Source organism: Lactuca sativa, chromosome 2 (assembly GCF_002870075.4).
Source record: "Lactuca sativa cultivar Salinas chromosome 2, Lsat_Salinas_v11, whole genome shotgun sequence".
Taxonomy (NCBI): Eukaryota; Viridiplantae; Streptophyta; class Magnoliopsida; order Asterales; family Asteraceae; genus Lactuca; species Lactuca sativa.
The window spans coordinates 105372479-105433577 of record NC_056624.2 but is presented as its reverse complement, the minus strand read 5'-3'; the positions used below and the strand labels follow the sequence as shown (position 1 = coordinate 105433577).

Genomic DNA, 61099 nt, shown 5'->3' with positions numbered 1-61099 from the left:
GACTGGAGCCTCGCACAGTCGCTACCGAAGGGTCTCAAACGTTGTCTGCTGCTCAAGGCCCCACCAGAAATCTACCCCTTACCTCGTGAGACGAGTGATGAGTACTGCACTTTTGGAGAAATCCTGGAAAAATCTCTGGTAGTACCCTACTAAACAGGAAAATCTTGATATTCGAGGAAGATCTCGATACCTCCCACTGCATCACTGCCTCGATTTCGGCCGGGTCCACCAATATCCCCTCCTGGTAACGAGATGTCCAAGGAATTGAACCTCTTGCAACCAAAACTCACATTTCGAGAACTTAACATAAAGCCATTATCACCTTAAAACTCTCAAAAGCTCATGGAGATGCTCCTCATGTTGCTCCTTGGTCTTGGAATACACCCAGATATAATCTATGAACACAATAACTAAGCGATCGAGCATCAGCCTGTTTTCCCAATTCATAAGGTCCATGAATACAGCTGGTGCATTTGTGAGCCCAAAAGACATCACCACGAAATTTTAATGTCCGTAATGAGTCCGAAACGCGGTCTTCTCCATGTCCTCCTCCCTCACCCAAACCTGATGGTACCCGGAACTCAGATCTATCTTTGAAAACCAAGATGCTCCCATGTAACTGATCAAAGAGGTCATCTATCCATGGGAGGGGATATCGGTTCTTTAGCTTCAATTTGTTCAGCTCCCTGTAATCAATGCACATCCGGTGTGAACCGTCCTTCTCCATGACGAAGAGAATCGGTGCTCCCCATGGAGAACTGCTCGGGCAAATGAAGTACTTGCCTAGCAGCTCTTGCAGCTGAGATAACAACTCATGCATCTCTAGTGGTGCCAATTAGTACGATGCCTTGGCAATAGGGGCTGCACCTGGAACAAGGTCAATCCTGAACTCGGTCTGCCTCTCAGAAGGCACTCCGGGTAATTCCTCCGGAAATACATCAACGAACTCTCTGACAACTGGAACCTCCAAAACCGAGACTTGATCTCTGACCCGTGTATCCACTACATACACCGAATAACCCATATACCCATGCTGAATATATTTTCGAGCTATGGCGGCTGAGCAAAACCATGAACCCAACCTGGTGCCCCCGCCATAGATAACCAGTTCTCCCCCACTTGGGGTTCGAAGCACTACATGCTAACCCTCATAGTCGATCATGGCCCCAAAACGACTCTGGTAGTCCATATCTACTATAACGCAAACATCCCCCATGGGAATCAAAATCAAGTCAATCTTAAAAGGACACCCCGAATATCTCTAGATCACAACGCCGATAAACTGATGAGGTAGATACCTCGTTTTTGTTGGCGATGGAAACTCACAAGAGACACTCTAGCTCTCCTAATGGCAAACCGAACCCTATGCGAAACGATCAAGAGATAAATGACTGAATCGCCCCCGAGTCAAGCAATACAAGAGCAGATAAAGAGTTCACTAAAAATGTACCTAACATAGTGGGATCCTGCACCATCTTGGCAGCGAGTGATGGACAGTTGACCTTAGTATGGCCAACCCGATGACAATAATAACATATCCTCATATTCGGAGCAGGGGCGGACTAGCGACAGTCCCTCACAAAATGACCCCCTTGCCACATTTGTGGCACCCACTACCAGATCGACATGCTCCAGAATGAACCTTCCCGTACTTCTCACAAGTATGGCAACGTTGACCTCTCGTCCTAGAATCGGCGGCCTTTTGTCGCTTCGGCACCGACTACGCCTGTGTCGGGTCCTGCCTCTGCTCCTTCAACTGAAGCTCGATCCCCAACTCACGCCACCTAGCGGCCTCCTGTAAAACCAGTAACGTATCACAATGTTGGATAGCAATGAATTGCATGATGTTAGTCTTGAGCATGCTCAGATAATGGATCGTCTAAGCCTACTAGGAAGCAAACTCTGGGCAAAACATCTCCCTCTCGGTAAACATCCGGGAGGTCTCCGTCACTGACTATGTACCCTGCCTCAGATCCAAAAACTCTTGAGCCAACCTCTCACACTCAACCCTAGGAATATAGTGAGTGTGGAACATCTCCCTGAACTGATCCCATGCCACTGCGGCTAATTGCTCATCAAAATACGACCCAGTAACCAATCTCCACCAACCCTTCGCTCCGGACCTTAGCAGGTTACGAGCGCACCAAACCTTCTGGTCAGTAGAGTAGGAACAAGTGAAGAAACATCCCTCCACATCAGATAGTCACTTCATAGCTACAATCGGGTCCTAATCTCCATCAAAGGTCGGGGGCTTCGTGTTATCAAAGTCTTGATACTAAAACACTCGTCCTGACCCAAAACTCACAGTTGCCACAGTTGCATAGGTCGTAGCAGATAATCCGCATAAATAACAGGGACCCAACTCCCAACAAAACCCTAAGAGATGTTAATTCCTTGCTACGTGTTGGATTATCAATCTTGACTATGTGTTCAACATAGGGTAATAGTCCATTTTTTCGTTTCTCTAATTTGGGTCAAGGCCCAATTACAAATCCATGATCCAAAAGGTCCAAATATATAGGCCCATATTTGCCCTAATTTTCCAAATTGGGCCCAACTCTTAAAATAGGGCCTCATCCTAAGGCCTAATTCCAAAATTAGTCAAATTTTGGTTCATAAAAGAATTCAACATTATAGATGTAGGTGTTCTCTTCTACTTCTTCGTCTTCATCAATAAGTAACTTAAATAAAATGTTTTTGGACAGCAACTTCTGGACAACAAATCTTGGCAAAAAAACTTAGCATGAAATTAATAAAACTTGGCATGAATTTTTGCTCTAATACCACTTATGATGCGTGTATGGGTTGTTTTGTATTGAGATTGAATAGTGTTTGAGACAAAAACAATAAAAGGATAGATTTCATAAACAAACTAAACCTATAGCTTGTAAATCTAAAGACAAAGTAAGACCTACTAGTTTGAATTCAATCAGCTGAAGGATCTTACCCAAATGATGATAATTTGTGAACTATGAAAATAATTCAAAGTGAACAACAAGATTCTTTGATTAACATTCGTCTATCACTTTTTCCATGCATAAACTTGGCTTTATATGAAACCTTTATTACAAACTTGGTGGTTACAATCCAACCAACCAACTACTCATTAAAACTAGTAAATGAAAATTAAGGAAACTCTTGAAATAACACAAAAAAAACGTCCAAGACACTTGGGAATGAAAAAAAGCGCCTATGCTCCATTAAAGAGCCATAAGAAGCATTAAAGTGTAACCCTAATCCACCAAAAATCTGGATAATGCTCCCGCATCTCGGACTCCGGCTCCCAGTTCCACTCGGATCCCTTCCGATGTCGCCACTATACCTTTACTAAAGGTGTCTCCTTGTTACGCATAACCTTTATCTTCCTTTCCAAGATAGCCACCGGCTGCTCAATATAATTTAGGCGTTCGTCAACCTGAATGTCATCTAATGACACCACCGCCTCCTCATCTAATACGCACTTCTGTAATTATGAAACGTGGAAGTGCAATCGATCTGGCAGAGCTCCTGTAACATCCCAAAAATGGAGGCCAAAAAATTTCATTCTTAATTAAGTAATTCATAACATAGTTTACCAAACATTGCCAATGTCATATCAATTTTAAAAAAACCATAATAGTGTGTCTGAAAACCATATCATCGAAAGTAATAAAAATCAGTGTACAATCCCAGAAAACTCCATGCGGAAATCATGTGTGTGATGCGCCGCTACACCGTCGGTGCCTTCCCCTTCGAGGAAGAGGTACACGAAACCACAACCAAAAACTGTAAGCACAAAGCTTAGTGAGTTCCCCCATCATACTGCATACTATATAATATCATCGGTATCGTTCAGCCGGTAACTACCATCGGTATTTTTCAACAGGTAACTATCAGCGGTATCTTTCAACCGTTATCCGCCATCGGTATCTTTCAACCGTTATCCGCCATCGGTATCTTTCAACCGATAGCTGTCATCGGTATCTTTCAACCAGTAACTACCATCGGTATCTTTCAACCAGTAATTGGGGACTATTTCACCTCTTACCACTACCATACAATAGCAAGATATAAACATACAGTCAGGCATATCGGGGTACTGACCTACCCATTGGTCCTAACGACCTATATCGGGGAAAGACTATTCCCTGTCACTACCACTAACACAACGTTCATATTACGCAAGCATATCTCATGACCAAGTCACATAACCAAACCAAGATAATTATCTACTAAATATCCATGTTGATGGGTCGGCATTGTGGCCTTTGACCCACCTCTACTGGAAGGTAACTCACCTCGATGTCGTGTAGCGTCTGAACTGTCCTCGGCGTGAAGGTCGGCTCCCCTCGACTCCTCAATCCCTACACGACAATCCTCAAGTCATCAAACATAACATATGACCCTAAACAGGGTCAATACCATAACCAGACAAAGTCAACCTTGGTCAAAGTCAACATCTAGTTGACCTGACTCGTCGAGTTGGCCCGCCAACTCGCCAAGTCCACACTCCAGTAATCCAATACAACCTCGACTCCGCTCGTTGAGTCTACCAAGAAATCGATGAGTTCTTCTTCCTTAAAACTATCCGGACCATCTTCATCCGACTCGCCGAGTTCTTACTTGAACTCTGCGAGTTCTTCTTCCTCACAAGAACATGTCCAGTCTACGACTTGCCGAGTTGTATGAAGAACTCGTCGAGTCAATTTCAAAGGTTGGGAGATTGCCTTGGACTCGCCGAGTCTGTTCATACACTCGTCGAGTCCCATGATTCTCAGGTCCTTTTCGCGTCTAAACATCTACGAGACTTCCCTCCTTAACAACTGGTCCATTCGCAGAATGGATTTGGTGGTCATTACACCTCGACTCGCTGAATCCCAAGAACAACTCGGCGATTCCATCCTTGGCCATTACTATACAACCGATTTAAATGGGTCTTAACACATCAAAACCACAGATCTGGCCTCCTAATGTGCATTTTATATGTAAAGTTCCAAACTTGGTGCACAGGCATGGGGTTTTTGGCTCAAAAATCCATAAAAGGTGCTCTACAATGTGCATGGGGCTCTCATGGCCATAAAGTTGGCACCTTTATGCCATGAGACCCCTCCAATGACTCAGATCCGAAAGTAGAACCCCATGAATCACTTTACAAATTCGAAAATGGCTTAGGAATTACTAAATGCACCCAAAATCAAAGTCGTAAAGACGAACAACCAAATGGAAGACCAAAATAGGGGCATTTACCTTGCTTGAGCTGAAAATGGAATAAGATCTCTGGATCTACAAGCCCCAACTCGAATTCCCAAGCTTCTTGCTTCCTTTCAAGCTTCACAGACCACCTAAAAGCACCAAAATGTCCTTAGATCACATGAAACGGCTAGGGTTTTGATATACAGCTTCTTGGCAGAGATAGGGACGAGCGAGGTTGAGTTAAGTCTTTTTAATAGGGTGCAAACCCTCAGATTTAGGGTTTCCCTCATACCGCACCTACTCGTTAAGTCAGTCTCCCGAATCGTCGAGTAGTTCACTTCAAATGCCCGCAGATCACGACCCTACTCGACGAGTTGGGCCACCAACTCGTCGAGTCCCAGAGAAAATGTAGAAATGTTTAAATTAAATGCGTACCGGGAATTAGGTGCTACAAGTCTCCCCCACTTATTCTAGACTTCGTCCTCTAAGTCTGCTGCTTGATCCTGAAAAAGGTCGGGGTAATGCTCCCTCATCTCGTCGTCTGGCTCCCAGGTCCATTCCGAGCCCTTGCGGTGCTGCCACTGCACCTTTACCTGTTCCACCCTCTTGTTCATCAGATCGCTTGACTTCCGGTCAAGGATTGCCACTGGCCGCTTGATGTAGTTCAGACTGTCATCAACCTGAATATCCTCTAAAGGCACCACTGATGAACCGTCCACCAAACATTTTTGTAACTGGGAGACATGAAAGGTGCTATGAATCTGACTGAGTTCGGCTGGCAGATCCACCCTATATGCTACCCTACCCACCCGGGCTATAACACTGAAGGGTCCAATATACCTGGGGTTCAGCATTCCCCGCTTCCTGAACCGAATGACGCCCTTCCATGGCGACACCTTCAGGAGTACCACATCCCCGACCTGGAATTCCAGGTCCGACCGTCGCTTGTCGGCATAGCTTTTCTGACGACTCTGAGCAGTCTGAAGCCTGCTCCTAACTTGCTGGTTCTTCTCTGTAGTCTTGAGTACTACTTTGGTACTCCCCATGACTCTTTGCCCAACCTCTCCCCAGCATATCGGGGTCCTACACTTCCACCCATATAACATTTCGAAGGGAGTACGGTCGATAATCGCATGATAAATATTGTTATAGGAGAACTCAACCAATGGAAGGTAAGTATCCCAACTACTTCTGAAGTCCAAAACACAAGCCCACAGCATATCCTCGAGAGTCTAGATGTTCCGCTCGCTCTGACCATCCGTCTGCGGGTGGAAGGCGGTGCTAAAGTGCAGTCGAGTACCCAGCTCATCATGAAACTTCTTCCAAAACCTGGAAGTGAGCCACACGTCCCTGTCTGAAATCACCATAACTGGCACCCCGTGCCGCGCCACTACCTCCCGGATGTAGATGTCGGCCAACTTTTCGGCCGAAATACCATCCTGAATCGGAATAAAATGGGCGCTCTTGGTCAATCGATCAACGATGACCCAGATCGAATCCACCCCTCGTGCGGTCCTGGGAAGCTTCCTGATGAAGTCCATGGCAATATCCTCCCACTTCCACAGTGGGATGTCCAACGATTGGACCTTTCCGTGAGCTCTTTGGTGCTCAGCCTTGACCTTCTTGCAGGTCAGGCACCTTTCCACAAACCAGGCTACATCCCTCTTCATACAGGGCCACCAATAATCGAGACGAAGATCCCTATACATCTTCGTTGCCTCGAGATGGATGGAGAACCTGGATTTGTGTGCCACTGCCATCAGTACCTGGCGCAAACCCCCATGATACGGGAACCACACCCTACGGTGAAGAGTCAACAATCCCCGGCTATCATAGTCGAAGGAGAAAACCTGACCCATAATTCTCTCGCTCTTCCGATGTTCCTCCTTCATGGCCTCTTGCTAGGCCTCCCGAATCTGCTCCAACAACGGAGTCACAATTTTCAACCTCAGACAGATGTCCCTGATCAGCGCTGCCTTGTGGCTAAGTCCATTGACCACGACATTGGCCTTCCCCGGGTGGTAGAGGATCTCGAAATCATAATCCTTTACCATATCAAGCCACTGACGCTGCCTCATATTCATATTTGGCTAGTATATGAGATACCTCAGGCTCTTGTGGTCCGTGTTAATGGTACAATGAACCCCATAGAGGTAATGGTGCCAAATCTTGAGGACGAAAACAACAACCCCCAGCTCTAAATCATGTGTCGGGTAATTCACCTCGTGAGGCATCAGCTGCCTCAAAGCATAAGCTATAACATGCCCTCTCTGCATCAATACCGCGCCCAAGCCTGAGATGGACGCATCACAGTATACCACAAAGTCCTCCATGCCCTCTGGCAGGGCTAAGATTGGCGCCTCACACAATCTCTATCTCAACGTCCCATATGCGGCCAGCTGCTCAGGCCCCCAACGAAAGACCACGACTTTCCTCGTCAACCGGGTCAGGGGCACGACTATCTTAGAGAAGTCCTGAATGAACCTTCGATAGTAGTCTGCCAGTCCCAGGAAGCTCCGAATCTCAGATGGAGACCTCGGAACCTCCTACCTCATCACCGCCTCCACCTTGGCCGGGTCAACCGAAATCCCGTTCTGGTTGACAAGGTGTCCAAGAAACTTCACCTTGCGCAACCAGAACTCACACTTGGAGAACTTAGCATATAAGCCCTCCCTCCTCAATGTATCCAGAACTTCCCGCAAGTGCTCCTCATGCTGATCTCACGTCTTGGAATAAACCAAGATGTCATCGATGAAGACTATCACAGAACGATCCAACATCGGTCTGCACACGCGGTTTATGAGATCCATGAATGCAGCAGGAGCATTGGTGAGCCCAAAATGCATCACCACAAACTCGTAGTGGCCATAGCGTGTCCGGAATGCAGTCTTTTGTACATCCTCCTCTCTGACCCTCATCTGATGATATCCTGAACGCAGATCAATCTTGGAGAACTAAGATGCTCCCTGTAGCTGATCAAAGAGGTCATAAATCCTTGGAACTGGGTAATGGTTCTTCACTGTTACCTTGTTCATCTCCTAGTAGTATATACACATCCGATGTGACCCGTCCTTCTTCCTCAAAAAAGAATCGGGGCTCCCCAGGGTGAACTGCTCGGTCTAATTAATCCCTTGTCTAACAGCTCCTGCAACTGCGTAGACAGCTCATGCATCTCAGGAGGAGCCAACCGATACGGTGCCTTGGCTATCGGAACCATACCAGGGACTAGCTCGATCCTGAACTCTACCTGCCTCTCTGGAGGTATCCCAGGCAACTCCTCAGGGAATACATTCGCAACCTCTCGTACCACGGGCACATCGTCCACCATCGCCTCACCCGTTTCTCGGGTATCCATAACATTGGAGACGAATCCCGCACAACCCTGTTGAAGGTAGCACCTAGCCCTTACTGCTGAACATAAAGCGGGTCCTCGCTTTGGCCTCTCGCCCTAAATCACCAGCTCTCCCCCACTTGGGGTCCTAATCCGCAGCAACTGCTACGCACAGTCGATCACTGCCCCATTAGGGCTTAGCTATTCCATACTATTAAAAACCTTGTTCGCTTGCAAAGGTATGGGAACCAAGTCTACCAGGTAACGCTCCTCCAACAGTCTCAAAACACAGTCCCGGTAGACCTCTGATGCTCGCACTGACCGGTCGTCCGCAATCTCGACCACCAAAGGGAAATCCAGCATGCCCTAAGACTCAGGGAACTTCTTGCTAAGCTCAATAGAGACAAATGATCGGGTAGCACCTGAATCAAACAATACCTGAACTGGGATACTGTTCACATGGAACGATCCTAAACAAAGCACATACATAATATATCAAAATCATAGCGACATAACATAATGGCATAAGAGAGAAATCGTACCCGTCACAGCATCAGGTACAACGCGTGCCTCCTCATCCGTCAGCTGAAATGCTCGGCTCCGCACCATTGGAGCCTCTACCTTGGCCTTCTGGCCATCCATCACCCGTGCTGATGCTGGGGTTGGTGCCGCCGTTGGCCCTGCTATCAATCTAGGTCAGTTGGCCTTTTTATGGCCCCTCTGATTGCAATGAAAGCAAATAAGGTCTGATATCTGAACTATAGGAGCAGGGGCAGTACAATCCTTACCAAAATGTCCAATCTGGCCGCACTTATAGCAGCCGGAACCCGGCCCAGTGCGGCAAACTCCTGCACTTTCCACAGCGGTCCCACCCCTGTTGGCCCTTTAACCTCGCGTTGAATCCCTTGGGTTTCTTCGCCGAAACCCCTGCAACCTGCGCAGTCTCTGACTTCCTCTTCCTGAAGTGCTCTAAATCAATCTCCCTCTCCCGCGCCCTGGAAATCATGGAATCTAGGGTCGGGGAGGATGAATACCTGACATGCTCCCGGATATCAGCCCTCAACATATCATGGAAGTGAGTCTTCCGCATTTCCTCATCCCTCGCATACTGGGGTACCAACAATGCTCTCTCTTGGAACTTGGTGGTGATCTCCGCCATAGTCTCTGTAGTCTGTCTAATATCCAAAAAACTCCCTAGCCCGATGTTGAAGCTCCACAGCTGGTGCAAACTCAGCCCTGAATCTGGTCACCAAATCTGACTAAGTCATAGCCTCGACAGTTGGGGCTCGCAATAAATCACCAACTAACTCCCACCAATCTTTGGCTCTATCCCTCAGACATCCCGCAGCAAAGCGGACCTTCAACCCTTCCGGGCGGAAGCTCGTCAACTGCACAGACTCAATGTCTTTGATCCATCTCCTGGCAGCAATGGGGTCCTTCACCCTGTGGAAATCTGGCGCACCACTCCCTCGTAAGTCCTTGATGGAAAGTGTGCGTGTACCCGTTTAGCTAGACGCCAAATCACTCCTGAATGCCTGAAGGCGATCCTCCATCAGATCAATAATCCCCTCCTTGATCGACCCGAAGATGATCGGGGTCGCATCAAGGATACCTCTCGTGAACTCAGACACAATGAACTCGTGTAGCTTGCCATCAACATGCCCAGATCCTGCACCCGAGCCTAATCCTGATCATGATCCTGAAACTGATCCTCCTGCTCCATGTCACGTGATCGCCATACTGAAAATAAACACATAAACGTCAGGATCATTCATACCCCCGAGAGGTATCACGCACTCTCCAAGTTTCCTGGTTCCATCTCGGCCCTCCTTGACTCGAGTACGGATCCTCTGCTTTCAGTAGTACGGGCCAATACTACCTTCCACATCTATCCGTACTTTCCTCAAGGATTGCTTCAACTTCACCAAGTCCTTTTACCGATACCCTTTCCTACTAATCTCGTCCTAGCCTTTCCTAGGGCACTCTCCGACCTACTCTCAGAATCAAAAATCATACACATAACATAACAAGTATGGGTATCTTGGGGAAAACTTAATTCAGCTCGGCCAATCACACGCATCACACACCTTGTCTGTTCTCAAAATTTCTTAACTTAAAATTTTAGAAAGTGTTTTCCTTAAAAAATCTTTTAGTCCCTCGGTTTGAGTCCAGACACCCCCGAGGGTGTGTCCGAATCCCTCAAACTAGGGCTATGATACCAACTTGTAACATCCCAAAAATCAAGGCCAAAAAATTTCATTCTTAATTAAGTAATTCATAAGATACTTTACCAAACATTTCCAATGTCATATCAATTTATAAAAACCATAACAGCGTGTCTGAAAACCATATCATTGAAAGTAATAATAATCAGAGTACAATCCTAGAAAACTCCATGCGGAAATCATGTGTGTGATGCGCTGCTACACCGCCGACTCCTTCCCCTTCGACGAAGAGGTACCTGAAACCACAACCAAAAACTGTAAGCACAAATCTTAGTGAGTCCCCCAATCATACCACATACCATATAATATCGTCAGTATCTTTCAACCGGTAACTACCATTGGTATCTTTCAACCGGTAACTATAATCGGTATCTTTCAACCGGTATCTGCCATCGGTATCTTTCAACCGGTAACTGTCATGGATATCTTTCAACCAGTAAGTACCATCGGTATCTTTCAACCGGTAACTGGGGACTATTTCACCCCTTACCACTTGCATACAATAGAAAGATATAAACATACAGTCAGGCATATCGGGTTATTGACCTACCCATTGGTCCTAACGACCTATGCCGGGGAAAGACTATTCCCTGTTACTACCACTAACACATCGTTTATATTACGCAAGCATATCTCATGACCAAGTCACATAACCAAACCAATATAATTATCACAAAGACAATTATCTACTAAATATCCCTATTGGTGGGTCACCGTTGTGGCGTTAGACCCACCCCTACGGGAAGGTAACTCACCTTGATGTCGTGTAGCGTCTAAATTGTCCTCGGCGTGAAGGTCGGCTCCCCTCGACTCCTCAATCCCTACATGACAATCCTTAAGTCATCAAACATAACATATGACCTTGACTAGGGTCAATACCATAACCAGACAAAGTCAACCTTGGTCAAACTCAACATCCAGTTGACCTGACTCGTCAAGTTGGCCTGCCAACTTGCCGAGTCCACACTCCACTAATCCAATACAACCTTGACTCTGCTCGTAGAGTCTAGCAAGAACTCGACGAGTTCTACTTCCTTCAAACTATGGGGAACATCATCATCCAACACGCCGAGTTCTTCCTTGAACTCGGCGAGTTCTTCTCCCTCATAAGAACATGTCCAGTCTAGGGCTCGCCGAGTTGTATGAACAACTCGTCAATTCAATCTTCAAAGGTTGGGAGATTTCCTTGGACTCGCTGAGTCTGTTCATACACTCGTCGAGTCCCATGATTCTCATGTCCTTTTCGCGTCTAAACATCTACAAGACTTCCCTCCCTAACAACTGGTCCATTCGCAGAATGGATTTGGTGGTCATTACACCTCGACTCGTCGAGTCCCAAGAACATCTCAGTGAGTCCATCCTTGGCCATTACTATACAACCGATTTAAATGGGGGTTAACACATCAAAACCATAGATCTGGCCTCCTAATGTCCATTTTATACGTAAAGTTCCAAACTTGGTGCACATGCATGGGGCTTTTAGCTCAAAAATCCATAAAAGGTGCTCTTCAATGTGCATAGGGCTCTCATGGCCATAAATTTGGAACCTTTATGCCATGAGACTCCTCCAATGACTCAGATCCGAAAGTGGAACCCCATGAATCACTTTACAAATCTGAAAATGGCTTAGGAAGCCCGAAATGCTCCCAAAATCTAAGCCCTAAAGACTAACAACCAAATGGAAGTCCAAAACAGGGGGCATTTACCTTGCTTGAGCTGAAAATGGAATAAGATCTCTAGATATACAAGCCCCAACTCGAATTCCCAAGCTCCGCCCTTCCTTTCAAGCTTCACAGATCACCCGAAAGCACCAAAATGGCCTTAGATCACACGAAACAGCTAGGGTTTTGATATACAACTTATTGGGAGAGATATGGACGAGCGAGGCTGAGTTATGTCGTTTAAATAGGGTGCATACACTCAGATTTAGGGTTTTTCTCATACAACACCTACTCGTCGAGTCAGTCTAGCGAATCGTCGAGTAGGTCACTTAAAATGCCCGCAGATCACGACCCTACTCGACAAGTTGGGCCACCAACTCGTTGAGTCCCTGAGAAAATGCAAAAATGTTTAAATTAAATGTGTACCGGGAATCAGGTGCTACAGCTCCTCTGGAAGGTCTAGTCTGTATGCCACCCTGCCAAACCAAGAAATAATCCAAACCGGTCAAATATATCGGGGATCTAACTTTCCCCTCTTCCTGAAGCATATCACACCCTTCCCAGTTGAGACCTTCAGCAACACCATATCGCCAACCTGGAACTCCAACTCGGATCAGTGTCGGTCGGCATAACTTTTTTGTTTACTCTGAGCAGTCTACAATCACTGCCTGATCTGTTGAATCTTCTCGGTAGTCTATAGAACCACCTTGGTCCGACTCATGACCTTGTGGCAAACCTAGCCCCAACAGACGGGGGTACAACATCTCCGACCATACAACATCTCGAAAGGTGGAGCACCAATGTTGGAATGAAAGCTATTGTTGTGGGGGAACTCTGCAAGGGGTAGGTGGGAATCCTAGCTCCCACCAAAGTCAATAACGCAGGCTCTCAACATATCGTCGAGGGTTTGAATGGTCCGCTCACTTTGGCCGTCTGTCTGCGGATGGTAAGCGGTGCTGAAATGCAATCTCGTGCCCAGTTCCTCATGGAACTTCTGTCAGAAATGGGAGGCGAATCAAACATCACGGTCTGACACAATAGAGACCGACACCCTATGGCGAGCAACGATCTCGCAGAGATACACATCGACAAACTTCTCGACCAACGAACTCTTCCAAATAGCCAGAAAATGGGGGATCTTGGTCAATCGGTCCACGATGAACCATATCACATAATATCCCTTCACGCGTCCTCGATAACTTGGTAATAAAGTCCATCATGATATGTTCCCATTTCCACATGGGAATCTCCAGAGGCTGCAGTTTGCCATGTGGCCTCTGATGCTCAACCTTGACCATCCTGCAGGTCAAGCACCTCTCGACGTACCAAGCAATCTCTCGCTTCATGCACGGTCACTAGTAACTCAAACTCAGATCCCGGTACATCTTGGTGGCCCCTGAGTGAATAGAGAAACGAGACTTATGAGCCACCTCCAGCGCGATCTTTCTAATCCCGCCAGACAACAGAACCCATGCTCGACCGCAGTGGGTTAACAACCCACGGCTGTCCTGAACAAACTGGGTGATCTCGCCCCTAATCCTCTCAATCTTCCAATTTTCCTCTCGCACCCCTCAGCCTGAGCCTCTCTAATTAACCCCAATAGTGGAGATTCCACAAAATTCTTCATACAAGATGTCGGAACTGAAGATCCAGCCAAGTTGCAGCTTAAGGCATCCGCAACTACATTCGCTTTACCCGGATGTTAAAGGATCTTGCAGTCATAATCCTTGACTATGTCCAGCCATGTCACACCCCCAAACCAGAACGGCGGAATCATTCAGGGGCGGATGACTTCATGTAGTATCGTAACAGTTGAATACATAGTAAAGAAAGTAAAACAACCATCATATATATAATTTAAAAGTTACATTGTTGAATTATACTTGTTCAAAAACAAATTACAATATGATGACAAAATGAGTTTTAAACTAACGCCTTAGCGTCACTTCTCCAAAAGCTGGGGTTTACCTATATTATTGAATCCCTAAGAAATACAATTAGTTTTGAAAGAGTGTCAACAATTAAGTTGGTGAGTTCATAAGCGTTTATGTATAAAATTTGTAAGTTTGGTATAAAATCATTGAGTTTGCTTATGAAAAATCCAATATTTTTCCATGAGTGTGTGGTAGTTTAAAAGTTCCAAAATGTAATGCATTAGTAGTTTTCATGCTTAGTATAACAGTTTTATGTATGTATAAAATCACTAAGAAATTTGATAACCCCGTAAATCATCGTGTTTTTAATACTCCATGTGAGTTTTACAACCATGCTATTGACCTAGACTGCTTGTAACAACGTTCTTCAGGCGTCGGAATGTTATGACGTTTGTCACCCCAGACCTGCCGGTCTAACTGTAACTAACAGTTTAGGTGCGGGATTGTCAATCCCGTATAGATCTATACACAAGTATCACGCTCTCCCTACAAGAGATTAAGATATATAATACAAGACTTTAACTGCATACTTGAAAGTACATGAAGTTGAATGTCTCACAAAACTTAGTATCAAGTAGATTTACATATGAAAAATCCATTTGTTCGTGTATATGAAAGTATTTCCTTGATATAGTACTTATAGTAAGTAAAATCTCATGAATATCTAGTAAAATATACCTATTATAGTTTTTTCCAAAAGTGTATTTCGTTTGTATGGTAAACCCCATAGTAGTGTCGACTTTGTATGTAAAGTATAATATTATTGAACATTTATACTCAAAATATAAATATGGTGTGTGATATTTATATAACAACCTATTTCATTCCAAAAAGACAAAGTGTTATCATGATATGTTATATGACAATGTTTTTGTATGATAGTTATAAATCACATATGATTGATTATATAACAAAAAATATAGCAAAAGATTGATGTTATTCACACGAGAATAATCGTGTGTTCTTGTATTTCCCTCCTTAAAAATGTATAAAAGCATTACAAATCATTTGAAAACGTAGTTATAGGGAGTCGGGAGATTACACAAAACGTTTAAACTATTTCAAACATCCAAAAAAAACTATTTATTACAAATTGTTTTCAAAATAGTTTGTCATCAGAGTAATTCCCATAAATCATAACATAAAACATGAGGAGGTGCACGATCAAGCCTTTTCCTTCCCGCGATCCTCTGAAATACCTGAAACCATAAGCCCGAAGCTTAGTGAGTTTCCCCCAAAGTACCAACACCCAAACAGATAACATACAGCACGCATACTGAGCCTTCAGCCTGACTGGATTGCCTCGCATGGTCTACAACCTATCTAGACTGCTCTCGAGCCTTTGGCACATTTGGACCGCCTCACAGGGCATACAACCTATACAAACCGCTCACCAGGCCTTCGGCCTAACTAGATCGCCTCGTAGGGTCTTCAGTCTTTATGGGCCGCCCTGGGTCTATTAGCCATCAGCACAAAGCCGGACCGCCTCAACCCAACCATACACACACATATGTCAACATACTCATAACACATAAAAAAATCAACAAACAAGCACATATCATACAAACCACTAGACATAGCATCATCCTATCTACCAGGATATCGATCTAACAAATCATAACAACATAACAACATCCTATCTACCACGATACCAATCTAACATATCATAACATCATAACAACATCCTATCTTCCAGGATACTGATCTAACAGATCATACTTGCATACAAGCATACTATAATCAGGATAACAATCCAAAGGGACGGCCTTGGTGCCTTTGACCCTTTAGTACAGTGAGGAAAACTCACCTCACAATGTCGAACTTAACTGTAAACCTCCGACTGCTGACTCACCAAAAATCTCGAACTATCACAATAATTGAGCACTAATCAATAGTTGGATTATCAATCTTGACTAAGGGTTCAACATAGGGTAATAGTCCATTTTTCCGTTTCTCTAATTTGGGCCAAGGCCCAATTACAAATCCATGATCCAAAAGGTCCAAATATATAGGCCCATATTTGGCCTAATTTTCCAAATTGGGCCCAACTCTTAAAACGGGGCCTCATCCTATGGCCCATTTGCAAAATTGGTCAAATTTTGGTTCATAAAAGAATTCAACATTATAGATGTAGGTGTTCTCTTCTACTTCTTCATCTTCTTCAATAAGTAACTTACGTAACATGTTTTTGGACAGCAACTTCTGGACAACAAATCTTGGCTAAAAGTTTAGCATGAAATCAATAAAACGTGGCAGGAATTTTCTCTCTAATACCACTTATGATGTGTGTATGGGTTGTTTTGTATTGATATTGAATAGTGGTTGAGACAAAAACAATAAAAGGATAGATTTGATAAACAAACTAAACCTATAGCTTGTAACTCTAAAGACAAACTAAGAGCTATTAGTTTGAATTCGATCAACTGAAGGATCACATCCAAAAAATGATAATTAGTGAACTACGAAAATAATTCAAAGTGAACAACAGGATTCTTTGATTAAAATTCGTCTATCACTTTTTCCATGCATAAACTTGGCTTTATATGAAACCTTTATTACAAACTTGGTGGTTACAAGCCAACCAACCAACTACTCATTAAAACTAGTAAATGAAAATTAACGAAAACTCTTGAAATAACACAAAAAAACATCCAAGACACTTGAGAATGAAAAAAAAGCGTCTATGCTCCATTAAAGAGCCATAAGAAGCATTAAAGTGAAACCCTAATCCACCAAAGAATGTCAAAAATGGCTAGGAGGCTTTATGAGGCAAAGAGTAGCATGTTTTAGCACTTATGAAACCTTAAAAGTGTTGTCATAGCCCTCATACAACCCTAATTCAATTTGGTGGTTACCATGCACAACCTAAACTTTGAGCCAAAACCACCTTCTAACCCACTAGAATAAATAATCCATCACCTTTTGGGCCTTCATGATCCATGCATGGATCATCGCCGCCTCCCCCCCCCCCCCCCCCCCCCCCCGCCCCTTGAATGGAATTGACCTTTCATAGATTCATCGTTTGGGCTTTCATGAGCCAAAACCATGTTTTCTAGATACTCCTTGTAACCAGAATTTTAAATTTATAACCTTTAATAGAACATGATAGGTTTCTCTACCTTCAAAAGAAGACTGTGAACAATACCAATCGTCAATGATCTTCTTAGTTACAGATCACTTTCATGGTCCATGTCTATCAATCCAACCAAGGCTGTATGTCGTGAATTTGCACAAACACCAAAAAAGCATCAAGTGTTCCCTTCAAGTGTGACAAGATCCACTTGACCACTTCCTAATAAGCTTTCTCTGAATTGCCTCGATCCGCCAAATAAGTATCAACACATTTTCTCTTTCCCATCAAGTGTGGTTCTTATGACCTCCAGTTCTTCACACAACAATGACAAACTTTTTTTTATAATTTTTAACAGAGTCGAGCCCTATGACCGCGTTTTGTTTCCCAGCTATGTCTCCAAACTTAGCTCTCTATCCTGAGATGCCTCCATATCCTATCGGTAGTTTAAACAACTGCAACCCGCTCCTCGAACCAAGCGACCAAACTATTATTGATTTGTCTAATGATACCAAATAACTCCTCTAGTAAGGTCCTATAACATCTCAGTAGCAATCCAATTACGTAGGATCGTGTTGTCTGAGCCAATCCCAGAGCTCTTAGCTCCATGTTGTGTAGTCAACATTCTTTTGATATAAATAGAACTCTTCACCACCTATCTAAAGGATTATCATTATACTATTCTCTATCTACTCATCCTTCAGTATCCCTAATCATCATTCCCAATTGAATGGACCAACATTACCATGATGTACAACACACTATTAATATGCTTAGCAAATCATAATCAAATCCTTGGATTCCCTTGTGACTTCTCTTGACTCGAGTGTGGATCCTATACTTTCAATAGTAGGAGATCTAATACTATCTTCCACACCTATCCATGCCTACTCCAAGGTCCATCCCAAAATAACCAAGTCACTTATCACCGACAATTCTAACAATATGCTCGTACTAACACATACCAACACTCTTCATAGTTTACTAGGACTCCCACCCTACCCTACTATCCTACCGGACAGAAACTCCCATTAATGCCAATTAACTACCTTCTGAATATTGATGCATGCAACTAGAATTAGGTGGCCTTTTGACTGAGAGATCCCACACTACAATGGTTGGACTCAAACAAGAATTGCACAGTAAAGCTAAACCAAACAACCTAAGGCTACCAAATTTTAGGGGCATGCAATTTAACGTATTTGTTCAATAGTTAATAAATATTAATAATAATTCCTAAAATCACAAAGCATTCTACATTTAAGAAGTTAGTATAACAAGTAATTCTATCACATCCACTCTATATTGGCATTTGCTATATTTTTCCTAGATTCGTAGGAACCACCTTGCCCTGCTACTCTACATCACATGTAGTCTCCACCAGTCCTAACATGTCATCTCGTGAATGCATTATCGTATAACCAGATAGTCACTCGAATAAAATATTCTGCACCAGAACGGTTGGACTCAAACAAGAGCCGCACACCATGCTATATTAGTCTTTCTAAGTCTATTTAGTTCATATTCCATACAACCTAAAGCATTCATTTAACGACCTACATATACAAGCAAAAATTCCAAATAGCACACATAACATGCATCCAACATAGCATGTGAAAAATCAGGGTATCTAGCATACATAATACAATCTTATATCCGAGAACAATAAATATGTTTTGAACGCTTTGCCTTTTTCCTCTAGAACCGACTAACTGTACACACTGCACTTTTGATCACCTTTCCCAAACCATTTTGTTTAATTTTATAAAAGTTTATTTTAAAAATAACTCTCAAGCCACAAACTTGAGTTTGGAACTCACGTAAGTGAGGTTGATTCATTCAACCTAGCTCTGATACCAACTTGTAAACTCCCAAAATTTCAATAATATGAACTTTTTAAAACAACATAAATAAACAAAATCATATATTTTATTCAAAATAAGTTCAAAACCATTTCAACATAAATAAAAAAAATTGAATCTTTTATTCAAAATAAGTTCAAAATCATACCCCAAGATCGATTCAAAATTTGTTAATAGTTATAAATCCCAAATTCAAGAAAACATAAACCAATGTAATATTAAAACTCCAACAATCTGTCTTGAGCTAGTGTGTACTATCACACCCTACCATCCTAAAAACATGTTGATCCTTGATGACGTGCCTAAGACGGCATGACAGAATCGCGCCTAGCTAAAGAGCCTAGCGTACCAGCAGGCTCAGCGCCCGCCAGCGCTGCCAGGAAGAGAATGCCCAGGCGAAGGGCTCACGCCCGCCAAGAGGCATTTCTGTTGTCCCGACTAAAAACTCACGCCCGCCAAGGAATGCTCCTAGCTCCAATACAAAAGATACGGTCAGGAGACAAACAGTAGAATCAGGCCATTATCACCAGGGCCAATGAGAGCTCCCTGACGGTTGAAGGTGCACGACCCTCCAATCAGCGCCCCTGATCTTGTCTCCTCAAAGCGATCTTGTCTAGTACGGACTGGGCAAGCGCGCTAGGTATAAAAGGATACACTCTCAGATTCAAGAGGTAAGCTCTTCTCTCTCAAGAACATACCCAAGAAACCCTAGAAACCTTCTAACTTGACCGTTGGAGCGTTCTTCTGGGAGCGCCCTCCCGGGAAACGGCTGACGGCCTTTCTTCCTTGTAATCTTGCAGAGATGGCAGAGACTCTAGCTATCCAACACCGATTGAGCCAACTTCAAGGTCACATCATTTGGCGCCATCTGTTTGTGAGACGAAGAACACAAACTGAAAGCACAACTCTGTAAGATCAATGGTGTTCGACGGCAGTGATGGACACAGAGGGTGTCAGACTACTCCCATACGCTCCATGGCAACGTTGGACGAAACACCGCCGCCTACGACGGCCAACAGAGCAACCCTAGGCGAGGGAAGCTCTACAGTAACCACAACAACCCCAGGAATAACCACCGACACCGCCTCGCAACCTTCAACCCACCAACCAAGATTTGCCCCGACGAGGCCACGGCTAACCACATCCCTTCAAATGCCACAACTCTTTGTGCCACCAATGCAGCACCCATCACCAAACCATCAAGCCAGGTCCTCAATATCGAATTGTCACTTCCGCTACCACCGCTACACCAGATATCGGTTGGACCGTGCCCAACGATTTCATTACCGCCACTGGTACAAACCATGGTGGCCCATACATCGCCTATCTACCCTATGGTGGGTACATGGGCTGGACTACCACCGCCTCTAACCATAACCTGCAGCAGGACTCAACGATTAACCCTTTAACATCGGTGCACCCTTTCCCTTCCGGCTATCCCCTGCAGTTGCCATTCCAACAACAACCCTTTTACGGTCCAAATCCAGGCTACCATGCATCGTCATCATACATTTTAAACCGTCAACCCCAACCGCAAGGAGTATCAACCATCCCAAACCAAGATTATCTCTCCCACAGCGTTACCTCTCCATTCGTCAAGGAATTTATAGATTACAAAATACCGTACACAGCTAAACTGCCAACACTCAAAACCTATAACGGCACCACTGACCCGGATAGCCATATCGACACGTATGAGTGGACGATGACATCGTTGAAGCTCGATGAGAGGTTTTTGTGTACATATTTTCCGATGACTCTCGACGGCAATGCGAGCACGTGGTTCAAGACGTTGCATCCAGGAAGCATTTCCAACTTCGCTCATCTCAAATACCTATTTCTCACTAACTTTATGCAATTGCATAAGTACAAAGGAGATTCTCACTCTATAATAGGCTGCAAGCAAAAGAAAGGTGAAACTGTATGAGAATACTTCAGAAGGTTCATAAATGCTACATTAGATGTGCCAGGACACGACGAGGGGCTCATAGTCGTCGCATTCACGTGGGGACTCTTACCAGGCCCGTTATCCCAAAAGCTCATGGGTAAGAAACCCTAGACAAGGGCCGAATTAAAGGAGAGGGTAGAACGATACTTGCGGCAAGAAGAAGGAGAAGCAGCAAAGCAAGCATATCTAAATGCTATGGTGACCATTCGCCACAACCCAAGTCACATGGACTTTCGCGGGGGAAGTAGACACTTCGGCCAAGTAAGAAGGCCTTAGGGGCGATTTCGACCATTCATTAGGGATGACAGGCGGAGTCGTCGACCGGATGTGTATGCGGTATCAGAGAAACAGCAACCAGGCAAGACGCCCAAGAGCCGGTACTGTGAGTACCAGAAAAGCAAGACCCATGATACTGCTAATTGCTCGCTACTCAAGAAGGAAATAGAAGAAAAGCAACTCAAAGGAGACCTGGTGGAGATAGCACGGAGCCTGCGTGCCAAGTTTGACGCCGAAAACGCCAAAAGCACGTCTCGAGAAGGGGCTCAACCTAAGGAGATATTCATGATACGTAACAAAAGAAATAGGGAAGAACAATCTGCTAGCCAATGGGGTTTCGGGCCTCCAGCACGAATACTCACGTTCTCTGCGCAAGACCCCCGGCCGAAGGGGTGGAGAGGCGATAACCCACTGGTAATCCAGGCCTCCATAAAAAATGTAACAATACACAGAGTTTATGTCGACACGGGGAGTTTGGTAGACACAATCTATGAGCACTGTTTTTGTCGTCTCCCAGATCGTTGGAAAGACAACCTGAGACCTACGACGGGGAGGCTGGTCGGATTCATTGGCCACAGCCTATGGCCACTAGGCACAATTCACCTCCCCCTGACGCTAACTAGCCATGACAAGCAACGAAAGAAGACGGTCCCGATTGATTTCGTCGTTATACGGCACTCAGCGGAGCATAACATCATCCAAGGAAGGACTGCACTCCTAAAACTAGGAGCGGTCCTGTCGACCATGCATGAAATCGTGAAATTTGACACTTCAGCTGGTCCGGCCACAGTGCTTGCCACCCCACCCAAAGAATTGCAATGCTTTACGGTCATGCAACCAGCAGAGATAGCCAAGGAGATCAAGAAGCCGTGGAATGACCCTACAAAAGGAAAGGAAGTAATCAACGAAGAACATCCCGATCAATCGGTCGGTATTGGCCATGATCTCCCAGGTCATGTAAAAGAAGCATTGATTGGCCTGCTCAAGCGATACAAACATGTGTTTGCGTGGACTCCTACAGACGTGGTGGGTGTGGATAGAAAGGTCATCGAGCATAAGCTCAAGATCAAACCAGGTACAAAGGAAGTCAAACAGAAGAAAAGGGTTCAGGGGGGACCGCAACAGGGCGATTAACGCAGAAATGGCTCAACTGGCAGAGGCCGGAATTGTGAGGGAAGCAGTTTTCCCAACTTGGATCGCTAATCCGGTTATGGTGTGCAAGCATGACAGGTCATGGAGCATGTGCATCAATTTTTCTGACTTAAACAAAGCATGTCCTAAGGACTGTTATACCCTCCCGGAGATCGACCAAAAAGTAGAGTCGCTACAAGGGTTCAAGCTAAAGTTTTTTTTAGATGCATATAAACGATATCACCATATTTTGATGAGCAAGGAGGATGAAGAGAAAACGGCTTTCTACACAGATCATGGCACTTTCTGTTATAACTAAGATGCCTTTCGGTTTAAAAAACACGGGAGCCACGTACCAGCGTCTGGTCGAATTGATTTTCGCCAAACAAATTGGAAGGAATATCAAAGTGTATGTCGATGATATGGTAATCAAAAGCCCGCATGAAGACAAAATGTTGCAAGACATCGAGGAAACCTTTTGTATGCTAGAAAGGGTCAAAATGAAATTGAACCCATCCAAATGCACGTTTGGAGTAGAAGAAGGACAGTTCCTGGGGTATTATGTCACTAAACAGGGCATTCAACCCAGCCTAGTTAAAGTAGACAAACTTATGGAGACACCGCCTCCAGGCACTCTCAGAGATGCGCAGGGTCTGAACGGGAAACTCACGGCTCTGACTAGATTCATCCCAAGTCTGCCGACAAGGTTATGCCATTATTCCATACTCTAAAAAGCTGCATTCAAAAGAACAACTTTCAATGGACGGCCATAACGGAGGCGGCACTCCAAAAGATTAAGGAAGCGCTGCACAAGTTGCCCACATTGGCCAGTCCCATTCCGGGAGAAACACTGCAAATGTACCTCTCGACCTCGAACGAAGAAATATCTTCAGTGTTGACTATAGAAATGGAAGGAGAGAAGAGGCCGGTATACTTCGTCAGTAGGGCATTGCAGGGCCCTGAGCTTAACTATCCTACCTTGGAAAAGTTAGTTTTGGCGCTCATTTACGCAGCGCGATGTTTGAGGCGCTATTTCCAGGCACACCAAATCGAGGTCTTAACAAATTGCCCCATTAAACAAATATCACTCAAGCTGGAGACATCGGGCCGGCTAGCAAAATGGGCAATTGAGTTGGGGGAACATGACATAAGATATTGTCCAAGGACAAGTATCAAGGGGCAAGCATTGCCTGATTTTCTGCTTGAGATCCCAGACGAAAGAGGCTCAGACAAGGAAGGAATTTGGGCAGTAGAGGAAGTCCCGGCTAATAACCACTCATGGACGTTGTACACCGATGGGGCATCCATTAGGTAAGGCTCGGGGGCGGGCCTAATCTTGACTAGCCCAGAGGGAGAGGAAGTGACTTATGCTCTTCGTTTCAACTTCCATACCTCAAATAACTAGGCTGGGTACGAAGCCTTGCTTGCGGGACTATGCCTAGCTAAGCAAATGGGTGCGAAGGTTGTAACGGCCTTAACAGATTCGAGGTTAGCTGTGAATCAGATCAATGGAAGTTTTGAGGCAAGAGATCAAAGAATAGAGAGGTATGTGAGAATAATAAGGCAATTGATCCAATCTTTAAGACAGTTCATGATCAAGCAAATACCCCGAAGTGAGAATAGAAGGGCAGACGCCCTAAGTAAGTTGGCATCTACATGTTTTGATCATCTGTGGAAGAAAGTCTTAGTAGAAGTACTCAAAGAAAGAAGCATAGATGAGCGACAAGTAAATGCCTTAACAACCACCGGGCCCACGTGGATGACACCATTTATGGAATACCTGCAAAGGGGAGTGCTACCAGACGACCATGGCGAAGCTAGGAAAATACGCATAAAAGGGCCCTCATACGCACTGATAAACGGGGAACTGTATCGAAAAGGTTTCACAACGCCATGGTTGAAATGTGTGGACCAAGCTAAGGAAATAGAAGCGTTGCAGGAGGCGCACGCAGGCCAGGCAGGTGCGCATGAAGGAGCACGAGCCTTAACAGGTAAGGTACTTCGAATGCGAATTTACTGGCCCATTGTGCACCATGATGCAATGGGATTGACTAAGAAATGTGAAGAATGTCAGTCCTACGCCCCGGTCCAAGCAAATCCACCGGTGTCGCTGCATAACATATCCAGCCCATGGCCATTCTACTAGTGGGGCATAGACATTGTAGGACCGTTCCCATAAGCACTCGGAAAGTTAAAGTACATGGTGGTGGCAGTGGATTACTTCACAAAGTGGATTGAAGCGGAACCACTAGCATGCATATTTGGGAGACACGTGATAAAATTTGTATGGAAGAATATCATGACAAGGTTTGGAACACCTAAGATACTCGTCAGTGACAACGGTTTATAATTTGTTGAGAACCCTTTCAGAGAATAGTGCGCCAATAAAGGGATAAGTCAGCCACATCGGTGGCACACCCAGAGGCAAATGGACAGGCAGAAGTGTCTAACCGGACCATCGTGAATGGGATCAAGAAACGGCTTGGTAAGGCAAAGGGAAACTGGGCAGAGGAGATACCGGCAGTGTTGTGGTCATACAGAACAACTCCGCGAACAAGTACACAAGAGACCCCATTTAGCCTAACATATGGGACGGAGGCTATACTCCCCATGGATACAATGGTGGGCATGCTAAGGACGGTTAGCGCAGATGAGGAGAGCAATGCCCAGGACTCGAGGCTGAATCTGGACATCCTAGAAGAAAGGCGCGAGAAGTCAAAGATACGCCAGGCCACTTATAAGCGTGAACTGGAAAGATACTACAATCAGAGGGTAAAAGAGAAAGCATTCAGAGTGGGCAAATATGTGTTAAGGAAGAATGAAGCAAGCCGAGCCCAACCCCATGGTAAATTGGGTCCAATATGGGAGGGCCCGTATAAGATTATAGAGGCAAAACAGAATGGGGCATATGTTTTGGAACAATGGAAGGAAGGCAAATACCAAGAACCTGGAATGCCAGGAACCTGAAGAAGTTTTTCTTTTAACAAAAGGGCGAAAAGCAGACCCGGCCACTTAGTGTTGCCCAATGTCATGCTCAGCGTACCACATCCTAAGTACTTAGTGTACTTGATTTCATGCTTAGTGATATGATCATCATACTTAGTGTATTAGAGCCCACGATCAGTGTAAATAAACGGTCAATGTACTAAATTTTAATACTCGGTGTATTAAGCTATTACAAAATGTCCAAATATTTGATGCATTGGATTTAATAATTGGGTGCTTAGAGCACCTAAGTTTGATACTCAGCGTATCAATGACAATATGGGCGAAATAGAATGCTCAGTGCATTGAGGTACTAATAGGGGTAAAATGAATGCTTAGAGCATACAACTTGGTATCTAATATGCCAAACATCGTCACATATGCAATTAAAGAAGTAATATTTAGCAAAGTCCATTCATTACATGCCCAAATGAAGCAAACAAAAGTAGGCATCCAGAAGCATAACAAAACAACAAGCCATCAAACAAAAAAAACAACACAGAAAACAAAAGCAAAGCAAAGGAACAAGAACATTTTCATGCCCCAAAAGGGGTAGCACATGACGCCGGAGCGTCTTCTTCATCACCAACATTTTTTCACGCTCCAGAAGAGGTAGCACATGATGCCGGAGCATCTTTTTTTCATCACCATCATTCCCACCATCCCCAGCCAATCCCACTACTACACCCATCGCATCACCACTAGGGCTCTCACCACTCACACCAATGTTACAATCACCATCACCTTCAACACCCTGACCACCCTCACCAACAATACCTTGGACCGCTTGCATATTTTCCTCCCCTTGAACCACCATACCCTCCGGAGTATCCTCCGAGCCAGAAAAAGCACACAATTCTTGGAGGCCCCCAATATCCAAATCTCCCAGCCCCAACAAAGACGCATGGTCCATACTTGCAAATGATAGCAGAGCCTCGTTCACACTAACATCAAGACCAACAGAAGAGAGACAAGCAGACACACCTTCAGAACCAACACCAGTAGTCGCCTTCTGAACGGACTCAGCCCCAGCAACAAAGGCAGCATGTCGAATGAGACTTATAGCATTTGAGAAACCTCGATGCTCGATCAGCTTATCAACGATACGTACAACACTTACCTACACTAACCAATCCAAATCTCGGCGAGAGGCATCGACATTTGCTTGCAAGGCGACAACTAACTTGTCATGACCGGCGGCGTCACGCTCAAGGCTCTCAACTTGGATCATTAAACCTTCGTTGACCTGGGAAAGGGAGTCAACCTTGGCCTCTAAAGCAGTTCTAGCATCTTCAAGGGCAGTCTTCTCAGAAGCAAGGAGTTGATATTTTCGTTCAGAGTGCTGAAGATCCCCACCAAGTTCAGCAACACGACGCTCCAACCCTACCATGCGTGGCTCACACGTGGTACGTGTGGCCTCCATCTTGCCAAGGGATTGGATGCATCGTGAACCCGTGACAAGATAAAACATGGCTTGCACGGCGGTGTAAGCCATGTTATGGGCAAGGGCAGGGCTGCCCATGGCCTCCATATCACCAACCGCGGCTAGAGGGAAAGCAAGGCGGGAAAACTCAAGAGCGTTAGCACGAATAGATAACCTGGACTCATTGTGAAGGTTCCAAGAGGGAGTAAAGATAGGGGACTTGATAGAACTCTCCCCAATAACACTGCTTGAATTGATTGGGACCTGGTCGGGATCACTAGAGTTCTTAATAGGGGAAAGTTTCATCGAAACAAGAGGAGCACTCTGAACAGGCATAAGAGAAACAGATGAAACAATGGGTTGGTCACGCGCCCCATCGATCACTTCGGACTGTTGAACGTCGTCATCAGGGATCACAACCACACCAGTCGGCATGGAAGCAATAGAATTCAACAGACGGGAGAAGTTGCGCCTGGTTTGAATTCTTTTGGCAGCATTGGGTGCACAGGTAATCCGCTCACCCATCACCAAAACAGTTTTCCTCTTTGCTTGCATGCGCCGGAAATCGGAAATAATACCCTCTTGCTGTCTTCACTACTCTCCATGGAAGGGGAGCGAGTACCGCCCAAAGGCATGACAGCTGAAACAGGGTGGGCATGCATAGGATTTGTCTCTGGCGCTGACTCACCTGTAGGAGGGACAGAAGGGGCGGCGATTAAGGCAAGCTGGTCCATTCGACGAGGCGGAAGGAGGCGTTCAACCAGATCCACCTCATGATGCTCCAGTTTACCCCGGTAATGCTTTCGCAAAGCCTGATCCATAGACAAAGATTATTCAACACCTGGGGATGCCAGAACATGAAGCGCTAGTCACCAAAAAGCATCAGGGAAAAAGAAGAGGAAGGAAAGAGGAAGAGTAAAACACTCACCGTCGACAACGCATAAGAACACCGTCATTTTCCCACGACGCCTCCAAGAGGGGCTCATCCCCACGTCGGAAAGGAGGGCCTCAGAGTAGTCCCCAGGAAGTACTAGGACACTCTTTAGATAATCAGCGATGCTCTGATTATGAGGGAAAAGCTTAGGGATAGTATCAGCAAAGGTATTCGCATGATACCGCCCGCTACCGACGAAGTCTTGATTCAACCACAGCCATTTGTCTTGCTAGTTCTTAGGAGTCCGTCCATCGGGGACTTAAGCATGTCCCCCTCGCCAGACTAAGAATGTGCACTTGTCTCTGGTGATGCAGAATCTGAAGAAATACTTGAACACGGAATAGTCAGGAAGATAACTGTTGGCCCGACAAATCATTTTAAACACCACCACTTTGTTAGCAGCATTCGGGGTCAACATCTGCAAGCTGCAACCATCTTTTTGAAGAACTACCTCCTGGAAGTCCGTCAACGGGAAACGGATGCCAGCGTCTAGGGTTTTCAAATTGACCCTGATTTTTCCAGGGGGGATGAGATGTAGGAACCTGGTGAAGGAAACTCCACGCCTTCCAAAGAAGACAAACCATACGTAACCTCGAGTTGACGGTATTCAGCAGCGGAAGGAAGGATACCAGGAAGACTCACCATAATGGAATAGAAAGAAGGCTAACTCAGAAAAGGAAAGGCGGAGAAAAGAGAAGGAGAGGTGAAGCCAAAAAGAAACCCTACAAACGCTCTTATAAAGAAACGGAAGGGGCAGGACATTCAAAATGTCTGACAGCGACGTAACTGCCAGCCATCATGCACAGTCATATCGCCATTAAAGACGGAGTGACAGGTAAAGGGAAAACCAACACATGTAAGCTAATCAAGTCCAGAACGTCGTAACTAGCGCTGCAACGCTACGGCTACCGGATCGGGGCACTTGATGACGTGCCTAAGACGGCACGACAGAATCGCGCCTAGCTAAAGAGCCTAGCGGGCTCAGCGCCCGCCAGCACTCCTGGGAAAAGAATGCCCAAGAGAAGGGCTCACGCCCACCAAGAGGCATTTCTGTTGTCCCGACTAAAACTCGCGCCCGCCAAGGGACGCTCCTACCTCCAAGACAAAAGATACAGTCAGGAGACAAATAGTAGAATCAGGCCATTATCATCAGGGCCAATGAGAGCGCACTGACGGTTGAAGGCGCACGACCCTCCAATCAGCGCCCCTGATCTTGTCTCCTCAAAGCGATCTTGTCTAGTACGAACTGGGCAAGAGCGCTAGGTATAAAAGGATACGCTCTCGGACTCAAGAGGTAAGCTCTTCTCTCTCAAGAACATACCCAAGAAACCCTAGAAACCTTCTAACTTAACCATCAGAGCGTTCTTCCGGGAGCGTCCTCCTAGGAAACGGCTGATGGCCTTTCTTCCTTGTGATCTTGCAGAGACGGCGAAAACTCTAGCTTTGCAACACCAATCGAACCAACTTCAAGGTCACATCAATCCTCAAACAATAATTTGTAAGGGAAATAGGGTAAGCACAAAGCTTAGTGTATTTTACACATACACAATATCATATCATACAAACTTTACCCTTAATACACATATAATGATAACATCAACCACACAACCACGTATGCATGTCAACGAACGAATCAATAACAACATACACCTATTGAGAAACATTGGTTATGCATGATCCCTGTTGATCAGTACATCGAGCCCTTGTTACACATTGACTAAGTCTGATCCGCCAAACCCAAACTCAAACCCATTAGGACACATTGGCTACGCCCGATCCCCTTGCTTATTTCGTCGTGCCCTTAGGACAGATTGGCTACGCCTGATCCCCCATTCGGATATGTCGAGCCCTCCTATATGTATTTCTCAATGTGTAAGGAAATACCATACTCCCACTAGACACTAACCCAGTCTGGTACTACTCATATAAACATCCTATAACATACACGATCTAAAGCAAATAATACACAACATCACAAAGTATAGTGAGAAACTCACCTCAAGTAGCAAAGTGAACCTTCAAATGCATCCCAGGACCCCTCACACCAATTCACCCTTTAATACTCCTATGAACAAAAAACAATCTTAAAAAGGGCTACCATTCACCCTTTAATACTCCAAAACAGCAGCCTATTCAAGACCAACTTTTACCCTCTGAAACCCCTCCAAACCAGATTATGAAGCCATATTAGTAAATTTCAGGCCAATACCTTTTCAGGGACTACTTACACAAGTCCATATGATTTTTCTACAATTTATGGCAGGTTTGTAAAACTGCATATCAATGTAGCTTATTCCAGACCAGTCAGTAAAATGACGAGTTTCTCCCAAGTTATAACCAATATCAGGTGAAGGAAAAAATCAGGTACATACTACATTTAAAATCTAAATATTGAGATTTTATGGATCCTTAATCCAACTTATGATGATTTTCTAGAAATTTTACAAAACATGGATAGATTAGGTATTTTCATAATATTTCCCAGGTTCGAAATTTTACAAAAATACAATTCTGAATTCAAACCATCAATCAAAGTACATTGACAAATATGAAAATCCAAAGTGTAATGTCTAGACGGTAAAAATCACAAATAAGGGTTTTGTTTCTCTATGAGCTCTAGCCTTCTGGATCAAGAATTCCACCACCCATTATCATGGTGGATTCTCAAAATGTAATCACCCTAATACCATGGTATTCAAAATTCTCATATTTCTTGTTTTCCTAAGGTTTTAATAAATCTAAGACCGATTACAGTTTATTTTTCAAAGGAAAAGGCAAGGATGATGTTTCTTTATTGGTTTATGTGGATGACCTACTCTTAACAGGCGCTTCGTAAAATCACATAAATGCAATAAAAGAAACTTTGGGCAAGCAATTTAACCTAAAAGATTTATGGAAATTACAACACTTTCTTGGATTAGAAATAGCTCAATCATAGAAGGAATTTACATTTCTCAAAGACAATATACATTGGATTTATTAGAAGAAACTGGTTGTTGTGCATCTAAACCAGCTCAATATCCCTTGGATCCTTCTTGCAAAGCATCCAATTTTGATGGTGCTCCTTTTACAGATCGAACTCATCATAGAAGATTGATTGGTCGATTAATTTATCTCAATATCAATCAACCTAATATTACTTACGTGATTAATCGTTTGAGTCAATTTGTTACCAGTCCATGATTATCACATTTACATACTGCTAATCATCTCTGAACATTCGAGCTTTTTAGATTCTGATTGGGTTGGTTGTCCTGATACTCGTCGATTTGTGACTGGATTTTGCATTTTCATTAGTGATTCTTTGATATTTGGGAAATCAAACAAACAAAGCATCGTTTCCCGATCATCTACAGAACCAGAATATCGAGCTATTGCCATTGCTACTATTGAAATAATATGGCTTCATTATTTTCTATCTAACTTCAGTAATTCCATTAATAGCCTGCTTATATGTAAGGATTATGTTTATGAGTCTAACTTTTAGTTTCACATTCTTAAAATGCTTCTCATAGCATGGTTTTCTCTATGTTAAGTTAAAATCTATTAACCCATGATTTAAGTCGTGTTGCTAATTGACACAGTTTTTGTTAGGTTATCTATAAGCATTGTCATGTCGCACAGTCAAATCGACACAATTTTTTTGTCAAGCTGTAAACCTAAAAGCACTAAGAATTGTTTTCTTGTTGGCAAATATTTCAACTATATATAAAACACATCGAAGCTAGCTATTCAATCTTCACCCACAACATACATCTCAAGATTCGAAAGGCAAAGCATTTTTCCAAAAGAAGATAAATGGAAGATGTGCCAAAGGGCGGTGATCGAGGAGATAAGTGACCAAGATATCATAACCATCTTTGAAAGAACAAAAGCTTCGTGGGGTGTTTATTGATTCTTTTTATCTTCTATATGATTGAAGAATGTGGGTTCAAGGAATTACCTAATGGAGATGGTCTTTTTGTTCTTTAAAACTTAACCAAGTAGATACAAAGCAAAAACTTCATAGGCCTAGACCTAGCTAGCTACGCACTTGGAATCAAAAGATTTGGTGTGCAGTTGTTCTTTTTGTTCACTTTATTCTCCCATACCCATTCATCACCTAATAAAGTGTGGTTTGGAACTTAAATATCTAAACTTTAGTAGCTCGATATTTTTAGAAATCACTTGCCCCTTTTTCATCCGTTTCTTATTTTTTCAGTTGTATATGTACATTAGATATGTATGCATGTATGAAAAATATGTAGTTACAATTAAAATTTTTATTTTCGACGTGTCAAATAAATTCAACTAGATAAAACGGTTGACTGATTTGTTGCTACGTGAGCAAGAACATGGGACAAAGCCATACGTAATTTGTGGCTCCGAGAGGTTGTAGGAGAACAAATAAATTGTACGGACATTATGCATGTAACCTTATATAACAAACCTTCCTTTCGTTCACCAATCTAACGTACGTTTGTTCCATCTTACTCGTTTGTCTCTCTCCCTCCCTCTCTCTTCCTTTTTTCTCTCTCAAAAAAGCAATTTTCTGTTAATTTTGTTACTTTTATTAGTATTTTTAAATCTAAAACTATTTCTCATGGAGTTTTGGATGGTTTCAGACATTTACTTGGATCATACACGACAAGGTTTTCAGAAGCTACAGATTTCAATTCCAAATCTCCATTGCTCCTACGACTCGTTTTATTAAAACATTTCGATAAACAAACAAGAATGTTGCAAGACGTTGTACATCCGCCTGACCAACCTCCTATGGTAAATTAAATCACCTTTTTTCATGAATTTGTTGTAGTACATACGTATAAGTAAGGTATTCATTCACTTATAATCTTGAAATTAAGACGATAAGGTTAGCGAGGGACTTAATGAAAATATTTCATTTCATTTCGATTTATATAGTTTGTCGTTTATCGATATGTCGACGTCTACAAGAAGAACATCTCCCCCCGTGTGCCTAAATTCAATCATTCTACCAAACAAATTAACAATATGTCATTTTCTACGTAGTAATCACCCATATCTCTTCTTTTAGTATCAATATCTTTGTCACGATCGACGGTGATGTTAGCTTTAAGTTATGGTATTAAAGTCCATCTATGATAAGTAATCACACATGCATAGAAGTCCAAATGAAGAGTTATGTACGAAATTGTGTACAATACGTTGATATGTTTAAGGTCTATACCTAATTATTATTAGTTTAATTTAATAGTTTTTTCTTTTTGTGATAACAGGAACAAGTATCGAGTCCTCTTAGCGCTCAAATATTGGAATTCTGTGAATCGGAGTTATTCCAAGAAACTATACACAACTCCGAGATTGCATCTACATTGAATTGTTGCTATGAAGAACAATCATCATCATACGTAAAAAACCTCTCTTTCCCTTCCGATATGATGAAATACCCAACACCTCCTAACACCGCCACCACATCAGCCAACACCGACTTGTTCCAAGAAAAACTTATAGAAAATGACCTTTCTGCCCCTATAGACTTCACAACCCTCCCTCACTATCCCTTTAGTCATCAAGATCAGTTCGATCTCTCTCTACTCCAAAACCAGATTTCACTAGCGACCGATGGGCCTATTCCTTCGTACCCTCATCAAAATGATCATGCGGACGTTTTGTCCATTATGGGACCCATGGTCTGCGAAGACGACTGCCTATCTTCCATGCCACCTTCTAAGTGCATGCGTTTGAACAACCCTAATTCGTCCCCTAATAACCATTGTTTCATGGATCATCCCTACCTTCCATCAGGAAACTCAAACCCTATCTTACATGTCGACAATTGTGGAATTTTCAGTGGGAATTTGTCGTTGGCAAACGAACTTCAGGCTCATGAACTCGATTTCCAAGGTGATAACAGTGGCATCTTCTGTCCAGATACCCTCCCACGCCATTACAATTCTAATGAACTTCAGGTAATTAATCTTTAATTAACTCGACCAAGATTCTTGATCCTGTTAATTTCCATATATATTCATGTATTTTGAAACTTTCTGTCGTGGATTTACGTTTAAATTAAGGCACTTAGTAATGAAAGCCAGCATCTGGTTAACAATGGAGTCGGAAGCTGCAATCCACCTTTAGCACCTCCAGAAATCACGAGCTTGGAATCGGAAAGCTTCAGAGTGGCCAACAAACTCACCAGCGAAGAACGAAAAGAAAAGATTCATAGATATATGAAGAAAAGAAACGAAAGAAACTTCAGCAAGAAGATCAAGGTACACAATTCCCACTTATCTTACACTTTCGTTTACCATTTTCTAACCCTAAATTTTAATTTCTTACAGTATGCATGCCGAAAAACTCTAGCAGACAGCAGGCCTAGAGTGAGGGGAAGGTTCGCTAAGAACGACGAATTTGGAGAGCATCACAGAAGCACTTGCAACACCCATGAAGAAGACACTGATGAAGATGTAAAAACTGTCCAGGTAAGAAATTAAGCATCTCTCTCATCTCCATTAATTAAACATTAACATGATTCATCTTTTTAACATCAAACTCCTGCAACGTTTTGTGTGTTGATGAGCATGCAGCAGGTGGTGGTGAAGGAAGAAGCTCATGAGAATCTGGATTCGTCGGATATATTTTCGCACATACACAATTCATTAAGATGCAGCAACTATCCAATCCAGTCTTATTTGATTTGATGTGTTGGATGAAAATGTAGTACAGTTTTGCAGGAACGTACCTGTGATATGGAATATATAGGATCTGTACATATAGCTACATATATATATATATATATATATATATATATATATATATATATATATATATATATATATATAATATATATATATATATATATATATATATATATATATATATATATATATATATATGACACATAATAATGGGGTCAAGTTTATTAAAGCTTCGTAATCATCGGTCTACAGGAGTGGAACCTAGTTATCAAACTCTATATATACGCTCTCTTGACATTTTTGTATATAATGCTTCATTGTCAATAAAAATCATTTTCAAAGTATACATGCACATAGGAGACCGATGTACTTACATGTTAGTACTAATCGACATAGGTCCAATCTCGCCAGCGCTTCTTCATTGCTTTGTTGGGAATATTCACCGACTAGTAATTATGTGAGCTTGCAAGTGACTTACTCTTTTTGGTTGTTTTGTATGTCTTAAATGGTTTTATGTCTCTTTGTGCATGACTTGTTAATTAATTAATTGATTTCAAGCCTCTCCTGCCGTAAAGGGTTAATTCGAATAGAAAATACGAAAATGAATTGGGAGAACCCATTGCTTATGATTTAATAATTCTTTTTTTTTTTTTTAATATTTTGTATCATCAAAAATCATAGTCAAACTTATAAATAATTAATATATTTTTTTTACTTTTAAGAAGTTTCTATGATTCTATCAATATCGATATATAATTATGTTATAATATGAAAATGTGAATTTGACTAATAGGTGATTATCGTCGTAAAATTATATGAACTGTAATTGTAAAAAAAGAACTTATTAACTTTAATATATTTTTACATAGTAAAAAAACATTAAAAGTTAAAAATTAAAAAATAATAACTATTAAACTTTGAATGATGTTTTCGGTTAACCTTTTTATAGTTCTTAATAGGTAAAAGAATATTAAGAAAAATAGTTACGAAACGAACCAAATCACTTATGTCATATGATATAAGATCATCCTCCTTAATAAATGAAGGTTTTTTTTTGCCAATTGTCTTCTTCTCCTTCATTTGGACACATGGCATTTTCTAGATTTTTTGAATTTTCTATTTTCCACTTGTCATTTTATTATAATTTTCATTTTATTAAATTAAAATTTCACATTTAATATGTAAAATATTTATTAGAAATGATTTATATATGTAATGTATTCAATGTATTAAAGTCTCATTAATTTAATAATTTAAATTTTTTCTTATTTTTCTTATAAATTCAAACTTCTCAAATTGTTAAAATTTCATATTTAATTTTTTTTAAATAAACTCATGTAATACATAAGTATCACACCTAGTTAATTAATATAGTAATATCGATTTCATATACTAATTTATTATTTATTTATATGATATTTTAATAGATTAAAGCATTAATGTCAACATCCCAACCCAAACCTTTTCACGTGTGATAAAAGTAATCAATTTTTGTTCAATTTGAGTATTTTTTTACTCTTAACATGGCGTTTTCACATTTGTCATACGTAGTTGAAGAAAAAATGAAATAAAACATCACATCATAATAAATATAAATAAATAAATAAATAAAAGTTGTTCCGAAAGAATGGAACAGAATATTTCTTATGAAAAGAGATTCTTTATGATTAGCTGATTTTCGTTCTACATTGGGAGGAACTATTTTTATTTTTCATTTGCTCTGTAAATAAAATGATATGTGAGTGAAATGATACATAATTTATTTAATAATTTTATTTTATTTAATTAACAAATTTTTAAAATTATATGCTATTTACTTATTTATTAGTTGTATTTTAATTAGTTTTTCATTTATTATTAACAAATAACATATTTGAACGATTCGTTTTAAATCATTCCTTAAAAGGAACACGTTTAAAGCTAGACAGTCTCTGACTTGGAAGTCGAGAGACTTACATCTTTTGTTCACATAACTCTCTTATGACTCATGACTATTCTAAAATATTTCTCCGATTCATACAATATTTTCTATGATTTGGTAAGTGATTCATGGATCTAAATGCAGCATATCATCTTCATGTTCATTGTTCATTTTGTAACTCCAATCATTGTTCAATATATCGAGGGTTGACACTCTCACCCATATAAGGCTTCCAATGGTATGACCTTGATAATGGTGTGACAACTATCGTTGCAGGAAAAACTCAATTAACGAAAATGAGTATTCCATGTATTTACATGTTCAGAGCAGATTACTCATGTCGAGATGGTTTATTCAGTCTAACTATTTGGGATAATAAGTTATGCTTATGTCTAAGCGTGCACCCAAGGATTTTTAAAGACTGTTAAGATTAGTAGGTGAATCTGCTATCTTAGTGAGAGATGATAGAGATTGGCACCTTGTGCAGTCTGACGATTTTCTTTGGCAAGTGCTAGTCAGTTTTTCTATTTCGTAGGTTTTCTTTAATTAATAGGAAGTGGGCAGATTTAGTCACTTTTTGGACCATTACCTCAATAGAATCAAAACCATTAGATTTATTGGGTAGTTTTGGCATGAAGTCCATTGAGTTGGTTCCCACTTTTACTTGGGTATTTCATATTGTTGCCCTAGTCTTGAGTGTTCCGAACATTCTACATTTGGTGTAAGTTTGTTATTCATCCATTTAATTGGTAATCCCTACTTTCATGCACGTTCACTAATAACATTTCTTTAGATATAAGCACATTAGGTCAGAAGTCTAGATGGTTTGAACACTTTAGTCTGTGAGCTTCGTCCAAGACTATGCTCTCGTGCTCAGTGGGGTTTGGTATGTCTGTTTCAGCTCAAGACATTTGATGTCATGTCAATCTCATTACAATGTCAATGAATCTCACATGTCGTGATGACAGCAAATTTCTCATTTATGTTATTCAACCCAAGATATAGGCAAAAACCTTGACTCAATTCATCTATGTGTGCCTCAATCCTTTATGTTCATGTTGTCATATACAAACAAGTTCTCTATTCTTTCAGAAAAGTAGGACTGGTGCATTACACCATAGTTGTTCCAACTTCTGGAATACAATTTCTTGCTTATCTTTCAAGTTGGACTTTGTTTCCTTTTGGTGTTAACATAGTTGATAATTGGGCTACCATAAAGAAGGACCTGATGGATCACTGGTAGTAGACAACATAAATTGTTTTGTTGTTAAAATCCCAACATTGATTTCTTGGGAAGAAGTTTTCACTTAAACTTCCCCATTTAAATCAAATCTTTCACATTTGATTAGATCCTTCACATTTGATTTAATCATGTTGATTCGAGAATTTCATAACAGCTTATTGTTTGATTTTTAGGGTAGGAAGGAAACTTTAGGTTTTTCTCCGATTTGTCATCATAAATGACCATGTTTTTCTCGTGGGTAGATTCAGTTGTACAACCTTCTTGTAGTACCAATCTAGACACAATGAAGAGGTAGTCGATTCATACTTATGATAATGTCGAAGCTTCTGCTCGTAATTGGCATAAAGTCTATAAGTAAGGATTGATCGTTCGTGCTTAAAGTTTAAGGGGGGTCGTATAGGACCTGACGTGACACAAACAAAACTATGTCATATAGAAAACAATATTGGACTTTCGGCGACATACACACGAGATTGACATGAAAAGAATGATTTGGTAAGTATTAGGATGAAATTTATTAACATTTAGCGAGTAGATTTCCGACAGCTTACTAGTTGTCTCTACTCTACGGGTTTTCTCCAAATTACTAGGTTCATGACTCATAATAGGTTTAAGTTTAGTGTTCGCAAGGATTTCTTTGCATATCTTACTTAAAACTACTTTAGCATACGAGTGTTTAATAATAAATGCACTAGTTCCTACTGATGGTTACTGCTTTTCATTTCTTGTTCCATTTACGATTGCTCTGACTCGAGCTGTCACCTCCTGGTTCTTCAGTCTTGGGCAGTTTCATTATCTTCATAACAAGCTTTTCTTACACTAATGCTTGTTCTAATTTATGTATCTCACTTCCATAAGCATCGTCTTTAGTTATTCTCAATTCGTGGCATAAGCAGAGTCGATGCCCATGATCTACAGATAATAGTTCTACTCGGTAAAATTTGTGTCTTTAAAAGTGTAAGTGATAACTTAACACGATATCCTTCCATACAGGAGCTGACATGAAATATTGATTCCATCTTTTCTCTCCAGGGAGTCATTCCTACAATCCCTTCAATGTCATAGAAGGATCTAGGTTGATGTTACAATTACTTCCACATTTGTCACTTTCAAAATTTACCTTGTTCAGAGTTATTGTTGTCCAAATATGTACTTTGACTATGTCCAATTAACCTGTTCTTTCTATCTCTCAAAATTCTTATCCCGAGAATATAGGCTGCCTCTCTTAGACCCTTCATAGTGAAACACTTTCCAAGCCAAGATTTTACTTCTTGCAAGGTTGGACTGTCGTTTCCCATAAGTAGTATGTCATTGACATATAATACTAGAAAAGTTACTATACTCCCACTAGCTTTGACATACACACAAGACTCGTACTTAATTCTATAAAAATCAAATTAGTTGACTTTCTCGTGGAAGCAAATATTCCAAATACGAGACAACCTATATTCTCGGGATAAGAATTTTGAGAGATAGAAAGAACATGTTAATTATACATAGTCAAAGTACATATTTGGACAAGGTACTAAAACGGCTGAGTATGGAAAATTCCAAGAAAGGAGAGCTACCTATTTAGATCAATGCCAAATTGAGTAAGACTCAAATACCAAGTACGGATGAAGATATAGGTTATATGAGTCGAGTCCCTTATGCTTCGGCTGTAGGATCGATCATGTACGCTATGACATGTACTCGCCTTGACGTGTCCTTTGCCTTGAGTATGGTTTGTCGCTATCAAGGAAATCTTAGCAAAGCTCATTGGACAACAATTAAGAACATTCTTAAGTATTTTTGAAGGACAAAGGACATGGTTCTAGTCCTTTGTAGCAGTGATACATTGAGAGTTACTAGGTATAGTGACGCCAACTTTCAAATAGATAGAGACAACTTTCATTCTCAATCCGGTTGGGTATTTACATTAAATGGAGGAGCAGTTACATGGAAAAGTTCCAAGCAAGACACGGTGGCTGATTCTAATTGTGAATTAGAGTAAATAGTTGTAAGTGAAGCATCAAAGGAAGCACCTTGGTTAAAGAAATTCATTGGAGACCTCGGAGTAATTCCAACCATTCAGGAACCAATGGAACTTTTCTGCGATAATGAAGGTGCGGTTTCTTTGACTAAAGAACCAAGAGATCATGGCACATCAAGACATATAGACAAAAAGTACCATTATATCAGACATAGAGTAGAAGAAGGGCACCTCATTATGAATAGGCTATCATCAGAATATAATCATGTAGATCCTTTAACGAAGGTTATAAGTAGGGTTAAACATAATCTTAATGCTAGAAGCACTGAATTGAGAGATGATATTAGTTTTAGTAGATAGATGATTAGTTTGAAAGTTGTAACAAAATAAATGTAATTGACTTTTGGTGATTAAATAATAGAGATTATTTATGAGTTTGTTTACTATATTTGTCAATTATTTATTCTTGTGTTTTGTTTTGCATGTTTTACTTCACTAATAATTTAATTATTCAAATTTCACGGTCACTCATACTTTGGGAAGTAAGTAGTGAATTAAGATTATCATGAATTGGATTGTATATTGTCTAAAGAGGTTAGACATAGCAACTGTATTGATACAACATTCATGAGTACTTAGAAATAGAGATTTAAGTATTGGATAAACCAACGCTCAAAGAATTACTTCATGGATTATATCACAAGTAATTCTGAGGTGATAATATCTTATATTCTTGAAACAGAGATATATGATGAAACGTCCCAAAAATAAAGTCCAAAATTTTTATTTTGAAATTTAATATAAAACCACAAATCATCCATAGTCATAAAGAATATCATGTATCATGTATCTCAAAACATCATATCAAATACTGTGACAAAATCATGTGAGATAAATATCAAAGTCTAAGACATCCCATGCTAAAAATGTGGTGTGTGCTATGTGATCATCCCGAGCCCTTCCCCTTGCTAGTGGAAGTACCTGAAACCAAAACTAAAAAATGTAAGCACAAAGCTTAGTGAGTTCCCCAAACTACCATATACCATACAAATATCATGCAATTAAGAGATATGGGCCCCGCACACTCTTATGGAGATTCAGGCCCCGTGCACACTTTGTTGTCTTAGAGATTCAGGCTGAACACTCGGTTTTGAAAGTACTTGATTGTAGTCTCGGAAGCCAAGGAGTAGGGGCGATTCGGTCTTTTATGGGTCCTGGGTTTTATCCGGAAGGTTTTAGGCTTGGGGTGTGAATAGGAACGTAGGGTTTCCCGCCACCTTCTCATGGATATAAAGTTCGTCGGAAACAGACTTAGAATGAAGGAGTTATGACACTTTGAAGTTATTGTCAATTTTAGCCTCTAATGGAATTTAGTGACAAGAAGATCTCATGTATGCAAGGTGGCCAGCACAAGAGTACGCCCAGCGTAAGTTGGGGTACGCCCAGCATAGAAGGATTAAATGATCGTGGGTGTGGGAGGAGTACGCCCAACGTACTCTTAGAGACCCTAAACCTTAATTTTTAGGGTGTGTCACTATATAAAGAACATAATGCCTCAAGGAACAATTGCCCTCTCATCCTAAGACAGTCACCACGAAACCCTAATCCCCCATTGAGTGTTCATGGAGCTTAGAAGGCCATTAGAGGATTCGGGAGGATTACTAAGGAAAGTATGGGTAGGTGTGTAAGGTAGTATTGGGCCAGTACTACTGAAAGCACAGGACCCATACTCGAATCGGTGAGAGTCTTGGAGAATCTGAGAAGCTTACGGAAAGGAGAATTCTTGGTTATGACTGGACCGTGGGGGATAGTTGTTGTGCAGAATGTGGATGAGCACGCAAGGGGTAGGACCAGGGTTTGGTCCCAGCTCCGGTGGTGAGCCAGTCAGCGAAAGGACTGCCAGGATTTTGAGTTCGCCTTGGTTCTCTTGTATCAGGCGACAAGGATTGATTGTGTGATATATTTCACTTTTGGAGTTTGAAACTATGTCTTGGGAATAGTTTGTAGCCGGTTTAGAGCAGGGGTTGCTCCAGCTACGGCGGTTCAGCCATTGACGATTGAGTTGGTGAGTGTGTTAGGGTGCAAGACCCTGAATGATATGGATCCTAGAGTCGATGATGGAAGATTTATTAGGAGTATCTCAACGAGAGAGGTTTAGGTCGGCTGAATTTATTTTAGGATCTCGGGAAGAGATCCAAGAGTTTGGATCAACTTTTGAGAGGCTAGCAGGGCCAAATTCGGTGCAACGCTTGCGAAAACTACACGATGGAGGCTCGTTCCAAGGGTTTGTAATGTCATTGGGATCGGAAAGAAGAGTTGCACCATGCCCTCAGGGCGGACGAGGTAACATAAGAGGAAATGGTTGGGACTCCTTCAGGAGGATATCAAGGATTGCATCATTTTGGAATAGTGACAAGTTGGACCTCGGGTCGTCAGCATGCCGAGGAATCTTTGAGCAATATTCAGACGGACGTATCTCGCGGAGTGGGTTCCTCATATACCGTGATTGCTCCAAGTCATTTTCGGAATCTGTTCGGTGATCTAGGTTGCTACAGGTGTAGCTGGTTTGGCCATGTCAACAGGGACTGCCCATAGGGGGCAAGTCTGTCATATTATCGTTGTGGGCAGGTGGGTGATAAGGAGGTCGACTACCTAACAATCAGGGATGAGCAATGAGTGTACCAAATCTAGTTATCTCAGGGTTGGTTCAAAGGATGGTACATGGGAGAATGACTAGTTTTCAGTAGCCTGAGTATTGTGCTTGGAAAAAACAATCGGGATCACCGAAGGAATAGAGAATTGTTGCTGAGGTTTTGGTTAGACCATCTATTCTTTGGACAACGAGACCTAAGTGTGATATCATTTTAAGCATCTGAATTCATTGATATGGTTGGGATTTAAGAGATGCTAGCTTGTTTTCGGAAGTTGTGTTGTTTTGGGAAGAGTTACTTATGGTGCACTGGTTTGGTAAGCATCGGTCGTCAGCAGATTGATCATTGGAACGTAAGGACTGAGAATCCTTCAATCTTCATGTGCGAAGTAGACTTAGTCGAATCTAAGTGGGGGAGAATCGTGCAGGTATTCAAGAATAGGTATGAGACTGGGATGAGTTTCACATCCCCATCGAGGAAAATGGTGGCCCAAGTGGCTGATTAGTTTGAGGATTGTGCGAGTTTGGAGTTCGGTAAAATTTTCGCAGCATGTGAATCACGTTTTCTTCGTGCTTGATAGCAGAATTTGGGGAATCAAGTTGGGGTTTCGGTCATGGATTGAGTTCAATTTGGGTGTTCATTCGAGTGCATGCTTGACTATGTATGCGATTCAAATTGATACGTTAGGGGCAAGGGATTGGGTTGTGTTGGTGTTAGGGAGGAAGTGTTGTAAGACTACGGGGGTTCCGTAGCATTCACTAGCAGCCAGATGGTGGGGGGAAGTATTCTAAGACTATGGGGTTCCGTAGCATTCACTAGCAGCCAGATGGTGCAGGAAGTTTTGTAAGACTACGAGGGTATTCGTAGCATTCACAAGTGGCCAGATATTATGGGAAGTGTTGTAAGTCTACGAGTGTAGTCGTAGCATTCATGGATTCGTTCATATGACTTAGGCTAGGGTGGACCAGTTCGCAAGGTTGTGGGGAATCTACAACTTAAGTAGAATCAGGATTGGAGATGATTATTCGATCGGTTATCTGTGGGAGAGCCCGGATGGTTATCGAAGTTCAGAATGGAACTGGTAAAGACTGTTGAGTCAATGGTTTGGATGTTGAGTTGTAGGATCTTGTGGATAAGTGGTAAGTAACACAGGATGGCTACGGTTGGGTCGTCTTGATATTGGATCTCTTGGGAACCTGGTGGTTGGACGGGGTGTGAGACTGGTAGTCTCGAGGATCGGCTAAGGGTATCTATGTACCGGTCAGGTAAGGGATATCGAAAGTTATGGTGCATAATGGATCTCGAGGTAGTAGCGAGGTATCGAACCATTTCGGAAGGGACTCCGAATTGGGGTTCGTGCATATACAATACAAGATCTTGTTTCATTGAGATGAGAATTGGGAGCATAAGGACACCAAGGGGATCAAATGCAGGATACCAGGGTAATGAATGGATTTGGCTCGATGGTAGCTTAAGCCATCATGATGTGTCTCAGGTTGGTTTTATCTATAGTAGGGCTACGACATGTTAGAATCAGGAAACAGCAGGTCGAAGGAGGTCAGGTATGATGTAAGACTACAGTTGTTCTAGTAGCATTCACCTTTGCGTCGGATTCAGTGGCGACATGTTGTTATCCTATCATGATCAGATGGATCAAAGGGTCGAAGGAGTCATGGGTAGTGGTATAGATAGGGCAGTTATTGTTAGATGAGGTATCCTTCAAAGGTCATGTGGGGACTGTTGTGTGTGTGTTCCTGGCTCAACAATCAGATGGGTGTCCGATGTTCTGGATAGTTGACAGATAATTTGGGACCAACAAGGCCCCGATCGTTCTTCAGGAGAGCAGCTATGTAGTATCATGATGAGTTGAAGTGGTTTCGGCGATTAGGGATCCGTGTGTGGAATTGCCTATCATTCGGGGTATATACTACATTGTTTACAGTTGGACTAAAAATATCAGGAGCTGAATAGCCAGCTGGGAGATGGGTGTTTTGACCTTGACAATGATTCAACGTGGGCGTTCTATCAGGGAGACAAGCCGTCTCGAGACTTTAGGTTACAGATGGAGAGAATGTAAACAAGTTGCAGGAATTTTGTTCATCTTCTAGTTCTAGAACCCTACGGGGGTTGGTTTTGATTGCCTTAGGAAGATTCGGGTATTCTCGGGGTTGTGGCCATATTGCTCAGGTTGTCTCGTATGACGGGGATGGTGACGCATGATTTCAAGGACGAAATCTAATTTAAGTGGTGGAGAGTTGTAACACCCAGTTTTGAAAGTAATCGGTTGTGGTCTCGGAAGCCAATGAGTAGGGGCGATTCGGTCTTTTATGAGTCCCAGGTTTTATCTAAAAGGTTTTATGTTTGGGGTGTGGATAGGAGCGTAGGGCTTCCCGCCATCTTTTCATGGATATAAAGTTCATCGGAAACATACTCAGAATGAAGGAGTTATGACACTTTGAAGTTATTGTCAATTTTAGCCCCTAATGGAATTTAGTGACAAGAAGATCCCATGCATGAAAGGTGGCTAGCACAAGAGTAAGCCTAGCGTAAGCTGGGGTACGCCCAGCGTTGAAGGATTAAATGACCGCGGGTGTGGGAGGAGTACGGCCAACGTACGAGAAGTACGCCTATCGTACTCTCAGAGACCCTAAACCCTAATTTTTAGGGTGTGTCACTATATAAAGAACATAATGCTTCAAGGATCAGCCTCCCTCTCATCCTAAGATAGTCACCACAAAACCCTAATCCCCCATTGAGTGTTCATGGAGCTTAGAAGGCCATTAGAGATCATTTTAGTGTTGTGAACCGATTTTCCAAGTAAGAGAAGTGTATAGCAAGGTGGTGGATCAAAGGGGAAGCAGTAGATCCGAGTTTGGGGTTCCATTTCAGAGCACCTGGAGGTATAAAGCTATAAAATTTCCTCAAGAATGCTTAGATCTATGATAATGGAGTTTTTGGACCTTTTAGGTCCCAAGAATGAACCTTTATGACTCAACTCGTTTTCTAGGTCCAGGGTTGCCACCCTTAGTATCATATGAGTCCCATGAGCAGTAAAGTTTCAATCTTTAGGGCTTATTTGTGGCTATGCGTGAGATCTTTCCCTTTTCATGGAAGTTTGTTCTCACATCTCAATTTTGGACTCATTTGGTGGATTGCAAGCCATCAAGTAATCAACTTTATGGATTAAGACGTTGGAGAGGACTTGGATCTGTAATTGTAGCTGCTGGAATGGAGTATTAAGCACTTAATGGGAAAGTGGCTTAATAGTGGAGTATGCTCAACGTACATGCAGGTACACCCAGCGTACGTATCATATGGCTAGTACACTTAGCGTACATAAGAGTACGCCCAGCGTACTCATCAGAGATGGGACTTGTGAATTTTGGGCCTCGGTTTGGGCCATTCAAGGGATTTTGGTTCTTCGGGTTTTAGTTGGCCATCAGAAGTTAGTTAATGTGGGCCAAGAGGATGTTTGGGCTTAGGGTAAGGCCCAGTAGAGGAATTGGGCCTAATTGTAACACCCAAAATTTCAAACCAGTTTAAACTTTAAAAAGAAATGTCAAGTTCATCAAAACATTACAACTTTGTTTTTAAAATACTAATTATCAGAGTTTTCCCAAAAACATAAACACAATAAGAGGAGATGTACGACCATGCCTTTGCCTTGACGCGATCACTTGTTGTACCTAAAACAATAAACTGAAACTGTAAGCCCGAAAGCTTAGTGAGTTACCCCCAAAATACCGATACACATACAGTCCACATAGCCATAACAACAATAGCATATCATAACAATCTGAAATAGAACAGTACATAACGGGTCCACAACTTTATAGACTGGAATACCCCTGGGCCCACAGTGTGAGTCTGGAATGCCTACCGAGCCCTCAGCTCACATCTGGATTGCCACCGAGCCCTCAGTACGAGTCTAGAATGCCTACCGGGCCCTCAGCTCGTATCTGGATTGCCATCGAGCCCTCAGTACGAGTCTGGAATGCCTACCGGGCTGTCAGCTCATATCTGGAATGCTTCTGAGTCCTTAGTATGATCCTAGAATGCCTACCGGGCCCTCAGCTCATATCTGGCATACTCCCGAGTCCTCAGTATGAGTCTATAATGCCTACCGGGACCTCAGCTCATATCTGGCATACTCCCGAGTCCGCAGTATGAGTCTGGAATGCCTAGCGGGCCCTCATCTCATATCTGGAATACTCTAGGGTTTGTTGGATACCGCATGGAGAAGTACAACCTCAACCCAACCCACATAACATATAACATAACTACCGAGCATGCAATAATCATATAACATCACAAGTAGTCCTACAGGTCTACCTAACTGGCATAACCACTAGCATGCAACACTAACTCATACTCAACATTTAATACTACTAGGATAACATATCCAATGGGCCGGCCTTGGTGCCTTAGACCCCTTGGTATAATGAGGATAACTCACCTCGAAGATGTCTACTCGGTCGATAAATCCCAACTCTCGGATCACTTGCCAAAGACTCCACCACCTATTACCAAAGTACGAATATACTCATAAGTCCTCATCCTTACAAAGTACTCCATAAACCAACTAGTTAACCCCCGGTCAAAGTCCTCAGTCAAGGTCAACAGTCCATGTTAACCTTAACTCATCGAGTACCCTCGGTTACTCGCCGGGTTCCTTGAATTTCTTTCCCACTCGCCGAGTCACCGGGGTGACTCGTTGTGACAACCCGAAATTTCCATTATGTACAACATGCCAAGTCAACAGAAAGTCAAACTCATTCCTGGAATCATTTAGCACAATTTAGAGTCCATTTGAGAGTTCTGAGCCTTGTACACTTAAGGAAGAAGTGTCGGGGTTTATCTACTAAATTTATAGCACAAAGACCGAACCTTAAGCACATTAACCATGAGTTCACAGCCACCACATGGGAGTTTATGGCCGTAAACTCCATGTGGGCCGTAAACTCACCCTATATGGTGAAGTAAGGGTCATTTGTTCATTTCTTTCATTTCTTTGGCCCAAATCCTCTCGAGTATCATCCCGAGCTTTGTCCCCGATCTTCAAAACTCGTAAGTTCCTCACCCTAACAAGTTGATATCTTAGATGATCTAGTAATATTACATGATTTCATCTGTGAAATCGTTCCATTTTGTAGATTTTCAAGATCCACCAAGAACACACACTCGTGTTCTTGGCCAATATTGACCATTTGAGCTCGTAGATTGTAAGTACACTTGATTCAACTCATTATACTCCATGTTTACCATGTTTAGAGCTTAGAATACATAAGAAATCAAGAGATTCATGGAGTTTACGGCCAAGACATGTTATTGGGCCGTAAACCCCTTTTAAGGGTGCAAATGTCACCCTAACACTCTAGTAAGCCTTGATTTTTAGCATAGAACATTTCACCATGGACCTAAGGACCAAGATTCACGAAATGGTACTCCTTACCATGAGTTTATGGCCGTAAACTCATGGGGGAGTGGTCCCAGGGCCGTGAACATTAAGCAAGGCCATTTTAGGGCCTTAAACCCACCCAAACACTTGTTTAAGCTTTGAAGCACTTAACCACTTAAGTTGTAATAGCTTTGAGCATCATTTAGTGACCCAATTGAGAGTTTACGGCCAGGAGTTTACTCCCCTGGGCCGTAAACTCCAACACACATGGTCTTTGGACCATAAACTCCCGTATGAGGCTTTGCACTCCTTTGTTGCAACCCGATAGCCTCCTAGCACTTGACCAAAGTGTTTTCCTCGCAATAGGATTTTTATACATGTTTAATTAGTGGTAAAATCACTAATTGGTTATATATATGTCTTCATATGTATTTAGGATTATTGTGTGTGTCTAAGTCTTCACTTGACACCAAGCACTGGTCCGACACTTCCTTCCGATCCACTCACTGCAGGTGAGTTCATACCCCTTGAATTAACCTTTTAAATGTTTTCAAATGTTTATAAATGCTTTATGGGGGGAATACAAGTTGAATCATGTTTAGTTATTATATCAATCACATGTGATTAATAATTATACATGCAAATGACTTTACTTTACGTTAACTGTTTTGCCAATCAGTTTTCATCAAATGTTTATCTTGAACGGTTTTAAGTGTTTAAAACACTTTATTAAACTGTTTATTAAACACAGTATGTTTCATTTCAAACCCTGTTACATTTGTGGGTTAAACAAAGGTTCCTTTATACTTAAATTGTTGTTATCAATCAAATACTTTCAAACCATTTTATAAATTGACATCAAGTCGATCTCTTCTTAGGTATTAATTTTCCTTTAAAGGTTTTACAAAACTCCTTATATACTTTTATATTGTCAATTGCATGCCGGTATATGTATAGTTATATAATTAGTGTTTAAAGGACTTAGGAAGGCTAACCCGCTTTATTTCCTTTTTCCCGTTGGGATGGGGTCTGGTAGGGTATCGGGTATCTGTCCGAAGGTCGTTTAACTAGCAATTATATATCATGTATACATATAGAGACATAAGAGTTGTCCTCAGTCAGTTCAGTACCTTTGGGTAGCAAAGGCATTACTTTAGGTTATACACATACATGGTTAGTAACTATTATAGGTTTAGTTAAGAGATACCACTTACCATTCCAAGTACAATGAATCACACAAGAGTCAGTTCATTCATGAGTCTATACTAGTACATTACATGATACATGAGTATGTTTACATAGATACGCTTACATGAGTACGTTTACATATGCTTACATGATACATGAGTACGTTTACATAGATACTCTTACATGAGTACATTTACATAGATACGCTTACATGAGTACGTTTACATGAATACTGTTACATAGATATTATATGATGGGATACTATTACATATTATATGTGTAGATATTGTCATATATTTCTCCTTCTTATCTTTATCTTGTGACTCAAGCACATAATCGACGAGATAGATTGGACTTTACATCCTAGTACCAAAGGATACTTTGAGGGGCTAACCATTCCTATAGCCACTATTAGCTACAGAGGATATTGAACATCTACAGATGCCTACGGTTGATACCATTACAGGTATACTTTAAGGGACTAATTATTCCTAAACCCAGCTGTTAGCAACAGAGGTAAATGTACATCTACGGATGTCTTAAGTTAGTATTGTTAGTTATCCTAGTGCAAAAGGATAGTACTTATGTTATTATGTTATTTTCTTCCTTTACTTTGTGACATATTCACATGAATGACGAGGTAGGATATATTTGATATAGATAACTATTTTCCTTATTACCTTTATATTGTGACTCATACACATAATCGATGAGGTAAACTTTAGTTTTATACTAATAGTTAAATAGGGAAAAACCATCACACTTACAGAGATGCGTACTTTCAAAACAGTAGGGTCTTGGTAGAAGACTTCTTTTATAGGGATCATAGGGATTTCTAGGGTTAGTCAAACGCTTTCCATTACTTACCAACATTTACATACTTATATCAGCTTTCTTTCAAAACAATGTCAAGACTTCCATTACAAGTTTTACACATCAAAGACACATTAATACATATAAATTCACCAGCTTCTTTGCTGATACTCGCTTTCAAAATAACTTGTATTCTCAGGTCACACATAGACAGGTACGACGACCAGGTTTGTGAAGACGGAGCAGTCCAGACTCGTCTTATTCTGATTATTCATTTTATTGTTGTATGTTATGAAAGAACACTCTTGTAATTAAAATTCATACTATTAATGCAATGGATGATGTTGTTGCTTGTTTACTACTTTATATTGTTGTGATACATTACATGACGTCCTCCGCCCCTGAACGTTTCCGCCCTTCTCAGTTTTGGGGTGTGACACTCGTCGAGTTCTTATGATTTTCGATCGAAACCCTAAGGCCACCCGTCAAGTTTTCTTCTAGCAACACGATGGATACACATGCGTTCATAACTTGGGGAAAACTCATCCGACTCGTCGAGTTGTTCATACAACTCGTCGAGTCTATCGCAATCTTCATCGTACTGGCCGAGTTGTTCATCCAACTCATCGAGTTCACGACCATCTTCATGTGACTCATCGAGTCAACTTTGCGACTCGTCCAGTCCCTTCAGTCCTTAAGCCATACATACTCATTTAAGCCATGCAATGGCTCCAAATTGCAGATCCAAGCTTCCAGGGCATGCCTTTCACGTAAAGTTGCAGAATTTACGTGCATGCATGGCCAAAAAAAGCTCTTAATGCCATATCTAAGCTCTTAATGGGGTTTCATTCACAAGGAGGGCCTCATCCACGACCAAAACAGAAACTTTATGATTGTAGAGCTTGAGAAGAGTCCAGATCTGAAGTTACAACTTCAGATCTAGCTCATATCTCGCAATATCACTTCATTCAAACCATAAAAACCCTAGATCTCCACCATATGAAGTCTAGAAGGTAAAGAGATAAAGATGACGACTTGATACCTTCAATAGATGCTAACTGAGGTAGATCTCATATTTCCACTCCTTCCTTGCTCCTTTCCTCTTGCTCTCTAAGTTCTTTCTCCCAAAAACCTTCTTTCCAAGCTTACAATACACAAGAATGAAGCACTACACGAATTAGGGTTTCTATGAGCTCTCAAGGACTGCAAAGAGGCCAAATGAGGCTTATGCTTCCTTAAATAGAGTATAGAACCCTGGGATTTAGGGTTTCATCTACCAGCTCCTACTCGTCGAGTCCCTTTATGGACTCGGAGAGTAGGTCACTAAATACGCGATCCCACCTCACTGCTACTCGACAAGTAGGGTAACCTTAACTCGTTAAGTAGGACTTAAAACCAAAGAAATTCTTATTTAAATCAATACCTAAGAATCGGGGCATTACACTAATTTAGCAAATTGGGCCATTAGTGGGCCACTGGTACTTATGTTGGGCTTTTGTTTTGAGTTTAGGTCTTAGTTTTAGATTATATTGGGCCAGGGGTAGAATGCTCATTTTACCCCCATGCATGGATTAAGGATTATGGTATGGGACCCAATTACTAAATGGGTATATTGATAGGTATTGATAGCTTAGGAAGTGGGCAGGGCAGCAACTAAGGATTTCTTTCAGGAAGATTCAACATTCGAGGTGAGTCTTCAACCCATACCAATGGGTCTAAGGCACCAAGGCCGACCCATTCTATGTTATGTGGTACATTAGCTGTTGTAGAGATATGTGGTATGGTAGTTAGCTTTATGATAAGTTGTATGCTAGTGATTGTATGTTATTGCATGGAAGACCCCGGGGGGAGCCCGTGGCAATTGGATGTAATACCATGTGGGGTAGCCCATGACATTCCTGGGTATAAGACCATGTGGGGTAGCCTATGGCATTCCCAAGTTAAGACCATGTAGGGTAGCCCATGGCACAATTATGTAAGACCCTGTGGGATCCCACGACATCCTTACAGGTTTATGTTTGTGTTATGTGTAGATATTTCTGTGATATATGATATGTTTATGTGTTGTGTGATATGGTAGTTCTCTTTGTGATACTTGCATAGAAGACCTCGGGGGGAGCCTGTGTCAGTTGGATATAAGACCATGTGGGGTAGCCCATGGCACAATGGTGTAATGTAACATCCTGAATTTCAAAAGTATGACTTAAGGGTTTAAAGTGTAATTTCGAAGAAGGGACTCAACGAGTAGGTATGCTTACTCGCCGAGTCGGAGCGGGTTTAGGTCGCGAATTAAGTAACCAACTCGCCGAGTCCGAAGCTGGGCTCGACGAGTTGGTGCTGGAATGAGAAAAACCCTAATCTTTGGGTTTGCACCCAATTAAAAGGACCTTATGTCCTTCTCCTAACCTCCTATTCCCCCAAAGAGTTCCAGAGAACCCTAATTTCATGTGAGACTTCATTGTTGAGGAAATTGGAGCTTGGAAGAGGAATTTGGTGTAAGGGGCTTGAGGAATTAGAAGCTAGCATCAAGGGGCTTGTGTAGATCTGGGATCTACATCATTTTGGGCACATTTCAGAGGTAAGAAGCCATAATCTTAAGATATTTCCTTTTTGGTTCATCCTTGGTGGTTGATTTAGAGTTCCTTAGCTTGATTGAGATCTATTTCGGGTTTGGTGAATCCCCCTACTCTTTAACCCTATCCCTAGTGTGTTTTGGGCCTATATCTCCTTGGTTTCACGTAAAGTTTGCAACTTTATGTGAGGGTTAGATTGTAGAAGAGTGGATCTATAGATTGGAGCCCCTACATGGATCGAAAAGCCTCTGAATGGATTGAGAACTGGAGAGACTCGACGAGTTGGAAGAACAACTCGGCGAGTCTGTTGAAGATTGCCTTGGACTCGGCGAGTCAGGTCGCAGAACCCCAACCTCTTTTGGTTAAAGCCATGGATTAAGTGAGTCGATTGGCGACTCAGTGAGTTGGACAGGATGGGACTTAGAGATCGTTGGACTCGGTGAGTCTTGGGGCGATTCGGCGAGTTAAGATGTGCTAAGAGAGTTTTTTTGGGTATGGGAACCCGACGAGTCGACGGGTTGACTCGGCTAGTAGAGTCAATCAGGAAGGTTGACTTTGACTGAGGACTTTGACTTTGACCAAGAGTTGACCAGTTTGACTTCCGAGGGTACTTTGGTAATATTGGTATTTATGGAAATGGTTCTTTGGTAGTGTTCTGTGGTGAAGATTGTGTCGGTGGTCGGAGCAACTTGGTCTTATCTTTTTAGTCGGCAATTGTAGGTGAGTTATCCTCACTATATCAATAGGGTCTAAGGCACCAAGGCCGGCCCTTTTAGTTGTTATCTTGGTTACAATATGCTACATGTGGTTATGATATGTTAGATCGGTATCTGGATATACAGTATGTTTTCATGCTCTTATGATCCGTTAGAATTGGTATGTTAGTGACCTGGTTAGGTCGGTGTTTTTGTTGTGAGAGATTACTATGATCGATGATTTGTGAGATAGTTATATCTGATATCTGTACGTGTACTGTTTGATGTGCTTATTGATCTGATTAGATCGGCGTCCTGGTAATTAGGACATAATTATGTTAGTGACCTGGTTTAGGTCGGTATCCTGGTATATAGGATGATGCTATGTTAGTGAATGGTTAGGTCGGTATCCTGGTTAGGATGTTGCAATGCTTTATGATCTGCTAGATCGATTTGTTTATCTATGGACTATTATGTGATTACCTGTTATATGTGCACATGGTTATTTTCTTGATGTTTGGGTTGAGGCGGCTCTGCTTTGTGCTGAAGTCCAACATACTCTACGATTGGTCCGAATAGATTGTAGGCCCGTATGGCGGTCCAGTCATACTGAAGGCTCGGGATAGATCCAGATAGACTAAAGGCCCGGTGCGGGCGGTCCAGTCATACCGTAGTCTCAGAGAGTGGACTAGGTGGACTGAAGGCCTGTTGAGGGCGGACCAGTCACACTGCAGACTTGAGAGGCATGGCTGTTCTGTATTGTGATATGATATGATATGATTATGGTTGTATGTGGTTGGTATTTTGGGGGTAACTCACTAAGCTTTCGGGCTTACAGTTCTGTGTATTGTTTCAGGTACTTCAGGAGATCGTGGCAAGGTGAAGGTGTGATCGTACCGCTCCTCATGTTTTATGATTTATGTGATATGGTTCTGGGGGATACTCTGATGTTTAAACTATTTTGAAAACAAACTGTAATCACTTAATGGTTTTTAAATGTATTAAAAAGTTTTAAATTGGCTCAAATTTTATGGGTGTTACATGTAAGACCCTGGGGTAGCCCACAACATCCTTACAGGTCTATGTATGCATGGCTTATGTGATTTAGGTAGCTTTTATAGCTAGTAGGATATGTGATACAGTTAGCTTCTATAGCTAACTGGATATGTGATACAGGTAGCTTTTATAGCTAGCGGGATATGTGATACTTGTAGCTTCTATAGCTAACAGGATATGTGATATGTGGGTTGTGTGTGTGGTATCCTCTGGGAAACTCACTAAGCTTCGTGCTTACAAGTTTGTTTATGGTTTCGGGTATCATCGTATTGGAAAGGAAGGGCTCGGATTGATCGCAGTGCATACACCTATGATTTCCGCAATGAATAATTTTAGGATCAATTCTGATAAATGATTTACTTAACTATGAATTGAAAATTTTGAATTAAATGGTATCAATGTTTTAGTTATATTAAAAATGAAAATTTTACTTTGTAAATTGGGTCGTTACACGGGCCTCGCTCACACTCTGCTGTCTAGGAGATTCGGTCCCTGCCCACACTCCACTATCTAGGAGATTCGGGCCCCGCCCACACCCTGCTGTCTAGGAGATTCAGGCCCCGCCCATACTCCGTTGTCTAACATGCATACAAGTATCACAGAGACAACAACTATATCTCTCAAGCAATCACATAACTATACTCAAATAATACTATGAGATTCTAGCCCCGCCCACACTAGACTGTGATGAGATTCAGGCCCACCCATGCTTAGCTACTAACATGTCACATATATGGGCCGGCCTTGGTGCCTTCAACTCGTTCCTACTGAAAGGAAACTCACCTCTCAAACTGAATGTTGAACTTGTGTGTGAGAAATCTCTATTGGCTGCTCCCACAACTCCTCCGCTACCACTATATAATAATACTTAGTCAAAATCTGGCAATCTTTCTTAGGGTAAAATGACCATTTTACCCCTGGTCAAAGTCAATGTTTTGGTCAAAGTCAACCTTCTAGGTTGACCTAACTCGCCGAGTCAGCCTATCGACTCGTCAACTTCTATAACTCAGAAACCCTAAAGTTGTGTCTCATCTCGTCGAGTCACCCAATGACTTGTCGAGTTCCCAGGCTACCCATCCTCGCGACTGGAGGGTAACAACCCATGGAGGGTAACTTATCATTCTCAAAGGGATCAAAAAGACCCATAAATCAAAACTAGAAGAGATCTAAGTCATGGATTACCAAGCTAGGGGATTTTTACCTCAGAAGGTTGCACAATATGAATGAAATCCCAAATCTTGATCTTCTCCACAAGCTTGATGGCTCCAAGCTCTTCCAACTCCTTTTTATATCACAAAAACACACCCCAAAAGTTCAAGAATCTCTCAAGAATGAAACTCACAACGAATTAGGGTTTTGAAGGACAGGGAGGCTGATAAGGGAGGCCCAAAAGGGGTTAAGTAGCTTAAATAGCGTGCAAAACCCCGAAAATAGGGTTTCATCCTACCGGCCCTACTCGTCGAGTCGGGCTCTCGACTTACCGAGTAGGTCATTTAATCCCCGCGTCCAATCTGGCATATACTCGACGAGTTAGGGCTACCGCCTCGTCGAGTAGCTCTTATAAAATGAATAATAAAATGAACTAATGCGTTCCAGGAATGGGGTGTTACAATTCTCCTCCACTTATCTCAGACTTCATCCTCAAAGTCTGCTGCCTCTGGAAACAACTCCGGGTAGGGTTCCCTCATCTCCTCCTCGGGCTCTGATCCCCTGTTGTGCTACTACTGCACCTTCACTAGCTCGACCTTCTTGTTCCTTAGCTCCTTCGTCTTGTGATCTAGGATCGCCACAGGTCTCTCAATGTAATTCAGGCTGTCATCAACCTGAATATCCTCTAAACGCACAATCGTCGCGTCGTTCACCAAGCACTTACATAACTGGGAGACATGGAAAGTGTTCTGGATCTGGCTTAGATCGACTGATAGATCCAATCTGTATGCTACCCTGCCCACCCGAGTCGTGACTCTGAAAGGGCCAATATACCTGGGCCTAGCTTGCCCCGTTTCCGGAACCAGATTACACCCTTCCAGGGTGACACTTTCAGGAGGACCATGTCGCCCACCTGAAACTCCAAGCCTGAACGCCGCTTGTCGGCGTAGCTCTTCTGCCGACTTTGAGCAGTCTGAAGCCTGCTCCAGACCTGCTGGATCCGCTATGTGGTCTTGAGTACTACCTCCGTAGTCCCCATGACCCTCTGACCGACCTCACCCCAACAGATTTGGGTCCTACACTTCCTCCCGTAGAGCATCTCGAAGGGAGACCGGTCTATACTGTCGTGGTAACTGTTGTTATACGAAAATTCCACTAACGGAAGATATGTATCCCAACTGCCACCGAAATCCAAAACACATGCATGAACCACGCCCTAGAGAGTCTGAATCGTCCTCTCACTCTGTTCGTCCGTCTGGGGGTGGAAAGCGGTGCCGAAGTGGAGACGAGTACTCATCTCGTCGTGAAACCGTTTCCAAAATCTGAATGTAAAATGGACATCTCGGTCTGACACCACTGAGACAAGCACTCCATGCCGTGTCACTACCTCTCGCACGTAAATCGCGGCCAACTTCTCGGCTGAGATGCTCTCTTGGATCGGTATGAAGTGGGCGCTCTTGGTCAACCGATCCACGATGACCCAAATCGCATCAACCCCATGTGCGGTCTTGGGAAGCTTAGTGATAAAATCCATAGTAATGTCCTCCCATTTCCGCACGGGGATGTCTAATGGCTACATCTTGTTGTGAGGCCTCTGGAGCTCTACCTTGATCTTCCTGTAGGTTAGGCATCTCTCTACATACCAGGCTACTTCCCAATTCATGCAGGGCTACCAATAATCGGGTCGAAGATCTCTGTACATCTTCGTCTCCCCAACGTGGATGGAGAACCTTGGACTTGTGGGCCTTGTCCATCAGTATCTGCCGTACTCCACCCCAGTACGGTACCCAGACCCTATCATGCAGGGTCAACAACCCACGGTTGTCATAATCGAAGGAGGCCACCTGGCCTATAATCCGCTCGCACTTTCGGCGTTCCTCCTTCTTGCCCTCGAAGTGTGCCTCTCGTATCTGCTCTAGCAATGGAGTAATCACTTTCATCCTCATATAGATGTCTCGGATCGAGGCTGCTACTGCCTTGCGGCTCAGGGCGTCAGCCACTACGTTGGCCTTGCCTGGGTGGTAAAGCATCTCACAATCATAGTCCTTCACCACATCTAACCACCGATGCTGCCTCATGTTCAGATTTGGATGATCCATGAGGTAAATCAAAATCTTGTGATCCGTGTAAATGGTACAACAGACCCCATAGAGGTAATGCCGCCAAATCTTGAGGGCGAACACCACTGTCCCTAGCTCTAAATCGTGCGTCGAATAGTTAGCCTCATGAGGCTTCAACTACGTCGAAGCATAAGCTATCATATGACCCCGCTGCATCAAAACTGCTCCCATGCCTGTGATCAATGCATCACAGTAAACTACAAAGTCATCTACACCCTCTGGCAGGGTGAGAATCGGTGCCTCTCACAATCGCTGCTTGAGCGTCTCAAAGGCTGTCTGCTGCTCAGGTCCCTAATGAAAAACCATCGACTTCTTATTCAGTTGGGTCAAAGGAACTACAATCTTGGAGAAGTCCTGAATAAATCCCCTGTAAAACCCTGCCAGACCCAGGAAACTTCGAATCTCATTTGGAGACCTCGGAATCTCCCACTACATCATGACCTCTATCTTGGCCGGATCGACTAGAATACCCTTATGGTTGACAAGATGCCCAAGGAACTGCACCTCGCACAACCAAATCTCACACTTGGAGAGCTTCGCAAAAAGTCTCTCCCTCCTCAGTGTCTCCAGTACCTCCCTCAAGTGCTCTTCATGCTGCTCTTGAGTCTTGGAGTAAGCCAAGATGTCATCAATGAAGACTATTACAGACCGATCCAACATTGGTCTGCACACGTAGTTCATGATGTCCATGAATGTGGCTGGAGCATTGGTGAGCCTAAACAACATCACCACAAACTCATAATGGCTATAGCGAGTCCTAAAAGCGGTCTTCTGCACATCATCATCCCTGACTCGCATCTGGTGAACCCTGACTGCAAATCAATCTTAGAGAACCAAGATGCTCCTTAAAGCTGGTCAAACAAATCGTCTATCGTCGGAAGTGGGTAATGGTTCTTAACCGTTACCTTATTCAGGTCCTGGTAGTCTATGCAAATGCAATGTACCTGTCCTTCTTCTTCACGAACAGGATCGGGGCTCCCCATGGTGAGCTGTTCGGCATAATAAAACCCTTGTCTAGCAGCTCTTGCATCTGTGTAAACAACTCCTGCATCTCGGGAGGAGCCAACCGATATGGTGCCTTGGCTATCGGAGCCGCACCAGGGACCAGGTCAATCCTAAACTCAACCTGTCTCTCCATAGGTACCCTAGACAAATCCTCCAGGAATATGCCCAGGTACTCTCGCACTAGCGACGCATCATCAATTGTCGTCTTACCCTTATCCCGGGTATCCATTACGTAGGCGACGTATCTTGCGCAACCTTGCTGAAGGTGGCACCTCACCCTCGCTGTTGAATAGAGAACTGATCCGCATTGTGGCCTCTCGCCCTGGACTACTAACCCTCCCCTACTAGGAGTGCAAACCCTCACTAGCTGTTGTTCGCAGTCAATCACTTCCCCATTGGAGCTCAACCAATCCATACCCACTATAACCATATTCCCACGCAGGGGAATAGGAACCAAGTCTACTGAAAACTGCTGATCGAATAACTGTAGAGTACATCCTCGGTGAACCCTAGCTACTCGGTAAGTCCTATTATTCGTTATCTCAACGTCTAAAGGACAATCTGGCTACCCTGGAGCGCTACAAAATCACTTGCTAAGTGCGAGTGACACAAAAGATCTGGTAGCCCCAGTATCAAGCAGCACCATAGTTGATATACCGTTCACTAAGAACGATCCTATAAACAAACATATAAACATGAATAACAATAAATATCAATAAAGAGATAAGAAAAAGATACATACCCATCACCATGTCAGGGGTTGCACGTGCCTCCTCTGTTGTCAACTGGAAGGCTCTGCTCTTTGCCATTGGTGCCTCAGCCCGGCCCTAATGATCGTCTGTAATCCTCAAAGTGGTAGGAGCAGGTGCCACCACCTGTCCTGCTGATGCTAGAATCGGACACTGGGACTTCTTGTGTCCCCTCTTATTGCACCGAACGCAAATCAGATCAAATGTTTTGCTGGTGGTAGTAGCAGTACAATCCTTGCTGACATGTCCACTTCGGCCGCACTTGAAGCAGACCAAACTACCCGCCCTACATGGCCCCTCATGCCCCTGCCACACTTGCCACAACAGCCTTGGCCCTGCTGGCCCTTCCCTCATGTAGTGACATAAGAACATGGTTTGGCATGCGGAATTAAAGCTTGCACAATTGAACATGGTGATTTGGGTGTTTAAGAGATATATTGAATGTATATGGTGTTACAAAAAGGATCTAGATCTAGACTACATAAATAACACACTTACACACTCACTTTTACATCTCTCAAGAACACCTCTACAAGTGGTATGAACCCACCTTATATAGAGGTGTTTACATGTCTCTCTATCACTCTCACTAACAAATGGGTCTAAAGGCTAAAGCACTACATGCAAGTGGGTTTTACAAAAGTCAAACATTTACAAAGTCATAAATGAATAACTTTGCAACCCCAACATTCTCCCCCTCAAAGTTAGGAATGAATGACCCACCTCAAATCATCCAAATTCAAGCACTACGCGGTTCGAGCCTCAAAGGTGACACATGTCGAAACGAACTTCAATCTTTAATTCTTCCATGACTCTTCAATTTGGGCTCTAGGATGTGAGACCATACAATCCGAGCAGCAACGAATGATCAAGAGTATTCCAAACTCCAAATAATCACCCAAAAGTTGCGCATAAAAACACACCCCAAAAATCTTCAATAAACCAAACCCATTTCGAATACATCACTTCCAAACTTCCAATTGCATCATCTCATAATCTTCAAAACTTCAAGATCACTTCGGTCTTCAATTCCGCGTAATATGAAAAATTCAAGTTCGAATTTCCATATAAAACTTCTCCCCCTTTTTATAATCGAAATTTTATTATAAAACTCCAAAGGAAAAAGAACGTGCTCTATTCGGAATTTTTCATGTTAAAACTCCCCCTTAACATGTGGCATAAACTTTGTGCTTCAATCCGGAAAATCCAAAAAATATTGAATTTTTAGCTTCATTCACGGATTGCCTTTGACAAAATTTCTCAAAAATGAGTAGAAATTGTCAATTTCAAAATTCTGCAGTGACCCTTTGCGCCAAAAACAGCCAAATATGCGAAACACGCCCCCATTTGCAAAACCGGGTAGAATGTGTAAATTCGCACAAACTGCAAGGACCAGAACTGAAAATTCTGCAATTTCTCAGATTTTATTACCCATTTGCGAAGTTGGGTATTTGTTGCCAAAAATGCGAAACTGCAGGGACTCTTTTCGAAACTTCTGTTTTCTTCCCCAATTAACGAATGTTTCACAGTAATACGCTACGCTTCGCACGTTCATTCAATTTCTTCCCACGTCACTGATGCGAACTAACAAATTCTTCGCATCTTTCATCCAATATAACCAAATATGCGAATATCTCCAAACCATAACAGAATGCAAATGAACATCTTGTTTGACTTCCAAATTGCGAACCAAAATCAATATGCGAAACCAAGTGAACAACATAATCGATCCACAGATGCGAACTCATGTTTTGATCTCATATGCGAACCATATCACTATTTGCGAACATTTAATTCAGTTAATCAAATGTGAACTGTTGTTGAAGACAAACGCGAACTCCATATCACATCCTTATACCCATCGATTGACTCCAAACATTCGAAATCGATGCTCATAACCATTCGATTCCTAAACCAAATCATCTAAGAAAAATCGAACACTGTTCTTCAATCAA

The 61099-nt window shown here is 42.3% G+C and overlaps 1 protein-coding gene across 3 annotated transcripts; it reads left to right on the top strand.

Moving 5' to 3' along the window:
* Positions 1 to 32430: 32430 nt before the first annotated feature.
* Positions 32431 to 34689, top strand: LOC111881735 (uncharacterized). 3 transcript variants are annotated; one of them, XM_052768083.1, is made up of 5 exons: positions 32431 to 32710; positions 33190 to 33882; positions 33988 to 34185; positions 34255 to 34395; positions 34501 to 34689. In XM_052768083.1, exons 1-5 carry the CDS (start codon positions 32669 to 32671, stop codon positions 34612 to 34614), a joined length of 1188 nt encoding a protein of 395 aa, XP_052624043.1. In that variant the 5' UTR covers positions 32431 to 32668; the 3' UTR covers positions 34615 to 34689. The 3 variants fall into 3 exon arrangements, with proteins under 3 accessions (XP_052624043.1, XP_052624042.1, XP_042755779.2); XM_052768082.1 differs by lacking the exon at positions 32431 to 32710 and adding an exon at positions 32957 to 33096; XM_042899845.2 differs by lacking the exon at positions 32431 to 32710 and adding an exon at positions 32958 to 33096 and having other exon boundaries at positions 34504 to 34689.
* Positions 34690 to 61099: the final 26410 nt, after the last annotated feature.

Bases quoted from the DNA above. Each gene is read 5' to 3' on its own strand.
- LOC111881735 (XM_052768082.1), top strand. From the start codon at position 33,052: ATGATAAGTAATCACACATGCATAGAAGTCCAAATGAAGAGTTAT. The intron at 33,097-33,189 runs GTACGAAATTGT...TTGTGATAACAG, and splicing joins AAGTCCAAATGAAGAGTTAT to GAACAAGTATCGAGTCCTCT. The intron at 33,883-33,987 runs GTAATTAATCTT...GTTTAAATTAAG, and splicing joins ACAATTCTAATGAACTTCAG to GCACTTAGTAATGAAAGCCA.